This window comes from Alexandromys fortis, unplaced genomic scaffold (assembly GCF_014885135.2).
Source record: "Alexandromys fortis isolate MF-2015 unplaced genomic scaffold, M_Fortis_MF-2015_v1.1 scaffold_1, whole genome shotgun sequence".
NCBI lineage: Eukaryota > Metazoa > Chordata > Mammalia > Rodentia > Cricetidae > Alexandromys > Alexandromys fortis.
Genome location: NW_026067927.1, coordinates 28,810,410 through 28,880,678, shown reverse-complemented (window position 1 = coordinate 28,880,678; position 70,269 = coordinate 28,810,410). Strand labels below are relative to the sequence as shown.

General features: G+C 45.2%; 2 protein-coding genes and 1 non-coding gene across 4 annotated transcripts in view; 1 reads left to right on the top strand and 2 right to left on the bottom strand.

Annotated features, from left to right (window-relative positions):
- The first annotated feature begins 11,490 nt into the window (after nucleotides 1-11,490).
- Ippk (inositol-pentakisphosphate 2-kinase) lies at nucleotides 11,491-52,354 on the top strand. Of its 2 annotated transcripts, XM_050144462.1 has the most exons (14): nucleotides 11,491-11,745; nucleotides 21,431-21,478; nucleotides 23,040-23,135; nucleotides 24,792-24,858; nucleotides 26,130-26,251; nucleotides 27,322-27,411; nucleotides 30,724-30,782; nucleotides 32,038-32,110; nucleotides 35,009-35,282; nucleotides 36,695-36,845; nucleotides 37,488-37,590; nucleotides 46,574-46,653; nucleotides 47,570-47,653; nucleotides 50,836-52,354. In XM_050144462.1, exons 1-14 carry the CDS (start codon nucleotides 11,665-11,667, stop codon nucleotides 51,059-51,061), a joined length of 1,554 nt encoding a protein of 517 aa, XP_050000419.1. In that variant the 5' UTR covers nucleotides 11,491-11,664; the 3' UTR covers nucleotides 51,062-52,354. The 2 variants fall into 2 exon arrangements, with proteins under 2 accessions (XP_050000419.1, XP_050000420.1); XM_050144463.1 differs by lacking the exon at nucleotides 47,570-47,653 and having other exon boundaries at nucleotides 11,494-11,745.
- LOC126503074 (U6 spliceosomal RNA) lies at nucleotides 40,148-40,254 on the bottom strand. Its single transcript, XR_007592144.1, has one exon. It is a non-coding gene; the product is annotated as a U6 spliceosomal RNA (small nuclear RNA).
- A 1,694-nt stretch (nucleotides 52,355-54,048) lies between the features above and the next one.
- Cenpp (centromere protein P) overlaps nucleotides 54,049-70,269 on the bottom strand; it is a 178,066-nt gene continuing 161,845 nt past the window's right edge. Inside the window, exons 6-8 of the mRNA XM_050144468.1 lie at nucleotides 55,713-55,792; nucleotides 54,658-54,749; nucleotides 54,049-54,288 (exon numbers count right to left, since the gene is read on the bottom strand). Of these exons, the coding sequence (XP_050000425.1) occupies nucleotides 54,161-54,288; nucleotides 54,658-54,749; nucleotides 55,713-55,792 (300 nt within the window). The 3' untranslated portion in view covers nucleotides 54,049-54,160. The remainder of the gene's footprint in view (nucleotides 54,289-54,657; nucleotides 54,750-55,712; nucleotides 55,793-70,269) is intronic.

Below are 70,269 nucleotides of genomic sequence, written 5' to 3'. Positions count from 1 at the left end.
AAATAAATAAATAAATAAATAAATAAATAAATATTTTTTTAAAAAAGAAACCCGTCTTGAAAAACAAAAAATTTTCATTGACTATATATTTGTGTTGTTATAATTTTTTATTGTAGTCTTTTTTTATTTGTTGATATTTATTGAGCACTACATTTTTCTCTGCTCCCCTCCCTGCCTCTCCCTTCCCTCCTTCAATCCTCCCCCAAGGTCCCCATACTCTCAATTTACTCAGGAGATTTTGTCTTTTTATACTTTCTACTTCCCATGTAGATTAGATCTATGTAAATCTTAGTGTCTGCATTGCTGTCTAAGTTCTCTGGGACTGTGGTTTGTAGGCTGTTTAAAAACCACCTATGAGTGCAGAAGTCCCTGGGTTGGAGTTGGACCTGGAAAGGTTTCTGGTTCCCGTCTACTGCCTCGGAGGTCCCAGGCTCGGGTGCACCCGAACCCACAGAGGACCTGCTTACTTCCTCAGAGGTCTCAGACTGTGCTTAGACCCGCAGGGGTTCTAGGTTCCTGCCTATTCCCTTTGATGTCCCAGACCAATGCCCGAACCCACAGAGGACCTGGCTCAGGCCTACTCTCTCTGATGAGATCTCTGGTTCCTGCCTATTTCTTTGGTGGACCCAGGTTCATTCATGCCCAGGCTGACAGAGGTCCTGGCTCTGGCCTAGTTCCTGGGAGGTCCTAGACTCTCGCCCAGAGCATCCAGGGATTTGGCTTAGGTCTACTCCCTTGAAGGTCCCCATGTTATAATTTTTTTTTTTTTTGGTTTTTCAAGACAGGGTTTCTCTGTGGCTTTGGAGCCTGTCCTGGAACTAGCTCTGTAGACCAGGCTGGTCTCGAACTCACAGAGATCCGCCTGCCTCTGCCTCCCGAGTGCTGGGATTAAAGGCGTGCACCACCATTGCCTGGCCCATGTTATAATTTTTGATACAAATGGTTGTATGCATACATTTTCTTTTCTATGTGTATGTGTATGTGGTGGTGGTGGTGGTGATGGTGGGGGTTAATGTATCTTGGGCTGACTTTGAATTCTCTGTGTAGCTAATAATGAGCTTGACCTGATATTTTCCCCTCTTAGTTTTATTTATCTTTCTATTGTTCGTAATGGCTGCAGAGCCCTCAATCCCTAATAAGTTCGCAAAGGTCCACCTTTTAATCTAGTTACAACGGCTACTAAATTTACACGCGAGTTTGCAGGAAATAAACATTCCGTCTGTGGATTCCCTCCTCTGTTTCCTTTTCTTCCCTTCTTGATAAGGTGTCTCCTGCAGCCCAGATTGGCCTCAGGGTGGCTGAGCAACTGAGAATGACCTTGAACTCCTGATCTGTGCACTTCCTTTCTCCAAAGTGCGTGCCACTGTGGGCCACCACACCCAACACCCAACTTACAAAACTTTATTACAGGTGTGGTACATAGGGTTGTGGGTATAACTCGGAGGTAGAACATTTACCTAGTGTCTGTATGGCTCTGGATTAGATCCTCAACACTGTATAATGAGAGGGGAGGAGGTTCAAGCCTGTGTTCTAGGGAGGACTGAAGACAAAGGGAAACTGGACTTTCTCTCTGATTCTAAATGTGTGCCCAGGTGCACATGTACTCACGCACACCCAAAGTCATACACTCACTTTATTTCTGTCATGTGTTTAATTTAACCATAGCCTTTGGCGTCTTTCAAATCAGAATGCTCCTTACTCACCGTGCTGGCTAGTTTTATGTCATTCTGACACAAACTAGAACGTCAGTCTGGAGGGAGCCTCAACTGAGAAATTGTCTCCATAAGAGGGAGGGGTAAACAATTGTAAGCAGACTGCTTGTTTGTTTCCCAGCTGCCCAGATCTGAACATTGACAGAGAAACTATATTAATTACAACGCTGTTTAGCTTATTAGCTCAGGCTTTTTTATTAACTAACTCTTACATCTTAAATTAACCTATTCTATTAATCTGTGTATTGCCATGAGGCTCTGGCCTACTAGTAAGGTCCTGGCATATCCTTTTCCTTTGGCAACTACATGGCATCTCTGTGACTTTGCCCTCTCTCTCTCTCTCTCTCTCTCTCTCTCTCTCTCTCTCTCTCTCTCTCTGTTCGGATTTTTTTGTCTGACTTTGCTCTGCTAAGCCATTGGTCCAAATAGCTTTATTCATCAACCAATAAAAGTAACACATATGCAGAAGGACACTCCTGTAACGGCGTAAGCGAATGCAGACAGATTGTCAAAATATAGACAGCTTTAATGGAGGAATAGACTTACAGAACCACTGTTCCCGCGGAGACCAGGAAAGCAGAAGAGCGCTGGGAGCACGCTCACCAATTTTATAGGAGAACTTTAGCCTGAGGCGAACACGCCCCCTAAGGGGTGGGACTTATCCCTACACACTCCACATCAAGCAAGCTTGTAGAACATTTTCTTTCTTTCTTTTTTTTTAGTGATCAGTTTTTTTTTATTATTTTCCACAGTTAATTAAACCTAGTCAAGATCAAGTGAATTTACACTCTAAAATAGAACATTTTCTTAATTACTGATTGATGTGGAGGGTCCAGCCTTCTTTGGCTGGGGCCATCCCTGGTGTGGTGGTCCTGAGTTCTATCAGAAAGCAGGCTGAGCAAAGCATGTGGTGCAAACCAGTAAACAACCTTCCTCCAGGCCTCTGTATCAGTTCCTGCCTCCAGGTTTCTGCCCGGTTTGAGTTCCCGTCCTGACTTCCTTTGATGATGCACTGTGATGTGGAATCATAATCCAAATAATCAGTCCGTTTCACCTCAAGTGTTCCTGGTTGTGGTGTTTCATCACAGCATAGTAACCCTGACTGAGACACTCACTTTTTTTTTTTTTTCCGAGAGCTCTGTGGGTTTCCTGACTGTATTGTAATCAGTGATTATGAAGCTCACTGTGGATTTGGAAGAATACTGCGTGCCAATCCTTGCTCTGGGTCTCACACGCGGATGGATTAATGACTGTCTGACGCTGCACTCAAGTGCCCTAACCTGGGAGTCAAGTCCTCTTTCCAGCATCCCATTTCTGTCCGAATACCCGTTTCATATCTCTGAACAATCAGGAATTTTATAGGATGCATTTCCAGGTGTGGAAGTGATAAGTCTGTTGAGATAAACATTATCAGCTTGTTAACATAGTTGAAACATGTTAGATGTATGCATATATGCACCACCTGTGTGCAAGGTACCCTCAGTGGCCAGAAGAGTGCATCAGATCCAGTAGAGCTAGAATTGCAAGTGGTTGTGAGCCATCTGGTAGGGGTGCTGGGAAGCTAACCCAGGTCCTCTGCAAGAACAGGAAGTGGTCTTCACTCATCTCTCCAGCCCCAGTTTCATCAGTTTTAGGATTTCCAAATGACCTCCAATGGTACCATTCTCCATCCTCAATCAGACCATGTGAAAGTGTGTTGTCTCTCCCTGCCATATGTGGTAAGAGGCTCTGTCGAGGATGGTTTTCATGGGCTGGGCTGTAGGTTGGTGGTAGGAGCACTTGCCTATCATGAGTGAAGTTCTGGGTTCAATCTAGAGTACTGCAAGAAAAAATATTTTTTTAATTTTGCCACCTTGATATATAAAAAAAGATATGTCACTATGTTTAAAGATTTTATCTGTATTTAATTTACTGATATGTGTGAATATATGTACGTTGTATGTATATGCATGTGCATGCCGAGGCCAGAAGTGCAGGTGTCTGGTGTCTCTTCTGACAGTCTCTGCTTTCCTCTAAGACAGACTCCTTGAACCCAGGCCTCACAGTTTAGCTAGTGTGAAAGCCATTAAGCCCTGGTGGTCCTCCTGCCTCTTCCCTGCTCAGAACTGGGCATACAGGCATTTGCAGGGAACACCTAGCTTATTACCTGGGTGTTGGAATTCAAACTCTGACCCTCATGGTTATGAGCTCTTAACCCCAGAGGCATCTCTCTGGTCCCTACTTCCTGATTTTAATTAACTCGGAAAGAAGTTATAAACAATGCATGCTTTGTTTTTGTAAACAAAAATTTTATTTTAGGATTGTTTTAGATTCACAAAAACGGAGAGTAGGGCTGTCAAGATGACTCGGCTCAGCAGGTGAAGGCATTTGCTGCTAAGTCTGGCACCTTGAGTTCGATTCCCTGGAGCCCACATGGAGGAGCGAGAACAAACTCTTATAGCCTATCCTCTGACTTGCACACGTGTACTGTGGCATCTGTGTACTCCCCTCCCCCAATAAGCAAAACATTGAAAGATGAATGGAAAGATAGTGTGCAGTTCCTACATACCCCTCACGGCTTCTCCAAAGTGCATGCACAAAACTACGGCCCACTTGCCAAAATGAATCGCAGCATTACTGTTAGCTGAACTCTAGATTCTCTTTCTTTTCCCTATCGGTGTGGTCTTCTTTCTTCTTCCGTGCCTTCTGGTTTTGCAGTGCTGGCAGCCAGCCCCAGGCCTGTCACATGTCGGCAGATGTCTGCCACTCACTTGTGTCCTCCGCCCTCTTGGCTTTTCGGCGTCCCCGGGAAGATCTCCTCTCCCTTTGTCACATTGCTTCTCCCTTTCCCCTGCCATCTCTTTCTAGTGTAAACAAGGAAAGCCCTGCTAAGCAGTGCTGGGGACAGAAGCAGGACCTGGAGGGGTGAAGCGAATCCAATCACTTTGCTACCTGTGTTGCGATCCTCAGCGTATCCTACCATATATGGTCAGCATATACTGCTGCAACAAAGCCCCACGGGCTTGTCGGCTTAACCAGGTGTTTCTCATAGCTCTGGTCCCGTAGTCAGGGTGTTGACACGGCCAGGCTCTGAGGAGCTGCTGTCTTCTGCCGTGCCCTTACATGCCAGAGAGATGTCAGAACGATGAGTGTTCTCTTAAGGACACTTAATCTCACCCTAGGGCTCTGCCCTCATGACTTCCACAGGACCCCTCTCCAAATGCCATCAAATACCAGTAAAGTTAGGGCTCCAACATATGACTCTTGGGGGTGCACAGCAGTCTATACTACTGCCCTCTGATAACAGACACTTGACTTAGGCATCACTGTGAAAGGTGGCCCAACCCATCCTTACCTGCTCTGCTATTGATTTGAACTCAGTAGGTTTGTCTTCTGTGAGGGAAAAGAACTCGGCTGTCTCATTTCTCTCTTAAGAAGGCTCTCACTGGCCGGGCAGTGGTGGCGCACGCCTTTAATCCCAGCACTCGGGAGGCAGAGGCAGGTGGATCTCTGTGAGTTCAAGACCAGCCTGGTCTACAAGAGCTAGTTCCAGGACAGGCTCCAAAACCACAAAGAAACCCTGTCTCAAAAAACCAAAAAAGAAAAAAGAAAAAAAAAAAAGAAGGCTCTCACTGTGTAGCTGAGGCTGGCCTTGAACTCGGAATCCTCCTGCCTCCACTTCTCAAAAGCAGGGACTACAGGTCATACCACTGCGGTCATCCACTAGAAAACTCTAAGACATTTGGTGAATGGTTTACCTATTCTTGAAGCTCCATAGCTGTTTCCCCTTTGCTCCCGTCACCTCCTGCGCCTTTGTCACCTCTAGCTGTTCATTGCGTCACTGAGTGCTTCTCTCTCCGCTCCTTTCAGTGCAAGCTCCGGGAGTGAGTTCAAGAGATGAACTGGAATTGCCTCCCGAACCAAATGCGGGGGCTGGGGGCTGTTTTTATTCTCAAGGAATGAATTCTCCATGATTCTGGTCAGAGTCAGAAGACGAGACTTGAGAATGGGAGTGGGACTCATTTAAGTCAGACACAAACTGCGTAGAGGAAGGTGCGCTCCTCATCAAAACCTGTTGGCGGTGCAGTGAGAGGGAGGTATGGGGCCAGGCCGTGGGAACAAGTTAGACTCCCAGTCTTTGCTGACTTGTTGCTCTCCAGCTTGCCTCCCCTTCTTGCCACTCTGTCAGACAGGACCAGTCTCCTCTGCAAGGCCTTCTCCTACCTGGCCAAATTTCTTTCCATGAGTCTCTTCCCCAGGCCAGTGATGCATCAAGGCGAGGAGGAGGGTTTGTGTGGTTTCTCCAGACACCGGCTATGGAGACCTAGAAGCAATCACAGCGAAAACGTAATCTGCTTTTTATCACAAGCATACGCTGCAGTCTGTAAGTCATATCCGTCATGATACTCTCCGGGAGAAAAAAATCAAGACACAGTTTTCTCAGAGTCGTGAGGTCTCCTCCAGGAAGTGCCTCAGTGCAGCACACGGAAATACTGCTTCTGACTGCACACTGCTCCTTTCATGGGGAGCTGGGGACTCAGTCATGTGTAGGGTCCCCAGCCTTCTAGGGTATGGGACAGCCTAGATTCTGTGAACTGTTTTCTCACTGTCCTGTGCCTATCTCTTCTCTGGAGTGGCTCTTTCTACTTCCATTTCTCAACTCTCCTAAACAACCTCCCACTGCCTTCCCTGAGGTGGGGGTGGGGGGTCCCAGTATCCTGGAAGAAGATGCTGGAAGTCACCTGGTTTTCCTGACTCACTGGCCTCTTTTCACTGCTGTCAACAGAGGTGCCTGGACCAGCCATTCTCAGGGTTTTTCCTTTTATGAACCAATGTCGTGGAACACAGCCCTCCTGGTATAGCATGGGTATTCACACAGGGTATTCGCACCTTAATCAGAACAGTTTGACCAAGACAGTAACAAGACTGGGCTCGCTGACATTCACACCCAGGAGTAGGGTGTGGCCGGGTCATTAGACCCCCCCCACTTCTGATTATAGCCACTCCCTCCTGCAAACTGCACTCCCAGCTCTAACACAGTCGAGGGAGTATATGGGACAGAAGGTTAGTGGGGGCAGACTCCATCTGTGCGGCTTTCAGGAGGTCGTTAGCCATGCCAAGGTGGGACTTTCCAGTGGTGCATCTGTTTGAGAATTACCTATGCTCCCCTAAGTCCAGTAAAGTCACTGGACTAGACAGGTGGGTCCTTTGGTTCATGTTAGGAATTTTCCTAACGCAAGATCTCTGCCGACACAAAAATCCCAATTAAGCCAAATTAAAAAATATCCAGGTTTAATGGGATTCCTGCGCTCTCTGGTGGCTCCGAGGGGGAATCGGGAAGCTGCTAATGTGACCATGTAGGGTAGGGTGGGGGAAAGAGACCATGAGGAAATTTTCTGGGGAAGCAGTTTAAATAGACTGGGGGAGTGGTCAAGATTTTGTCGGGCTGTCTTGACCCTACTCCGGGGAGGGGTCAAGGCTTGGTGGACACTGGGACAGGGCCTCCAAAGATGGAGGCCAGAGACGGGACTTATAGTCCATTGCTGCTGTCCTATCTGCAATGAACGGACATTATTCTTGTCTTCCTCAGAAAAACTAAAACAGCACTTGGTACCCAGACAGACAGAGAAAGGACAAAACCAAGGATGAATTTTGGAGGAGCAGCTGCAGGGGCCTTGCTGTAGGGTGGTACAACATGCAACCGAAGCTAAGCTGTCTGAGGGTGGCACAGTGCCCAGGGGCAAGTCCTGCAGTGGCTCCCTCCACGAGGGGTAGATTAGCATGTGTCCTTGGTGCAGGTTGCATTTACATTGTTCCTGCTGTGGGCGATAAGGCATGCAAAGGAGGCTGAGTTGTCTGCCCAGAGGGAAAGCAAGCATGGAAAATCCATGAGGCAAATCCTGGCGGTGCCATCTTCCTGAATGTGTTATGGCATTCATTCTTGATGTGGTCCAGCAGGGGTGTGTAGGGAGATCTCAGAAGTGACTGGCGGAAAGGAAAACATTGCGGATCTTGAAAGTGGCATGTATAGGGTGTTTATAAGAGAACCATGGGGAAGCTGCATTGCCCTTGCTATGGGTGATAAGTCATGCAACTGTTAGCCCAGGAAACTTCTCTGCTTGAAGAACTAACAGCGACAAGAAAGACATCACCACATTAGCCTCCCATCTGGTAGGTAAACAGTGAAGGAGAGGATAGTTTACCATTTTTTACAGCTGGGGGAGGTAAGGAAAAGAGACTGTAAACCAAACCTATTGGAACCCAAAAGTTGTAGCCCAATGGGAAGAACTGAATAGAAATATGAATGGGGAGATGTAGTGGTGAGGATACCCAGGGGACTGGGCAGGACACAGGTGGTTTGTGGTGCCCAGTTCACCAGATCAGATAGGAGCATGTTTGCCAGAGAGCTTAAGGAAGGTAATTCAGCAGGGGCCTTAGGACTGGTATAGCCCCATAATGGCTCATGATCTTTATGAGGTAGGAGGGCCGCCGGCAGATCTAAATGATTTATACTGGCAGATAAACTGCAATCACAGAATAGAAACAATCCAGAGGGAGAAAAAAAGAAAAAAGAAAAAAAAAAGAAAAAGAAAAAGCAGACACAGGAAACATGTGTGGGAAGGTTTGTGTTGAGATGAAGTTTCTAGGGCAAAAAGAGACAGCTAAATTCAGTGTTCGTAGTCTCTGAAGGCTTTTAGGTCTGAACAGTGGTTCACAAAGGGGTAAAGAGAAGAGTAACTGAGAGCAGAGCAAATGAAAATGATTAAGTTTGACCCAGCAGGGACAATCACCCCTTCAGAGTGTGCTCTGTACATTCTTTCCTGCCACAAAGTGCTGTGGGGGTGGAGACTGTTTGCCCAGCCAGGCCTTTCAACAGCCAGGTGTGGATAATGGAGAGGCAGCAACCCCCCCCCCCCCCCCCCCCCCCCCCAGAGCCTGTTAGGCCCAGGGACTGGTTGGCCCGGCAGTGAGGCATAGTCCCACGCCTCCTTGGCATCAGACCAAGGAAATTAGCGTGTGCGAGGTCCACCGAGCTCCTGGGTAGTACCCCTTGGTAGCACCCCATGATGAAGAAATGGGATGGCTCGCGGATAGACTAGAGGACAGGGATCAAACAGGTTGTACCCTCCCACCTACGCCATGGTGTCCAACATTGCTCTTTCGAAAAAACAATTTCTACAGATGTTTGGGATCTTTTCACGTTGTTTTGGACTTTACTATTTTTTTTTTTTTTTTTTTTTGGTTTTGAGACATGATGTCATGGGTCCCAGTCTGGTCTCTAACTAGCTAAGAATGACCTTGAACTTTTGATTATTCTGCCTCCCCCCCCCCTCCTGAAAGCTGGAATTATAGGAGTGTATTACCAAGTCTGTTTTGTTCTATTTATTTATTATTTATTTATTTATTTTTGAGGCAGGGTTTCTCTGTGTAGCTTTGGCTTTTCTGAAACTCACTCTGTAGACCTGGCTGGCTTTGAACTCACAGAGACCCACCTCCTTCTACCTCCTGAGTGCTGGGATTAAAGGGGTGCACCATCACTACCGGGCTTCAAGTCTGATTTTGGTGGTGCTAGAGGCTGTGCATGCTAGACTTGGATTCTACCGACCGAGCTACATCCTGAGCCCCTAATTCTTCTTCTTTTTTTTTTTTTTTTGGTCTTAAGACAGTTGGCACTTTCTTGGTGGGTCTTCAGAGATCTGACCATATGTAAAAGGACTTTACTATATAATTCTAGCCTCTGAATACCCCACAGACTCAGCAAAGCATCTGAAGTGCAGGCAAGTGCACTTAAGGACCCAGAGTGGGAATTTACCCTGCACAAAGTGCAAGGACCATATACAACTGTGAAGTTCTGAGTTTTATGGGTTGGATGACATGCAGATGGTACCCAGTAAAGTGATTTAAGAAAATCCTCCAACTCCTGTACCTGCAAATATTTGCGAAGTAAGGTTAGCCAGCATGGAGGGAGGACACTTCCGGAAGCTGGAAGGTCACTGAACGAAAATCTCAGTGTCAGGGGTGGGCTGTTTCCCTTTGATTGTCAGCCAGGGTGGTCCCTGACATCCCAGAACAATGCAGGCTATTGCCGTGGCTGTTGGCTGCACATAGGAACTAGCTGGTACAATGCTGTTGCTGAGGATCCCACATGCTAATTGCAGGCCATGCGTAATTCGAATGGGTTGAGCTGAAAGCTCCCTTCTTGCAGACGTGTTTGGAAGTGCTGGGTGTTGTATAGGCTGCTAGGGGGAGAACTGTCACAAATGGTCCTGCTCCTTTACCTGCATGCCAGGCAGATGTGCCCCTGGTACAACTAGCTTTCTGATTGTCTTGAAGTACTGCTCTGCAGGAAGGGACTCCTATTGATATTGTAAGATAAAAGCCTTTACCCGGGAGGTCATAGGACCCTAGTATGGAAACCACTTCTGTAGTTAAATGGCTATGTGCCTGTCAGATTGTCTGCTAAACATCTATGTTTATACCTGTAGATGACTGAGTTGTCAGTGTTAGTGGTACAGAGGATCTTTTTATTTATTCATTTATTTTTTCAGTGAGTAAAAGTTACTGAGAAGACCCATCAAGCTGCAGAGAGTTAGGTGGCTGTTGCTATGATACAGTGGTCCAGTGCTCAGGCACAGTGGAAGCCAATGACCAAGCATCTGTCACCTCCGCCAATGCTCAGAGAATAGAGGCGCAGAAGAGAGGGGTGGAAAGAAAGACTGAGGAAGACTGGAGTGCTGTGTACCCTTCTTCAGTGCAAAACATGGCCTTTTCCACCTTAAAACAGCGTCCTCAACTGCACAGGCTTTCAGGAGTATCTATAGGAGAAATCCACTTAGTTTTAGGAAGAGGAATAAATTTATGCCAGGATGGGACTTTTCTGCGGTGCAGCTGTTTTGAGGTCATCCACACTAAAAGTTACTCTTCACCAATGCTTCTCTAAGCATGCCCTGTAAGTTCATTGGTTCACCAAGGGTACGTTCACTTCCGTGGTCTGTTGTTGGTGCCGTTTAGAGTAAACAGTTATTTGCCTTGTATCCCTTGGAAAAGCTAACACAACAGCCATATATCTGCATTAAGCTTGATTTTCTTCACATACACCAGTCAACGCAATATTCAGTACTACTAATCAAATATGAAATTATGTTTGAGATAGGGTCTCGCTATGTAACCCTAGTTGGTCTCGAACTCAAAGAGATCCTTTTGCCTCCACATCCTGAAAGCTGAGATTAGAGGCGAGCACCACCACGCCCAGTCCTAAATCATTTTAAAGAGCGTTAACAAAATCTTCATATAATCCTCAAGGCAGTGTCATTCTTCCTCGCTTCAAAGGATAAGCCGTTGTTCTCTGCGATGGAGTCTATTGGTCCATCTGCATTTCTGGGTGTCCCGAGGCAAAAGCGTCACCCTGAGGTCCCCTCTCCTCGCCACGTTTCCCGGTGTGAACTGCGGCCACTACCTAACGGCTCTTTCTACCTGAGGGAGAGTCAGTGAGGGTGCAGTTAATCCCATCCCATTCTACAGACGTGACAGCGGAGGCTCCGAGTCACCCAGGGAAGATGCAGCCGTGGCCACAGGACCACGCGATACTCAGTGCATCGGGTCCGGGGCGGGCGACTGGCAGCCGCCGGCCTCAACGTCCGGGACTTGATCCGGAAACCTCCTTTCCGGTTCCCAAGCCTGCGTTTTCGGAAGTGAGTCACTCTGCCAGCACATAACATGGCCTCCAGCTCATCGACCGCCCCGAACGTCAACGGCGAGGTGGGCGGGACCCGGAAGTTGCCCGGCCGGAGAATGGCGGCCTCTGGGGGCGTGGCTTCCGGCGCTCCTTGCTTGTTAGTAGCCGCGGCTGAGAGCGCAGGCGGCAGCTGACAGGCGCTTTTCTTCAGACGGCTGCGGCTGGAGCCCAGCGAAGCGGGCGGCCTCCAGCTCGCGTCCCCGTGTCCCGGCCCGCGAAGTTCCAGGGCGCCGGGGCATGGAAGAGGGGAAGATGGACGAGAATGAATGGGGTTACCACGGCGAAGGCAACAAGAGCCTTGTGGTGGCCCACGCGCAGGTGAGCGACTGGCGGGCAGCGCGGCTCCGGGCCTCCCCGACGGCTGCGGCAGCCCTGTGCCTAGTACCTTCCAGTGTGGGTCGTGACTCCTCCTCCAGCTTCCGCTCAGGTGGCTCCCTGTACCCCCCAGTATCCCCAGCTTCCTTACTCATCCCCGGCACCCCTGTGTCCGTTGGCCCCCTTTCCTCCTAGTGTCCCTTCTCGGTTCCCCGTCCCCTCAGGACTCTTTCCCGCACCCCGTGGGTGCCGCGTGGCCCCACGCTGTGCCCCCTCCGCTGCCAGACCAGGGTGGGCCAGAGGCTGAGCCCGGATCAGGACTTGGGCAGCACTGACGAAAAGTACCGAGCGCTGTCACTCTCAAGAGCGTGGAGTTCAGCCTGGCAGAGCACGGAGCTGCTGGTAGGAACGGACGCTACCCGCAGGTTCGCATCCACATCCTAAACTTGAACCGGTTTCTTCTTCTTCGTTCAACTTGAAAGGGAGTTTCCGAAGATGGAGTGATTTCCAAGGAGGCGGCGAAGTTAGGGAAGAGAAGCGGTCGGATTTGTGTGCAGCCGCCGATTCTCTGACATCTCGCTGTCTGATACAACCTAGCAGGAATGTGTGGGCTGGGGGAGTGGAAGGCAGGAGGTGTCATGTGAGGAGGCTAATAGCGCAGGGAGTGGGGTGATTCCCAGCGCTACCACTGGCGGAGGAGCCGTAGGCCGCATTCGGAAAGCGCCAGGAATAGCACGCGTTTTGTTTGCCTGAAGTTAAGATTGTACCCACCTGTACTGAGTGTTGAACCCCCCCCCCCCCCCCCCCCCCCATCTAGAGCTTGGGCCTTGAGTCCTAGCTGCCATCTCTGCCCTCCTGGTGGATTTGTTTAGACTGTGGACCAAGGAGGAGAAAGCCTGGAAGGCAGGTTTTTCAGGGCCCTTTGTGACCAAGGAGAACGGCCGGTTTTAAGCGAGATGGAGAGGCTCTCCGCTGCTTTCGGTACTGGGCATGGCATGTCTGTAGTCCTCCTGCCTTGGAGAACAGGTGAACTTGCTTCTCTACTCAGCCTCCCAGGCCTGCTCATCCAGTCCAAGAGAGAGGGAGACTTTTTACCAACTCTCTCCAGTCACGGTCACTTTTTCCGAGCTAGTATCAAAGCCCCCTGTCAGTCCTGCCTCCACTGTAGTAAGTGTGGCGCAGCTCTCCTGTGCTCGATCTGGCAGGAGCTGGATGTGCAGGTGGGGACATCTGCCCTGTCACTGGCCAGCAGCACTGAAAGAAAATGTGCTGTCCTGCCATGTGCACACAGGGAACGAGAAGGAGCCTTTTGTGATGTACAGGTCATGGTGCTCCTCAGCTCAGTGAGGGCCGCAGGAGTTTACAGGGCATGCTTGGGTAGGCTGGAAGGTGAGGAGCCAGGCTGTCAGCAGGTGTGGGCCCTGAGGGGGCTCTTGGGCAGGAACGTGCTGTGTCTTAGCACAGGTCTTCCTCGCTGCCGCCTGAGGGCATGACCCTTGTGCTACCAGCCATACCAGTCAGTGAAGCCTGTGGCCTCCCTGAAGGCCACCACACTCAACTCTCCTAAGGCTGCCTTTACCTTCCTCTTGGTTTTGGCTTAGAATCTGTGAGGTTACTTTACATTTCGATTGTCATCCGTCTCTTAGTTGTCCAGGGAATGTTGTCCTCTGGGCCATGTTGACCACGAGGTGCAGGGGAAACGATGCCCACTCCTGTGGCTATGCCACACTGTCTTTTTCCTTTCTTATTGACAGCAGTAATGTGAAAGACTCGTTAATTAGTCTGCCCAGAAAGAACACTTAGCAAAACTTGCAGAGAACTGCGCACTGCATGTTTGTCTCGTTTAAAAACCTTTCAGACTCTGGAGAGCCTCAGACTATAACTGCAGTGTCTGGGCCCTCTAGGTGCGGACATCAAGCTTTAGGGCCATTTCAGTTTCTCTCTCAGCCTTGTGGGTTTAAATTTTTCTAGTTATATATCGCAATATGAACAGTTTAGATGGTTATTTTATAGTGGTTGGATTAGGTAAAGTAGGCTGATGACCCATTTAATGTGGGGAAATATTAACTAGAAAAAGGAAATTACAGTGTTACACGTGACTAGAAAAAATACATCAAGAATATTACAAATAGTTATCTGTTTACAGTAGTATCATTTGATTGCTTGAGAATGGGTCTCACTATGTTACCCTGGCTGACCTCAAACTCCTTGGCGCAAGCCATCTTTCTTATCCTCCTGAGTAGCTGGCATTACAGGCTGCCAGGCCTGGCTCCTCTTTTTGTTTTAAAAAATATTTTCTGCACTGTGAAAGCCAGAGGTAGGGAGATCTCTGTGAGTTTGGGATAAGCCTGGTTTATCTAGCCAGTTCCAGGCCAGTCAGAGCTACATAGTGAGATTCTGTTTCAAAAAAAGAAGAATCTAAAACTTTTTACATTAACTATATACTCATTAACTATATATTATAATTAGGAAAAAGGAGCTATGGGCATCGTTTAGTGCTAGAATGTGTACTTTGCATGCTTGAGGCCCTGAGTTCAGTTCCCAGCATCACAACTATCCCAGGGTTGAAAAGGACACAGGTGTGAACCATAGTGTAGGTCAGAGTGAAAGGACACAGGTGTGAACCATAGTGTAGGTCATAGTGAAAGAACGTACCACACATTGGTGAGACCCTGAGGAGCCCAAGAGAGCTATGGAGACAGATTCCTAAGGGGTGGTAACCCCAGCAACATGTGAAAAGGACAAACAAGTTTTTTAAAGTTTGTAGTTTTGCACCTAATTTCTGTTCTCATGTGCTTGATAAGGAGAAAATTGGAAGTGAAATAGATATTGTTCACAAAGATGTGTATCACAGGGTTATTAATGATAGCTTAGGTCGACCATCTCTTTCGTGCTGGAGAATTATCCTCCTTTGCAGACATGCTGAAGCACAGAGCTGATATTTTGTTTTCCAACCATGTGGCATATACCCAGACCTTGGGCCTGTCTTCAATATTCACCTAGAACAAGTTGAAAGAGTTTGAACTTTACACTGACATCTCTCAAAGAAAGACAAGTTCTGCACTTGAGATGCTCAGTGGTGGTCCTTCAGATTGGTGCTGTTGAAATGCTTCTTTCTTGGTGGTTTGGTCTGGTCACATCCTGTCTCATTGTGTGTTCACTCTTTATTCTTTAATCTGGTGTTGCTAGGTCAGAATTTATTTCCATATTTCCTTGGGTGATGTTTTGCCTTGTGTTGCCTTGCTAGTGTAAGGACGTGTTTGTCTTTCTACATTTACATTTTCAGAGGTGACCTTTCTCCCTCCCTGACTCCTTCCTGCCTGGTCAAAATTCAGTCAGTTCAGCTCTCAGTACCTTTCTCTGTCTTCAGAGAGCAGTGGCACAGGAGGCTTTTGTGTGTTTAGAGAGCAAGGCTGTTCTTTGCTGGCCCACTGTTGTCATCACACAGTCTGGGTTGGTGGTTCAAGGGGCTCTGGTATTTGTTTGTATTTCTCTGACACCACCTGTGGGTCCTGTGAGCCTTGACTCCTTTCCACACACTGTTGGGGGTCACTACCTATTAGGAGTCACTGAGCTGGCCTGGCCTGTCTCCATAGTTCCCCTTGGGCTCTCAGGATGATATCAATGTGTAGTATAGTACATTCTTTCATTTTGTGACCTTCCTCATGGGTCACATCTGGGTTCTCTTCATTCTGGGTGGATAGATGGCTGGGAGGCTGAGCTAGAGCTACCACCATAGGGTAGGAAGGAGGTTGTACACAGTGCCAGCGCCTACTGCTGCTGATGTCATGGCTGTATCCTTTCTTGCTCTGCCTTGTTTTCTTTGAAGCTGAGGGGTGCTGTTGTGAATGCCTCACCCTCCTGCTTAGCGGGTCCTGGGGATGTGTGTTTGGTTGTGTCATGGAGCTCAGTCGGTTGGCACCTCTTGCCTCTGTTAACTAGCAGACCATGGATGGTTTTCTTATAGGTTGAGAGTCCGTGAGAAAGTTGGTTTCAGGAGACACAACTGTATATTTGTGACATAGGTGGCTCCCACCTGGAAGTGAAGTCATCCTTACAGTTGGAGGGCCTGGGCAGAATGCTGTTTCTGGAACCCAAGGCTGTATCCTAAGGGGTGATAGTCTTTTGTATCCCTTCCCATGACAGTGATCGGAGCTTCCTGGGGTCTTTCATGGGCCCTTTCTTGGGTTATCTTCTCACCACCTTGTCAAAGGATAGTGGCCCCTGGGACATTTGACTTAGACCCCCATTATGGTTTGGATCTTAACTGACCCCCAAAGGCTGTGTTGAAGTCTTGGTCCCCAACTGACAGTGCTGTTGAAGCCTTTAGAGGCAAGGCCTGGTTGAAGGAAGCTAGGTCATTGGATTATAGCTTTGAAGAGGGAGGGTACTGGGGCTCCAGCCTTTTCAAATTCTTGCTTTCTCTTCAGACTGAAATTAGAGAATAGCTTTCCTCTGCCATGTGCTTCCATCATATTCTGCCTTGCTACAGGCTCAAAACAGCCAAGGATGGAAACCTCTGAAACCATGAACCAAAGCAAACCTTTATTTTATTTTTTTATTTGTATGTTGTTTTATTATTTATCATTACTATTATCATTTTATTATTTTTTCTCTTTATTTTTATTTGTATGCTGTTTTGCCTGCATGTATGTCTGTTTACCATGTGTGTGCAATGCCAACAGAGGCCAGAAGAGGGACCCTGTGGCTGGGAACCTAACCTAGGTCCTTTGGGAGAACAGACAGTGCTCTTAGCTGGAGAGCCATCTCCCAGAACCATCTTTCCTCCTTTAAGCTTTTTTTCCCAAATGCTTTGTCATGTGCTATAAAGTTAGTGGTGGTTACATGCCTTTAGTCCCTCTAATCAGAAGCTTCTTTCCCAACTACCGGTTTCCAAATACCTGGCAGCTGCTTCCCAAACTTGGAGGCTTAATATTACTTATAAATGTTCGACCTATAGCTCAGAATTGTTACTAGCTAACTCTTACATTTTAAGTTAACCCATATCCCTTACTTACACTCTGCCATGTGGAAATACCTTTATTAGCACAGCACCTTCATCTCTTGCTCCTTCTGCATCTGGCTGCTGACTCCTGACTCTGGCCTTCTCCTTCCCATCATCCTTTGTTTGGTTGCCCTGCCTGTACTTCCTGCCTGAGTGCTGGCCAATCAGCATTTTATTATACCAATTCAAGTGACAAATCTTTATATTGTACAAGAGGATCATTCCACAGCACTCCCAGCACTTCAGGCAGAGGCAGGCAGATCTCTCTGAGTTCAAGGCCAACCTTGCCTACAGAGCAAGTTCAGGACAGGCTGAGCTATGCTGAGAAACCCTGTTTCAAAAAAAGAAAAAGAAAAAAAAGCTAGCATTCCTTTGAGTTTCATGTTGGAAGGTTCTGTGTAGCCTTTTGTTTCTATTGTTCTGTGGTTGATTCTTTTGCCTCCCCGAAAAATAGAGTAGTAGAAGAAAATGGTCATCACCCCAGAGCTCCCCACTTAGAATATAATTTCTGAATACTTTGATGTTCTTGCTTCCAATCCTTTTCTAGTTACATATCTTTGTTGGTGGCAGGAAATCTCTGGGGCTGTCTATTTTAGTCTCCTTTGGCCACCTCTTCTACTTTGTTTTTGCTAAATGGGTGCTCTTTTGGGGCTGATTTTTCACTTGTTTTATATTGTCACTGGACACTCCCCTGATGGCCTCTACTCTTCACTTTCCGTTGGTTGGCTCTGGTGAGCTGAATGTGTCTGAGCGCTGATACTGACATTGACCTGTAAAGCTGATGACAGGTTTCCTGGGGAGGAGTGGTTGGGTTTCTGGTGACAGTTTCCTTGAAATAGATCCATCACTGGATTGAGATTTTTCTTTGCTGGTAATGGTTTGAGCTACCTGATGGGAAGGGAGAGAAACTTCCTGTAGCTGATAGAGAGGTTGAGCTGCTGTACATGGATGTGATGGCCAAGGACACCTGTGGAGGGATGGCTTAGTAATGGAGAACCAGTGGGCCACTATGGGCTTTGCTGCCTAGGCCCCTTAGTTGACAACTCAGCAGCCATATGGAGCTGGACAACTGGAAATGTGATGTGCAGGATTCAGGTCTGCCTCCAAACTCTGTTCCATTGTACATGACCTTGACCTTAAGGGTCAAAACCTTAATGCCTGGGCTTCCCTTCAGGCCTGGCTTTCCACATTTTATACTTGGGATGCAGGTGCCCCACCTCAAGGGGAGAGGTGGTGGGGAGTTTGTAGTCTGGGGGTGCATACACTCTGGTGCTCTGCATGTGCTGTTTGCAACAGTGAGAATGCTGATGTCACTGGTGCTGGGGAACAGTGATGCTATTTATGTTGTCAGAGAGGAGCCAACAATGTTTCTTCCTAGGAACTTTTCCCCCTCCCAGATGGTCTCATTACATAGCCCTGACTGGCCTAGGACTTGCTCTGTGGACCAGGCTGCCGTCCTTCTGTCTCAGCTTCAAGTACTGGGACTGTAGGTGTAAAGGTATAAGCTACCTTACCCAGATACATTAACTGTTTTCTCTTGGTAGGTTAGAGACTTGCTTTCTGAATTAATTTATGTTGTTACTCATTTTTTGTGTATGTTAATAATGCAGAGGAAATGTATAGTTTCCATTTGTAAATAGGCCAGCTCTCTTGTGTTTATCAGGAACACAGGGGCAGGAACCTTGGAAATCTGAGTTCATATTAATAAGATGTAGCATGAATAATAAAAACCCAGAGACAGACATTGAGGTTCAAACTGAAGATCTGAAAAGCAAAACAGTCAAGTCACTAGAGAAGTCTTACCTTTACCAAGGCTGACTGAGCAACTGCAGACTGAGCCCTGAGCCTGTCTCCTCCAGTCTTATATTCCCGTCTAGTGCTGGAATTAAAGGCAAGTGACTCTTAGTACTAAGATTAAAGGTGTAGGCCGCCACCACCTATCGTTTCTGCATTGACCTTGTGGCCTTGAATTGATGGAGAACCACCTGCCTTTTTCTCCCAAATCCTGGGATTAAAGGTGTGTGACACCACTGCCTGGGCTCTAGTGGCTTAGTTTTACCTTCTGATCTTCAGGCAAGCTTTATTTATTAAAACATAAATACAATATCCCTATAATAAGATGCTGCTATGTGTGGAGTCAATGAGTTTCTGTTGTTGGCATTTGTGTGCATAGGCCCCCTGAACTGGTTTGTCTGAGGTTACAGTGGGGAGTTCCTGTGATAGAAAGGCTTGAGTGACTTGCCTAGCACCACCCTTCCTGGGCCTGCCTGGCTACAAAATTCTCTTGTGAGGCTTATTAGTTCCCTGGGAAGTAGAGAAAGACCCTGTTTTCCTCTGGTTTCAGTAGAGCTCTGAGAAAATCAACTTGGCTTGTCAGGGCTCCCTATGTGTTTCAGAGTGAGGTTTCCCACACATGTAGGGCAGGGCAGTGGGGGCTCTGTCCTCACCGATTATAGGGTATCAGGGTGTCCTGTGTCCATGGGAAACAAACTCATCCTGTCGTTGACATACACTGTCTTAATTACTGGAGGGACTATAATCAGACAGGGAATGAGCAGAACAGCACTATTGGACACAGGTAAGGAGAAAATCAACTTTTAGAAGAGAGTTTGTAGAAGCTGATTATAATTATCTTTCCTGCAGATCTACTTTCTTTTTTTAAATTTAGATGGAATTTTACTTCTATTAAAGTGATCATTAACCCAGTGATTCCCAAGCTTAATTGGTGATGCCTGCCTTGAACATGAGGAGGGAGCAATTCTAGCTTGTGTGCTTTGGGTTTCAGCTCTGCAGGCCAGGATAAGCATCCAGATCTACAGTTGATTAGCAGTGTATCCACTGCATGGCATTGGTTGGCAATGGGAATTCAGTAGGAGGAGTTGGCAAGGTTGTGCTTGGCGATGCTTGCCTGTAGTTCTCACATAGTACCAGCTACTTGGATGGCTGAGGCAGGAGGATCACTTGAGCCTAGAAGTACAAGGCTAACCTGGGCAATATAGCAAGGCCTAGACCCTTTAAAAAACCTTTGAGTTGTTGAGGCCTTCTCAGTGATATTGAGAAGGAAGGGAAGATTATATGAGAGGAGCTGGAGGGAGGAAAGGGAGAAATTATATTTTAATTTATAAACTAATATTATCTTAATTAAAAACAGAATTTATTAAAAAATATTTAAACAAGATGGACTGGAGGGCTGGGAGGAGGAGTGGTGTGCATGGGTGGGGATCTCCACAGGACCTTTGTTGCTTCTTAGGTAACCGCAAATACCGTTTTTACAAAAAAATTTTTTAGAGACTTATATTCTTTGTGTGTGTACATGAGGGGGTGTTTTGCTTGTGTGTATGTCTTTGTGCCATGTACATGCCTGAGGCCTTCAGAAGCCTGAATAGGGTGTTAGATTTCCTGTAGCTGTAGTTGCAGATGGTTGTTAGCTGCCATGTGGGTGCTGGAATTAAACCTGGGTCCTTATCAAGACCAGTATGCACTCTTAACTTGTATGTAACCTGTGTCAGCTTGAAAGTCATTGAAGTCCTTCCTGATTAGCCTTCCTGCTGCTGGGATCACATGTGTATGTCACCACACCCAGCTTGGGGTGTGTGTGTGTGTGTGTGTGTGTGTGTGTTTGTGTGTATTTGAAATAGGCTCTTGTTATGCAGTTCAGGCTGGCTGGGAACTCAGTCCTCAACTTTGGGAGGCTGAGACAGGAGAAATACCATGAGATCAGTCTGGGTTACATACTGTGTTCTGAAGTGAGACAGTTTCAAAAACAAAAAACAAAAAATCCAAAAACCAAAACTGTAGTAGTTACAACTTGGAAATGTTATGGAGCTTGTCATGAGTGTTCTTTGAGTGTTCTTCATTTTCTCATTCAAAGAGATCATATGCATACTTCATTTAGTAGTTTGTGCTTTGAAAACAAATACTTCTGCTTTTTAAAAAAAAAAAAAACAGGATCTTGCTAGAAATTGTGATTTGACAGATGCAAAATTGACTTGGGCTCAATTGTGGCACACATCTATGATCTCAGTGCTTGGGAGGTAGGAGCAAGAAGATGATGAATTTAAGGCCTGCCCAGGCTATGTAGATAGTCTATTTAAAAAAAAAAAAAAAAAAAAAAAAAAAGGCAAGAGGACTGGAGAAATGGCCCATGGCCTACAAGTTAAGAACATGTACTGCTGCTTCTCCAGAGGACCTGAGTTCAGCTGCCAGCACTCAAATTTGGGCAGCTCGCAAATTGCCAGTTCTAGGATTTCAGTGCCCTCTGAGGGTCCTTGCACTTGTACCTAGTCATATTACCCCAGTGAGTCCCCCACCCAATGGTTTTCTGTTAGGTCTGTGCACCATGTGCATAGCTAACTGGTGCTGGTTAGGAGCTGCTAGTGAGTGCTGGGACTCAAATCCAGTACTACTGGAAGAACAGCCAGTGCTCTTTACCTCTGAACCATCTCACTGGCCCCTGGATAATGATTTTTGAGCTTCCTTATTCCTTAAGATAAATAATATCTAGCAGCGAGTGGGCTGGGTCAAAGGCCAAAGATTTTGCTGGCTGCCTTGTGGTGCGAGCTTTCTGAAAGTGACCCCAGCTGGGTTCCTTCATGCTGCCCTTGGCCCCTTCCCCACAACAGCTCACCCTTACACCTGAGTGTTGGGCCATTACTGATCCTGCTTTGTTTTATTTTCCAACAGCGCTGTGTAGTTCTGCGTTTTCTGAAGTTTCCTCCAAATAAGAAGAAGGTAAGATTGGTGGGCTGGCCACAGTTGTCATAGCATCTGCTTAAGAAGACCTGGATGTTTTCCTGGGGGGTGGGTCTGTGGAAGTAGGTGGGCAAGCACATGTGTGGTATATGTGCGTGTGTGCATGCGTGAGTGTGTGTACGCGTGCATGCGTGTGTGTTTGATGTTAAGAACTAAATCTGGAACTTTGCCTAGGACAGGAAAGTTTTCTTCCTCTAGGGTGTATCCTATATCCTAAGCCCTCCAGTGCAGAAATGTTAATGCTAATTGTAGAAATTTAAGTATGATATAATCATTCAGTGTGAGAAGTAGTGGGCCCTCATTCTTGATGTGTGAGACCTAACAGGCCCTCTGTGTCACTCTATGGTAGATCTGTCTGCATGAGCTCTGGTGTAGCCTGTGGGCCCTGTTCAGAGGATCCCAGGACCAGGCTTCAACTTGATCTTGATGAGTTCCTTAGTTGCCTCAGTGGAATTGTGTGTAAGAAAATAGTGTGTCACACTGGGTAGACAATCTGTTATGCTAAAATCACAGTGGGCAGGTCAGGTTGTGTTGGCTGAATCATCCTAGCACAGCGAGTGGACCCTCCATGAAGGCTTGCCTGCCACCCTATCTACCCAAGTTAAGCTACTGCCGCTTCCTGGTAAATCTCAGGTAGATACTGAGTATTGGAAGCTCCTGTGGCCACAGCTTCTTCTCTGTTCCTGTTGTTCCAGCACACACTGAGGGAGGCTGAGACACTTGGCCAGTCTTGCTTTGTACATGGCCAGCTGCCTGTGAGCTACATAGGCCTCACCTGGCCTTTGAGCTCCTTAGTGGGGGAAGGAGGAACTCTTTGAGGGGGTTGTGTCTGGTGGATGGACAGGATTGATGATTCAGTGTCTCTTAGAGTGTCTGGGAGACAGTGTGTCAGGATGTGAGGGCAGAGGTCATGGGAGCTATGGGACATTGGTGGTAGAGATGATAGAGGCCCTCAAGGCTTGTCTCCTAGGAGCATGCAGGAATGTCGCCTTTAACTGGGGCAGGAAGGAGAGTCAAAGGTGGGACCCAAACATCCTGTGACTCCTACCTCAGCTGCTGAAGAGAATGACCCAAGGTGTTCTGTTTCTGTCAGATGTGTCTTGGGGTGGCTTCAGCCTCTTCTGTCATGCCTGTTTTTGTACAATGGCTGTAGTGTGTGTTCACCCCACCTTGGCCTTCCTGGACAATGTCTTCTGGTGGGGTGTCTGTCACATGGTCACCCTTCTGTTCCCCAGATGGATTTTATCAGGAGCTGTGACATAGTTGCACAGGCCCTGGGGTGTGTGCTGGGTTTTCCTGTCAAGCTAAGTTCTGACAAGATCCAGTCGTAGGAGCTGTGGGATATCTCCACATACTTTGTGAGACATACATTGTTGGGTATGGGTGGTGAGTTCTCCAGAGGTTTGTGGGGTGCACAGTACTTAGAGTATACATGGGGTGGCTGCTTATTCTGTCCTGAGCTGGACTCCTGGAAGAGGGTGGTATTAGGAGCCTTGTCTGGAGGTCCACCCTGAAGCTATCCTGTGCTTGTCTCTTCCAGACCTCAGAAGAGATACTTCAGCATCTGCAGAACATAGTGGACTTTGGCAAAAATGTCATGAAAGACTTTTTGGGGGAGAACTATGTTCATTGTGGGGTAAGTGCTATTTATTCACATTTCAATTTCTATCCAGTTCTGCCTGACAGTACTGACATCTCAATGTTAGCACTTGTGCACTAAGAATCTTCAAGCTTTTCTCACCAGCTGGGCCAGAGGAGCTTGCATAGTGAAGTTCTCCAGTGAGATCCTGTTATGTTATCCTTGAACCTGAAGGGGGCTTTGCCCTGAGTTCCTGTGGGTTAAGGAACAATGTGGGCCCATTCCTGGAGGCTCCTCCTGGAAGAGCTTTGTGATGTGAACGTGGGTGTGAGTTACTATGGATGCTGCTCAGTTAGGGCCTTAGAAGAAAAGCTTTGAAAACCCTTAACATTGCTTTGTGTTTTGGGTTAACTGTCTTTGCACCTGGCCTGCGGTAAGGAGGGACTAGACAGGGGAAATCCCCTGGCCTGCCTGTCTGACCTGTCCTGTCTTCTGAGCTTCGGACTTGGAAAGTCGCCTCTGTTCTGCGTTTCCTTGGCCACTGACATTGTGGCCTGTCCTCTCCAGTGTCTAGTTTTGGGGATGTTTGGAGGTCAGGTGTGACCTCTTAGAAGAACCCACAGGATATGTCCATTGAATAGTGCTTGTACCTCCTCATGTCTTCTGGGAGAAAGGTTGTCGGAGGCACCATCTTCTGGGAACTCTGCTCTTCCAGCCCTGCTGTGCTTATCTGAGTGTGATGTGGGATTCCCCTCTGTATGCTGTTAATATGTTTTATTGCTTTTGGCCAATGGCTTCATAGAATATAGCCAGACTGGAAAAGATATATAGAGTAGGCGGAGTCAGGGAGAAGCCATGTAGCCGCTGCAGGAGACAGATGGACAGAACTGTACCTGTAGGCCATAACTATGTGGCAATAGAATAGAAATGGGTTAATTTAAGATATAGGAGCTAGCCAATAAGAAGCATGAGCTCATAGGCCAAGCAGTGTTGTAATAATACAGTTTCTGTGTGATTATTTTGTGTCTGGGCATCTGGGAAATGAACGCGTGGCCTCCACCCATGACATGAGTGGGAGTCTTTGGTTGAGTCTGGATAAAGAAGGCCAGTGGGTTTTCCTGAGGCAAGATCCCAGCAGTTTTGTCCTAGGCACTTTTCCTTTGTCACTTGGGACTTTTTTTGAAGTCACAATTCTGCCACCCTCAGAACACAGGCAGGGATGACAGTGAGGAACATGGTTTAAATTGATGCAAATTTACAAATAAACAGCTGAGGGAGATCACTAGCCCCATGAGCCCCGTGTTGTCACTCAGCAGGTACAGCTTGCTGGCCGTCTAGCCAGGGTTTCTTGAAGTCCTTATTCTGTGACTACAGACGCTGAGGGACCGGGAGGGGCTGTGTGTGACGGGAGGTACTGTTGGTGTGGCTGATCACCGGTGTCATGGGTCCTGGCTGGCTGTGAGGAGGGCCAGCTGCCTTTAGGAAATGGAAATGTTTTTGCCTCTGTTTAACCTCTACATGTGTTGAAAAATTATAGATTGTCTCTTACTACCAAATTGGCACATTGAATTTTTTGAACTATAGTATTTGGGGTATAAAATACACACACTGCGAAATTCACTGTTTTAACTGTGTTGAACTGTGCATAGTTCTGAGGCATTAACAATCTTCAGGACAGTGTACAATCTGTATATTTTGTGTGTTTTCTTACAGGAAGTTGTTCAGCTGCCTTTAGAGTTTGTGAAACAACTATGCTTAAAAATACAGTGTGAAAGACCAGGTAAGGTGTCAGACAGTGTTCAGTTTTTTGTGGGGGAGGAAACAGGTCTCTTTTTGTAGCCCTGACTGCCCTGGAACTTACTATATAGACCAGACTGGCCTTGAACTCACAGAGATCCTCCTACCTTTGTTTCTCAAGTGCTGTGATTAAAGGCATACACCACCATGGTTGGCTCATTTGCAATTTTAAAAGGCTTTGAAATGTTTACCCCAGGTTAGGTACAGACATTTTGCAGCAGTTTTTGTGGTCAAAGGCTTAGTCGCCACCCCCAAGTCCCATTTCTTGTGCGTGCTGGTGGGCTTTGCTGGCAAGAACCAGAATAAAGCCTTTTCTTTCATGGTCACTGATCAAACATGTAAAGTCCACGTATTGGTTGTGAAAATGTCTTCATAGCTACCACCAAAAATAATGCTATAGAATCATCCACAATAAAGTCCTTCCTGATTTGATTCAGAAAATGAAATAGTGCCCTGGAGTATGTATGGGGCAGAAGCAGGAAGTGGAGGGTGCTGGATCGCACTGGGCTCTGGTGTCCACCAGGATGGACAGGGGCCAGCTTCAGGGTTCTACTGCTGCTGCTCAGCACCCCATTTCACTTTATACACAGTGGAGATGTGACACTCCACAGTGACAAGAGCCCCTGCTGCTTTTTAATGGGATGGTGGATTAAGTCTGCTCTTCAGAAGGGAACACTGGTCCCCGGTGCAGAGAGCCCGATTCCAGCAGAGCTATGTTGAGGTGACATGGGAACAACAAGAATTAGGAAAAATAATAAAAATTGAAAGGAGGAAGGGGCTGTAGTATACTTCTCCCTGTTCTTGGGCAGAGAGAGTGGCAGAATTAGGGGCCATCCAAGACTCTTCTCACTTCTGATTTCTGTTGCATGCTTTAAAGCTCCCCAAGGTCATGTTCAGGGTTAAAAATTGACTAGAAGGGTTATGATTTATACTATAGGGGAGTAAGGGTGAGATCTGCCAATTGAAAAGGTGGAGTTGGGGTCCTGGAGAGTCCAGACATCCTCTCCTACAGTGACTGAGACAGCACTCACTGAGCTTTGCCTCCAGGCAGCCCTGGAGGTCTCCGTGTCCAGGGTTAGAGCTTAAGAGGGCTGACCTTCCTAAAGGGCTGGCAGTGTATGGCCTGATCATGTGTCATGGTAGCTTCCCCACTTCCTTGTTGCTGCCTGAGGCTATCCTGTCTTGGGAACCTCCCCCCACAGGACTCTTGTATTATAGGGCTGTCTGTCTCTTATCTCATGTTCTGTCTTCCAGAGTCTCGTTGTGACAAGGACCTGGACACACTCAGTGGTTATGCTATGTGCCTTCCCAATTTAACTCGACTTCAGACCTACCACTTTGTGGAGCACCGGCCGATTCTGTGTGTAGAGATTAAGGTGGGTTTTCATTCATGGTGGCATGACACTACAGGTGAAGGGAAAGGTGGCTCTCAGGTGATGAGCCTCCCTGAGTCTCCTTGGCTCTGTCTTGAGTGTGTGTTCAGCCTTTCTCAGGAGCTCAACTTGTTTCATTTATTTATTTATTTATTTATTTATTTATTTATTTATTTATAAAGATTTATTTATTTATACAGTATCCTGCCTGTAGGCCAGAAGAGGACACCAGATCTCATTATAAGTGGTTGTGAACCACCATGTGGTTGCTGGGAATTGAACTCAGGACCTCTGGAAGAGCAGTCAGTGCTCTTAACCTCTGAGCCATCTCTCCAGCTCCTCAACTTGTTTTTTTTTTTTCATATTTCCCTGGTATTAACAATGAGGGAACCTATAAGCACACACCTGCACTGGATCCCTTCTGTACAGGGTGTACCCTTAAAACCTCACAGTCTTGGCCATGTGCTTCCTGTTTCTTACACTGAAGACCTAAATCTGAGTAGTTGGCCAAGTACCCTAGAAGGCTTCCCCCACCCCACAAAACTATTACTTCTCTTCCTTTTCTAGGAGAGGTGATGACCCTGAGGCATGCCTTGGCCCAAGTACTTGTTATCCTTGGGGGCTGGATGTTTTGTCTCTTAGCTGCACTCTCCAGAACACTAAGCTCAGGTTGTATGTACTGACAGCATGCAGATTTTAGAAGGCAGCTGGGATTCCCGATGTCCTGGAAGCCTAGCAACTATCAGCTGGGCGTCTTGCAGGCCCTACATAGCAGCGACAGTGGGAACAATAGTTCTGCTTCTGAGCTGAGAACCCTCGGCCCGTCTCCACTCTTCCAGCCTGCCAGTGAGAGTACAGAGCTGCTCTGTGCTATACTCCTGTCGGTCCTCCCCGTGAGAGAGCTGCCCTTTCGCCCTCTGGAGCAGAGGGGCGTAGACTGTAGCGAAAGTTGACAACAGTTTCTGGGGACATTTCTACCTGATCTTGTTCTTGTTCTTCTCTAGCTCCTAGTTAGTGTGTGTGTTGAATGAAGTATGTGATTTCTACTAAACGCTTCTTCTCTTATTTTACAGCCAAAATGTGGGTTTATTCCTTTCTCAAATGATGTTACCCACGAGATGAAACACAAGGTGTGCCGATACTGCATGCACCAGCACCTCAAGGTGAGAACTGAGTCAGGTGTGGGAGGGCGGAGTATAGGGCATCTGGGCATGAGGGAAGCCACTGGGATTTCTAGAAGATGGAAAGGAATTGTTGATAACCCTCTTTTCATTTCATGAGTAGCTAACATTTACTTTATTATTCTTTAAGAGTTTTGATCTTTTTGTTTATAATTTTTTTGTGTGTGTGGAGGTCAGAGGACACTTATAGTTGGTTCTCTCCTTCCACTGTGAGATCTAAGGATCAAACTGTTAATGCCATGCTGGCTGACAATTAAGTAGTGAGTTCATGCAAGCTAGGTAAGCACCCTACTCTCTGAGCTACAGCCCTGGTCCTCACTGTGTGGTTACTCTCCTCCCCCTTCTCCCTTGAGGCCCCATCTTGTCCCCTCCCATGACTCTGTTCTTGCCCTTTAAGCATATTCACACAGAAGTATGCAGGGATAGAGATTAGAGAGGGTCAGTGTGGGACAGAGCTGGACTAGCTGGCTTTCTGAGCCTGAACCTCACATAATGGTTTCCATTCCCATCCATTTTCCTGCAGCTTTTATTTTCCTTGACGCTTTTTCCCCACTTCAAGTTTGTTATGCCTGAGTTACAGTGCTCTGTGTACTCAGCTTGTCAGTGCCTTAAGGAGACGCAATTAGCAGGTGCTTCTCTGTTTTTCTTGGTGGGTAGTGCCCTTTTATGCCTAAATGTGCTGAATTAAGTTTAATTAAGTTCAGTTAATCTCTTTTTTCTTTTGTTGGGTTGATGTCGTAGCCAAGCAGTCACTGTCAAGTCCAGTGGTGGGAATCTTCCCCCTGTTTTCTTCTAGAATTTTCATTCTTGATTTTAGATCTCAGCCATTTTGAGTTTGTTTTGTGTAAGGTTTTGGGTAAGTGTCCAGTTTCATTCTTTTGCATATAGATAGGCATCTGGTTTTCTCAGTGCCTGTGACTGTTTTTTCTTCTAAGTATTGGTCCTGGTAATCTTCTGGAAGATGTTGGGCCTGTAGGCAAGGGGCTCCTCTCTGTTTTACTTTTGGTGTATTTTCTGTCTTCATGCCAGGACTTTGCTTACTACAGGGTTTCTCTGTGTAGCCTGGCTGTCCCAGAACTCACTCTGTAGACCAGGCTGGCCTCGAACTCAGAGATCAGCCTGCCTCTGCCTACTGAGTGCTGGGACTAAATGTGCACACCACTGCCACCTGGTGGTTACTGTAGTTTTTTATGTTGGAAGATTTTTTTCTTTTATTACCGATTGAATGTTACGAGATTCTTTCCTGTTTCTTCTTTCCCCCCCCTCTCTCCTTTGTCCTCTTTTCCCTCTCATGGTTTTTAAAGACAAAGTCTTTTGTAGCTCAGACTGGCCTTGAATCAATAGGTAGCTAAGGATCTCTGTTGTAATAAGGAGCGGCGGCGGCGGGGCTGCGTCCCCAACACCCCGGAATTAGGTGTTGTACAAACTCACACTCCCAGGAGGCAGAGATCTGTAGGGATAAGTCCCACCCCTTAGGGGGCGTGTTCGCCTCAGGCTAAAGTTTTCCTATAAATTTGGTGAGCTTGCTCCCAGCGCTCGCTTCTGCTTTCCTGGTCTCCGCGGGAATGGTGGTTCTGTAAGTCTATTCCTCCATTAAAGCTGTCTATATTTTGACAATCTGTCTGCATTTGCTTATGCCGTTACATTTTGGCGCCCAACGTGGGGCTCGAACCCACGACCCTGAGATTAAGAGTCTCATGCTCTACCGACTGAGCTAGCCTTTAATCTTGGCATTTGAGATGCAGAGGTAGACAGATTTCTGTGAGTTTGAGCCTAGCCTGGTCTACATAGAAAGTTCCACAGGGTTACACAGTGAGATTAAAAAGTGTCATGCTCCCTGTTCTTATTTATTTAGACTTAGTTGATTTTTTTCTTTTTTAGAAGATAGACTTTTATTTTTATGAACAGTGTTTTGCTTGCATCTGTGTATGTACTCCATGCCTGATGCCATAGAGGTGAGAAAGGGAGTTTCAGAGCCTTGGAACTGGAATAACAGTTGTAAGCGACCATGTGTATGCTGGGAATGGAACCCGAGTTCTTTGCAAGAGCAACCAGTGTTGCTAAACACTGAGCCTTTTCTCCACTTCTTGAGTTGTTTTTCTTGAGTTCCCCGGATTCCTAAAGAACTTTAGACATTTTCTGAGGTTTCAGAATTTATCATTCTGGCAAATTTTGCTAGTTTTTACATGTAAAAACCATGTCCATCTTATGTGATAGGTTGTTTAAGATGTATATATTTTAAAATTATGAAATACTGCTCACTCATAACTGATAGTTGGATACTTCCCTTCTCTGGTGATTCATGGTATTAGTTTGGTTGTCTTTCCAGACTGTTCTAGAGTAGCAATACAGACACAGACAAGCAGTGGTGCCTCTTCCCATGTTTGTTGGTGGAGCATGCAGACATAAGATACAATAGGGGGGCTGGAGAAATGTCTTAGAGGTTAGGCGCACTGGCTGCTCTTTCAGAGGTCCTGAGTTCAATTCCTAGCAACCACATTGTGGCTCACAACCATCTATATTGAGATCTAGTGCTCTCTTCTGGCGTACAGGCAGAACACTGTATACATACTAAATAAATAAATCTTATTTAAAAAAAAAGATACAATAGGATTGTGTTATTTGCACTTCTGCCCAGTGCTCCCTCCATATTAAATAATTTTTCAGGATTTCGTGTCGTAAAGTTTTTCTCAAGATGTGTTTGCTTAAGTAACTATACTTTTAAAGCAAACATGACATCACATTATAGGTATTGTTCTGCCGGTTGAATTGGTGATGTTTTAGTCCATCTTTTGAGTGGCTGCATCCGTACACTCATTCATTCCTTTACCGTATTCTTTCTTCCTGCAGTAAATATCTTAATACCTGCAGCAAATGTTGTGCCCACATACCTGTTGCCTCTTTGCTCTGTGTAGTTATTTTAGATTTAGGTTTACTAATTTGGAATTGTACACATTTTAAGTTTTGGTAGTTACCACAAAAGGCTGTGCCAAGTTACCATTCTTCTGGCAACATAAGATTGCATGTGTAGTGTCCTTTCCCTTGCTGCTAACAGTTTAAAGACTTGCTGTTCGTGTCACCAGACCCTCGCATGCCTGCTGAACTGGCAGTGACTGAGGCCGAGGGGTAGCAGGAGTTTCCTAGGGTGAGGGGTCAAGTGGGCTTCTACATAGGGATGTACACCTGGGACCTCTCCCAAATCAAGGCCGCAGCCCATCTTAGATTATGCTGTTTTGTGAGCTTTATTGGTAGTCACAGAGAAAGCGTTTGCTATGTTATCTTGGTGTTTTCCAGGTAGCAACTGGAAAGTGGAAGAAAATAAGTAAATACTGTCCCCTCGACCTCTACTCAGGGTAAGAGTCACTTCTCATTTGCTGTTTTGGTTGGGTGGTGCCTGCTAAGGGACAGCCTATGAGGTAGGGGTTTTGAGGGTTACTTTGTGAAGTGTTGATGACGTGTATGTGAGAAAGAGGGGGTGGGGATTAGAGGCATGTTCTGTAAAGTGGGGATAGTGGGCATCTTCTTTGAGGGAGGACAGGTATTTTGTATTGTGGGGAGACTGGGGTGTATTCTGTAAGCTGGTTGTAAGTATTATCTGAAGTGTTGGGAGTGGGGTATGTTCTGTAAAGTGGGAGTGTTGGTGAGGTTGGAATATACATGCAGGTTCTGTGCAGTGGTAAATGTGTGGGGTTCAGTGAAGTGGGGAATGGAAGGTATTCTGTGAGCTGGGTGTGGCTTTGCTCTGTCTAAAGGACTCCTTGCTCATTTCAGAAAACAAAGTGTTGCTGTTTTTCCTGTGAGAACCAAATCAGTTTGGCAGTGCAGTAAGGGAGAGTTGTGATTGATTTACCTGTGCCCCCAAGGCTGGATGTTATGAAGCGAACAGTAAGACAGAGCATTATTGAGAATTTATAATTTATCAAACCTGAGCCAGGAGCTGTCCTTAGAATGTTTATAATGCAGCCTTTTCGGAGCTGGCTGTGGGTGCTAGTGCTGATGCCCTGTCTGCAGTGTGACCTCAGGCCGTGGTTTGGAATCCTTGTTTGGGGTGGGTTTGCCTCTCTGGGAGCCCTGCAGATTTCATGTGGAGGTGAGAAAGGGGCTGTGTTCAGGGACACTGATGGAGGACCGGGGTATGGTCTGGAGCATGAGTGGCAACGAGGAAGAGACAACAGGTGCCAGTTGCTTTTAAGTAGGGCAGAGGGCAGGAGGGGGCCAGTCCCACAGTCCCCCAAGTGGAGGGAGGGTGAGAGGTCCCATGTTCCTGCCTTTTTTAGACTTCCTGCCCTTTCCAGAGGTCTGTCATGGCATCTGATCACGATGCCTGAGCACGTGCTCTAGCCTCTGCAAGCTGCAGCTGAGGATCTAGAAGGACGAGATGGAGCTAGATGGACTCTGAGTGATTGTTGTACCTTGGCCTCTGGTTCCCTGCAACTGCGGGATCCCTCATGACTGACTTTGGGCCCGAGACCAAACTCCCCTCATGTGCCCAAGGCCACAGTTACTGGGCGCTCTAGGTCACAGCTCAGCTTGGAATCGCATGTATGAATATGTGTGGAGAGCAGGCCAGCCCACTGCCTTTAAATCCTTAATGCTTTGTCCTTCCAGAAACAAGCAGCGCATGCACTTTGCCTTGAAGAGTCTGCTGCAGGAGGCACAGAACAATCTGAGGATATTTAAGGTAAGAGCTGTTTCCATTCCATGGTGGATTCCTGGCAAACCTACCACACTATGATTCTGGCCACAGGTTCTGTGACCTGATATGTCAGGGTGTCCAAGCTGGTTTGCCTCAGACCAGCTCTCCATGCCTTGACCTTGCAGGAGGAGGAGGCATGGCTGAAGGAGGGAGGGGACAGGCAGAGCTAGCCTTGGCAGGAGGTGGTGGCTGTGGCCATGCTGGGAATGCATCTCTAGAGTCCCCTTTGCTATGGTCTCATTGGACAGCAAGTTGGACTTGAGGCAGCGTGGAGCTGTGTGAGGGAGCAGGACAGAGAATGGACTTTCCAAAGCCCGTGTTTTGCTTGGTCTGGGAAAATGACTGGTGAATTGGAAGTACTGTCCTGTCTTGGCTGTGTGGCTGGTAGCTTGCATTCCCACCAGCATTAATTTTATTCTTAAAAAAGACCATGTGTGATCTGTGGTTTGCACATGTATGCTGTGCTGTTTGTATGAGACAGGACAGTCCTTAGATTCAGTTCTCTTTCCACAGTGGGATCTGGGAATCAGATTAAGGTTGACACTGAGTGACTTCTCTCCCCTATTTTTTTTTTTTTTTACTTTGCCAGGCGTGGTGCGTGCCTTTAATCCCAGAACTCAGGAGGCAGAAACATGCAGATTTCTGTGAGTTCAGGGCCAGTCTGGTCAACAAAGCTAGTTCCAGGACAGCCAGGGCTGAAGAGAGAAACCCTGTCTGGAAAAACTAAAAGAGATTAGGAGCCTGGTATTTAAATCCTGGAGGGAGATAAATCCCTTTAACTTTGAAGCTCATTTCTGAATCTGTCAGGCCACATTTGAGGTATCTGGTCTGTTGCTTCTGTAAAAATCAGCTTGGAAGAATCCAGAGATTAGCCAGCCCTTCCCCAAGAGGTGGTTTAAGAAAATTGATATGTGATGGCTTTTTTTATTTTTTTATATTTATTTATTTATTCTTTTTTTTTTTTTTTTTTTTTTTTTTTTTTTTTTTTTGAGACAGGGTTTCTCTGTAGCTTTGGAGCCTGTCCAGGAACTAGCTCTTGTAGACCAGTCTAGCGTTGAACTCAGAGATCCACCTGCCTCTGCCTCCCGAGTGCTGGGATTAAAGATGTGTGTCATCACCGCCCGGTGATGGCTTTTTAAAAATAATGTAAAAACTTTTTTTTTTCCTTTTTGGTCTTATTTTCTGAGACAAGGTTTCTCTGTGTAGCTCTTGCTGTTCTGGAACTCCCTCTGTAGATCAGGCTGGCCCCAAATTCAGAGATCCACCTGTCTCTGCCTCCAAAGTGCTATGACTAAAGGTGTAAAATTAAAGGCCTGGCTTAAAATTAAAAATTATAAACAAATTGATCTCTTTTACTTTGTGTGTGTGGGGAGGTCCCAGGACAATTTGCAGTTCTATCTTTCCATCATGTGGGTCCTTGGCTTTAAACTGAAGTCATTAAGCTTGGTGGTAAGCACCCTTATCTACTGAGCCATCTTGCTGGCTCTGTTGTGTTCTCTAAAGCAGTAGGCAGCAGTGCCGTGATTTCAGCATGGTGAGCCCTGGCAGCTCTCGGGCTTCTCTGTCTGATGCTGTGCATTCGCTGCTCCCTGAAATTCTGCAAACCAGCAAAGCAGAACATTCCCGAAGCTCTGAAGGTCCAGGCTTGGAGAAGCTGCCTGGCTGTGGTCAGTGATCCCATCTGGACATTTGTGCTTAGAGACAGTGTAGGATTCAAAGAGTGTGGACCTTGTTATAGAGTCTCTATGCTACCTAGGTTGTAACTATGCCAGATGTCCTATGAAATCTTTGAACAGCCATATTTGTATGTGTAAACTCTATCTCTGGATTTCACATTTACAATGTCCCTCAAATCTAGACCCTTGATGCTGGGGTAAGGTGTCGCTGTGAGGACTCCCTGACCACTTTTGGGCCTGGAGGAGGGGCCAGCTTCATCATGAGCACAAATGACCCTACCTTGGATGTCAGTTGACTAACTCAGCTCCACTGTGGTCACCCTCTTCTTCCTGCCTGGCATGGTGAGCGGTGCCTTAGTTTGTCCCTTGGACAGCACCTAGATAGGAGTCTCTGGAGAGGCACCCCAGGATCTAATGGGGAGAAGATAGCCATACCTCCCAGGGTCAACTTACTCTCTTGACTATTACTGCTCTCCTGAGACCCTAGCTTCACACACCCACTCGTTGCCTCAGTGTCTTAGCTGTTGCTCTTTGAAGGCATTTCCATTTTGTGCCGTAGTTCTAGGGAAACTCTGGTATCTTTGGTAAGAGCCTTACAGGTGCTGTGATGTTGTGTCTGCTTGGACTGGAGGGTGTTAGAGGACCCACCATGTGGCTTAAATATGAAAGCATGTAGTTCAGAGAGCCTTGAGATGCTTCTGGTGTTGTCCTTAGCTCAGGTCTTGTCATAACCCAGTGTCAGCATGCGTCCTTGCTTGAGTGCTCAGTCTGAATGCTGTGTGGTTCTATGAAGAAGGTCAACAGTTTTAAAGCAGGAACCTTTCTATGTCAGGGATCTGGTCGCTTCTCTTATCACCGACTCTGGGGTCTGTGGGGCCTAATCTGACCCCCAGACACTGCTTGGGCCCTCAAGTAACTGGGGATTTGTGGACATCTGTGGCTTTGTGCTCAGTATTTGCTCAGACATGCTGTGAGATCATTGTCTGATGGTGTCAGTCCAGGTGCTGGCCTGAAGTTTCTGAACCTTTCTTTCTCTGACTCATGCTTAGTGATAGAGCATGGAGAGTAGGCTTCTTCAGAGGAGCTAGTGTCCAGTAACCCTGACTACCTCGTCTAAAAGCACTGGGGTCCTCTGTTGGTGCTCTGCCCTGCTGGTTTTTGTCAGCTTGTGTGATCCATCTCCCTTTTTTCTTTTTCCTGCCTGAAGAATGGCGAGCTGATTTATGGTTGTGGTGATGCCCGGAGCCCTGCGGCTGACTTGAAGGAGCTTGCGCACCACTTGAAGCCCTTCTTCTTCCCTTCCAATGGCTTGGCCAGTGGGCCTCACTGCACGAGGGCCGTGATCCGGGAGCTGGTGCGTGTTATCACAAGGGTGCTGCTGAGCAGCTCAGACAAAGGCCGAGCAGGTGCCCTGAGGCTTGGGCTCCAGGGCCCACGTGTCTGTGAAGCCAGCCCTTTCAGCAGGAGCCTACATCACCAAGGTAGGGCTGGGCCTTCTCCAGTGGGATGTGGGTCTACAGGTGCACTTAGACTATTCCTCCCCATAAGTAGCTAGAGTGGCACCTGCAGTGTGACTTCTGTGTCCTTGCTTGGCTTTGTGGCACTTTTGGAGGTGCTGTCTAGTTCTGTAATGGTTCCACAGAATGAGGCTTAGCTGACTCACAGAGAGTTGAGACTTGCTTTTCACCTTTATCTGGGTTTTTAAGCTGCTTGACATACTTGGACTGTATAGTTCCTACTAGTACTGCCTGTATCCTGTGTGTGTGCTGCAGTGAGTGAGTCCGTGCTCCACTGTACGTTTCCCCTCTGACCATCATCCTGACTTTGGATGCAGACTCCTTGGTCTGCTTGTCGGACAAGAACTGAGACCAGGAGTCCTTTGTGACTGGGCTGAACACTGTGGAGTGAGGACAGGCTTTCAGGGTCCCTGGCTCCAGAATGTGTCTGGAAGGACACAGATAGTTGCTGGCATCTAAGTGATCTGGTGACACCAGAGTCTTCTCTCACAGACCTTTCTGACACTAATGTGCAAACAGACCTAACTCATGGGTAAGCAGTATTTGAAACAATGAAATAACACTCATGTTTTCTTGTAACCCAGTGTTTTTTTAAATAGCATGAATCTGTCAGCACACGTAGTTTTTTATCTTTTAGCTACCATGATTGGGGTAGACATTCACTGCATGGACATCCTGCTGTCTTGACACAGGGCATCTGATGTGTGACTGAGAGCATGTTGCTGGAGTGTCTGAATAGACATGTTCCCTCCCTCGTCTTTTCCTTTAGTTGTCTCTAAGAGACCTCAGCTAAGGTGATACTGTACATGTCATTGTGAGAGAGCATGAGTGAAGGATGGAGCTTTTTTTCTCATCTGTCCCAGTGAGGACAGGACCTTGCTAATGGTCTTGACCACTGTCCATTACTTTGCACACTTAATTCATATTGTGGCAGGCAGACCCTGACCCTCTTGATATGTTTTGGCTCTGGAAACAGGGTCCCAGTTGGTCTTGAAGGGGTGAGGATGCTGAAGTTCATGTAGAATGATTATCTTTAAGCTTACATATAAAGTGACTTCTAGAGCATGGATAGAATTAAAGGATATTCTGGGTCAGTGTTTGGACAGCACAGGCCCAAGGGGAGAGGCATAGTCTCCATCTGTTTTGTGTGTAGAGCCACTAGGTGCAAACGGTAGTCTGTGCTCGGTCATCTTTGTAGCTTTATAAGGAATGCAGTGTCTGCCCTCGGTGTTAGGCTGGGGCCCTGGCTATGTCTGTAATGCCCAGTGGTTAAGCCCAGGGTGAACTCTGCTGTCTGCGCCAGCCTGGGTCTCCCTCCACAGTCTTCAAGTTTTGATAATGAACCTGCTCTCGTTCTCCCTTGATGTTCTTGGTAGGAAAAAACACCCCAGAGCACTCGGGGTTACCGAAGGGCTGTCTTCTATACAAAACCCTCCAGGTGCAGATGTTGGACCAGCTGGACATCGAAGGCCTCTACCCTCTATACAACCGGGTTGAGCGCTACCTGGAGGAGTTTCCTGAGGAGAGGTGAGGCTGGTGCCAGAGGAAGCTATGAGGCTAGGCTGGTTAAGGTTGCCTGAACTCCAGAACAAAACAAACCTCCCAGACAGAACCTGGCTCCAGAAGACCCCTACAACCAACTCTCTGCTGAGGAAGTCCCCTTTGGGATGTGTGTGTGCCAGGGTCCATATAAGATTAGTGGTTCATCACTAAGACACTTACAGAAATAACTTAAAAATGTGACCATTCCAAAATTTGTATGTCAGGGCCTGGCCTGCAGAGGGCAGTGTTGTCCCACAGGTTGCTCCAGTTAGCCCACTGCCTTTGTAGTTCCTGAGCTTCTCTGACTATCACATCTAGGGCTCTGGGCCTGCATTGTGCGTCCCCAAGTTCACACCTGCGGTGTCTGATGGGCAGTTCTCTTTGTACCTCACTGGCTTTTGCCTAAGGGTGTGTGAACCGCTGAGGACTAAGCCTGGCTCCCCTGAACCGTGGGGGTTGTTGATGGTATAGAATCAGGCTTAATGAGAACAAGCAAGGTCTCTTAGCTGCCTCTGAAACAAAGCATGTAATTGTTAGGTTGGCCGTGTGATACAGAATGCATTAGTGAGTGAAAGTCTCCAGGAGCTTTGTCATCCTGTTTATTTGGTCTTGGTGCTTTTCCTTCAGGAAAACATTACAGATAGATGGGCCTTATGATGAAGTGTTTTACCAGAAGCTGCTTGATCTGTCTACTGAAGATGATGGGACAGTGGCCTTTGCATTAAGGAAGGTGAGTAGACCCATTGAGAAGCACTGCATTCCTGAGGTGTTAATACCCCTATCCTCCACAACAGTGACAGCCCAGAACTCATTTATTTTTGGTTTTTCGAGACAGGGTTTCTCAGTATAGGCTTGGTTGTCCTGGAACTCGCTCTGTAGACCAGGCTGGTCTCGAACTCACAGAGATCTGCCTGGCTTTGTCTCCTGAGTGCTGGGATTAAAGGTGTGCTCCACCACCGCCCAGCCTAGAACTCAGATTTAAAGCAGAGTGACTGCAGCATTTCTCAGATGGGCTGGGGCAGCTAATGGATGGAGAGGGAGGCTCTAAGTGAAATTTATCTTGGCTCTGTTCTTCTCTTCAGAGGCAGGCTTCAGTGTGTGGTGGCCCCAGCCCCCACTTTTGAGAGCCTGACAACTATGCTGTGTTTGAGGCTTGAGAGAGGGATTGAGAAGGTCTTATAAAGAGGTTGAGGTGCAGGCTGAAACTTTTTTTTTTTTTTTTTTTTTTTTTTGTTTTTTAGAGACAGGGTTTTTCTATGGCTTTGGAGCCTGTCCTGGCACTAGCTCTGTAGACCAGGCTGGTCTCGAACTCACAGAGATCNATAGGCAGTGTTCTTGCTCACCTTTTCTTCCAGTGGGTACCTGTCGCTCATGGAATGTTTGAGGGATTTGGGGAAGGGAGTGTTTGATTGGTCTTGTTTTGGTTTTTAGAGACAGGGTTTTTCTATGGCTTTGGAGCCTGTCCTGGCACTAGCTCTGTAGACCAGGCTGGTCTCGAACTCACAGAGATCCGCCTGCCTCCCAAGTGCTGGGATTAAAGGCGTGCGCCACCATCGCCCGGCAGGCTGAAGCTTTCTTAAGCTGGGGGAACTCCAAAGGGAAAGCTCTGGGTCACGGTGCAGCAATTGGAGGCTGCCAAATCCAGCTGTGAGTACCTGGAAGGAGGCAGAAAACCCAAGTAAATGTAGTCTACACAGCTACCTAGAACTGGCTGAAAGAAATTCATTGGGAACATACAAAGTGCCGGTGTTGGGCACTGGCTCTGAGACGGGCTGCTGATAGGTTTTCATGTCAAATGTACTATCACATGCCCTCATAGATACTTATCCCAGAGAAATGAGGACTTATGTACAGAAGAACTGTGACAACCCGTGTTTTCAGCACATGCTATACTAGGTTAGACTGTCATCTCAGGACACTGGGCTTTCGGACTTCTGACTTTTTTTTTTTTTTTTTTTGGCTTTTTGAGACAGGGTTTCTCTGTAGCTTTGGAGTCTGTTCTGGAACTAGCTCTTGTAGACCAGGCTGGACTTCTAACATTTTGAGCACTGCCTGGAGGTGTAGTCAGTAGACTTTCCAGGAAGGCCAGCTTCCAATGTTTCAGGTTAGGGGGCCCTTTTGTCTCTTGGCAGCCACTTAGCACTGCTCTTATAGTTCAGGAACATCCATCAACAGGATACAAACGAGAGGGACTGTATCTCAGGAAAACTGTCCCAGAGGCAGGTGTGGGGAAGTGGTGGGGTGAGGCTCCCCATCAGTGTGCTGACTTGTGTGTTCCATTACTTAGTAGCTTCTTTAGTTCGTCTTCATTCCATGGTTTGGAAGTTACCTGTTTGGATTCTTTCCATGGTAATGTGTCCAGTTCACCCTACATATTTAAAGTGTAAAGCTGCTCAATTGTTTGTGGCCCCCGGTGGCACATGATACAGGACTTGGGGGACTTTAATTTTAGTTTTTCCCAGTGTGTGTGTGTGTACTTATCATTTGGTATTTGTTTATTTCAGGTTTTCTTTGGGTGTGGTAGGCAGCATGCTAGGCAAGCACTCTACCAGCTAGCTCTAGAGAGGTCATTTTTCAAAGTCCCAGTTTCGAGTATTGTTTTAGACATGCTTGTCAGATTCATTTGTGTGTTAGGCCCTTATTGCCTTACTTTCTTCCCACTCAGATCAGTCCTCTTTGTCCTGTTTTTCTTTAGCAGCAATTTCATGCCCTGTCCTTTACTCACAACCACATCACTTAAAACACACCCTTAGCTGTCTCTGCCCCTGCAGTCCTGAGCAACTGCATTCTTTCTCTGAGTGTTGCTTATAAACGAGACAGTCATGTGTGAGCCTTTGTGCACAGCTTTGACATAGATAACTTTCAGATTTCACCTCCTCATTCTCTTTCATGGCTCAGATTCCATTACAGTGGACATACTGTAATTTAGACACCTGCCCATCAGTTGATGGACATCTCAGTTGTGACCACTTTTACAATCAGCGCTGTTGTAAATATTTGTGCACAAGCTTTTATGTGGCTGTATATTTTTTTCTGTGGTGTATGCCTAGGAGTGGAGTTGCTTGGTCCAAATGACAATATCTTGTGTGTTGTTTGGGCTAGCTTCAGACTTGGAATCTTCCTGCTGCCGTCTGCGTAGCTGAGATTACAGGTGTGCCTCCTACTTAGTCTTTTTTTGGGGTGAAGTGGGTGAGTAGTGTAATGGTCTCCGATAGGTTTTTCTTTATATGCTGTTACTTGACCTTTTTCTTGCTCTTAATATTCATTCTTTGTTTTGTATGTTTTGTAAAAATATGGAACACCTCACCAATTGACATGTCATCCTTGCGCAGGGGCCATGCTAATCTTCTCTGTATCGTTCCAGTTTTAGGATATGTGCTGCCGAAGCGAGCACGGTGGTCTCCATTTGCTTTAAAGAAGGCTTCTTTGATGGGGGTGGGTAGCTACAGTCATCAGTGGGTATAAGGATAAGATTTAGAATGTAGTAATGAAGTACGCTCAACTAGCAAAGTGGAATGTAGTAATGAAGTACGCTCAACTAGCAAAGTGGTAACAGTAGATTCTTTTCTAGGTCTGAGACCTCACTGTCCCTGGGAAACTGGCAGAAAGATCATAAGAGCCAGAGTATGAGGCAGTCTCCCGTGAAACAGTCTCTTCTAGAAATAGCTGCATAAAAAAAAAACACTGCAACACTGGCGATGTCAAAATAGACACGTTAAAGTGGAAGGGGGAAGTTTGTAGTGTCCCCTCACTAGACAAAGAACTATAGACAACTGTTGACTGCTGGAAGAAGAATTAGCCCCTTATTGGTTGTTCAACACAGAGTGGTCAGCTCTGAAATCACAGATACACAAACAACTAAAAACGGACCGAGAGTGGGGGTAGGTGGGAAAGGTTTGAGGAAGGAAAGGGGGGAAGGGAAGTGATTGTAATTCTTTTTTTTTTTTTTTCCTTTTGTTTGAGATAGGTTTCTCTGTGTAACAGTCCTGGCTGTCCTGGAATTTACTTTCTAGACCAGGCTGGCATGGAATTCATTGAGATCCACCTGCCTCTGCCTCTCAAGTGCTGGGATTAAAGGTGTGTACCACTACTGTCTGGCGGTAATCCTATTTAATTAAGTTTTTTTTTTAAAAAAATGTTGATATTGACATTGTTTTATTTTTACCTGCACATAAACACCTCTGAGATGTTTTGCAAATGAATTTATGTTTGGTAGGTTTCAGTGCCATATAGTTACAAAGCAAGAGATTATTTAAACATTTTCATTTTAACTTTTTGAGCCTTTATTTCATTAACTGTTTGGATTATGAAAAAATAACTTATATATAAGAATGTTCAGAAAAAAAATGTATAGCCCAGTGAGCAGAAGCCAACCAGAGCCCCTGTTGGAATTGCTTCTCAGTCTCAACTAAGATCTCATATGCAGTCTCTCTAGCTGGAGTCTGACCTGTGTTCCTGTGCAGTGCTTTGTTCTGCTTTTAGCATCTCGTAATGGCATCATGCTGTGCATGCTCTATGTTCCTGTGATGTTTTCTCTAGCAATAGTTGAGCTGTGCCTTTGCTGCATGTTTTATTTTTCCAAAACAGAAGTAATATAATTTTAATTTCAATATTTATAATACACAAATTAGGAAGTAAGAATTCTAAGTACAACTTTAAGCAAGTCACTTGTCTTCCCCCTATAATAATAATATAAGCTATTTAAAGACTTACAAATTCAGAGTAAAACAGAAACAAACATACTGTACACTTTCCCTGCCTGCAGGCAAAAGATGGGGAATACTGTTCTAAATAAAAACAAATGCTCTTAAAGCTTCAGCATCCCACTCCCAGCCACACCCCATTCCATTGTCACACAGTGTGTTTCTGTAGCCAAAGGACACGCACACACACTGACTGCCTACACACAAATGAGACACTACTCTGCACGCAGCCCAAACAAGAAGACTAACAGTCACCAGGGACCATGAACATAAAAACCAGTAAGGAAAGTCAGGCTAGCAAAACATTACTACAAAACTAGTAAGTACCATAGCCAACAATTGCCCTGTTTTCAAATTTCACAGAGTTAAAACCCCTAAATCAATACTCCCCATTGCCACCCTCCAACACCCCAAAAGAAAACTTGCTGAAACACTGGTAAAGTTAGATGTTTCACAATAAAAGCTCATACTATATTATATAATCTCTTAAAATGAACCTTTTCATCCTTTCCATAGCATGAAACCGTTATGGCTTAATTATATTAAAAGTAGAAAAGTCTTTCCCACAGGAAATACAGTCTGCAAAGACGCACACACATTTCCTATCAGTGCTATGTCATACTTGACTACGCCTGTGTAGTCAAGAGCTGTTTGTAGAAAAACTGAGGTTACAGCATTCGATTCAGTCTAACCATAAACTGTAAGGCCCTTAGTTTGGTTTAGGATTCTTTTGCAAGATAAAATAACCTTGGGGTTCACTTAGCAAGTTACACCTCAGGTCCCTGACTGTATTGTGTCAGTGCATGTTCTTATTTTGCAGTGATTTATGAATGGGTGGATTTAGGATTTCCTTCTTCACTGTATGAGGCTATAGTTTTAGGTGCCCTCAGCATTAGAATTAAGTATGTTTCAATTGTCATTTATCATTTCAAGTGGCTTTTTTTATCTTTGGATATTCTTTGGATATACTTTTTACCTTCAAATTTCCTTTTTCTGCCATAGTAGAACGATTCTAGATTTTTTTTTTTTTGAGGCTGTTTTTCTCTGTAGTCCTGGCTGTCCTGGAGCTCACTTTATGGACTAGCATGGCCTTGAACTCAGAGATCCGCCTGCCTCTGCATCCCAAGTGCTGGGATTAATGGCGTGCGCCACCACCACCTGGCACTTCTCTAGATTCTTGTGCTTAATAATGCCTTTTCCATCTTTTTGTATATTCTTTGTCATTGAGTAGACATAAAAATGGTTTTTTAAAATACTTTACGAGCATGTACACCATCCATGTGTGTGCAGGTGCCCAGAGGCCAGAGGGTGTTGGACCTCCTAGAACTGGAGTTCCAGGTGGTTGTGAGCCCCCTAATGTGGGTGCTGAGAGCCAAACTTAACCACTGAGCCATCTTGCCAGCCTCTATAATTTTTTTTTGTTTAAAAATATTCTGGGTGCTAGATAGATGGATTAACATTGTATTATTAATTAGTTATTCTTTTATTATTGTATTAATAAATATTGGTAAATATAGGAGCTGGAGAGATGTGTCATTGGTGAATAGCCCTTGCTTTCCCTGGGGAATACTTAGGTTCAGTTCCCAGCATCTACTTCAGGATGAATGGATGCTCACAACCACCTCTAATTCCAGCTCTTGTGGGTCCGTTGCCATTTTTTTCCTGAGAACACTTCCACACATGTGTGCATACACTCATATAGCTACACACACACACACACATTACTTATAAAAGCAAAAAAATCAATCCTGACACTGTTACTTAGACTTAAAATTTGAGACAGGGCCTAACTTTGACAGACTTGTTTGTGTCTCTCTTCTAGAAGTCACATATGTGCTGGATGGATTCTCTGTGTGTCATGTTAGCCTTCTGCTCTGTATTGTGTGGCTCTGTTCCATGCTACATTCTAGGTATTTTCTTTGATTCTTCCATTTTAGCAATTCTTGGTAGCTTTTTCCGCCTCTCTCCATTTCTTCTCTTCTTTGGTCTTAGCCCCTAAGTTGTTACCTTTCTTTGTCCAGTTCCTATCTTTGTGGGTAATTAGTGTTAACACTTCTCAGAAAACTGTGGGAGTTGCTGCTGCAGGGAACACAATGGAGGATACGTCACACCCCTGGCCACAGGGTCCTAGCTTACTAACTGGTCAGTTTCACTGCTCTTGTAGTTACTCCGCCCTGTTCAGTCACACCTGTTAGTTAATCTGATGAAGGCTTATTGTTGTTTTGCTAAGACATTTAAATGGCTCATTTTTATGGTTTCCAGTTCTCAGAAGTTGTTTGGTCTGATTCTTTGAGTGGAGCAGCATGTGTCTGGTACCTCAACAGCTGGAGTCCCTTTGTGTATATCCGGTTCTGCTATTGTGTTTTTCAGTTTTTAGCTCTTGTTTTGTAAAAAAAATAGTTATTTCTTTAGAGCAGTTTCCACTTCTTAGCAAAAAGTGAGGGGAAGTTTAGGTTCTCATATGGCTTTTTTGTTGGCTTTTATTCATGTTATTCTGTCTTGTGCCTACATGTTTTTACTTGTGTGTCAGAAATTGTATTTGTGCAATTATTTTAGAAATACTTGCTGCCTCGCATTGTCTTTCCAAAGAGAATAATAGGTGTGTCTCTGCCAAGAGGACTGGCAGGCTGGTGTCACTGTGACCCAGTTTTGGGGCTGATCCTTCTGAAAGTCTGCAGTTCCTGGGGAAGGCGTGCCAGCTTGGGCTCAGTGTGAATCTGAATGGAGCAGCAGTGTGCACACTAAGAGAGGACTTATGTGGTTCCTGTCCTGTCAGCTTGAAGGTTGACCTTCCTTTGTAAAACAAACCCAAAGCCTGTTGACTCTGTCTTGTCAGCAGTGTCTCTAAGCAGAGATTTCTGATACTCCATCCAGTTTTTCTAGTTGGCTATTACCACTGAATTGGCTCAATAACCCACTTGAACGATACTCTAAGTGAAAGTCTCACTCCTTGGTTTTGTGTCTGAGAAACACGTGCACATCCCTCCTCTGCACTGAAGAACACTTATAATTTCATTTCTTTGATATGTAGCAACAATACCTTCTCATATATAGACACACACACAATATGTAAATATTTAATATTTGTATGTCAAGGCTGGAGAGATGGCTCAGCAGTTAAAGAACACTGGCTATTCTTAGAAAGGACCCTGGTTCAACTCCCAGTACCCGTATGGTGGCTCACAACTATCTGTAACTTTACTTTCTGGGAATCTAATGCTCTTTTGGCCTCCTCAGGCACTGTACAACATGCAAAGCACCCACACACATAAAAGATGTATATGGAGTCCAGCCTGGCCTGAAATTCACTGTTGTTGCAGAGGATGATTTGAGTTCCTGACCCTTCTGATTCCTCCAAATTCTGGGAATGTATGTGTAAACCACCAAAGCGGTTAGGTCTTACACATTCTCCCTGTGATCATCAGATTGGTTATCCTTAGCATTTGGATTAGGCCTGTATCATGTAAAGTTCTTGATAGTTGTTTAGGTTTTCAGACTGTCTGATATGGCTTTTTTGTTCTGTACCTCGTTAGACTGGCTATGCCTTCAGGGCATTTTATATTGAACTCTTTCTTTTTGTCTTAATTAGGGTTTCTACTGCTGCAACAAAACACCATGACCAAAGAGCAAGCTGGGGACGAAAGGGTTAATACCCCCCCCCCTTTTTTAAACTTCCATTTCAGCATTGCTGTTCATCACTGAAGGAGGGCAGGATCCTGGAGAAGGGGCTGATGGAGAGGCCATGGGCGGGATACTGCTTATTGGCTTGCTTCCCATGGCTTGCTTAGCCTGCCTTCTTAAAGAACCCAGGACCCATCCAGGAATGGTACCACCCACCATGGACTGGGTCCTCCCCAACTGATCACTAAATGAGAAAATGCTTTACAGCTGCATCTCAGGGCATTTCCTCAGCTGAGGCTCCTTCCTCTGATGACTCCATGGCTTGTGTCAAGGTGACACACAGTAACCCAGTATGCTTTTTGACTGGCTTCTTGCTATGTATCATGAAATTACAAATTTCTTTGCTAACTGGAGGGTGTGCGGATGGGAGCTGGGTGTCTCTAGCTTCCAGGTTCTTAAGGTCCAGAACAGCCAGCAGGCCTGGTGTGGGTTATGCTGCCCCTTCCCCTCCCTGCCTCAGGGAAGTGCAACCTGAGGCCTTCCCAGTGCAGCACCTCCTGCTTCTGCAAAATCAGAGGAAATGGTTGAGAGGGAGAAAAGAGCGTACTTTCTGTCGTCAGGTCAGATGCTAGGGCCAGTGATGACGTGTAAAGCCAGTTCCTTTCATGTAACTGTAAAAGCAGGAGCTGTTTAAAATACTCAAAAGATGTACCAAGGTCCAAAGAACTAAGGGGATTAAAAACTGCCTCAAATTGTGTGTTGTAGAGGTGACCATGGTGGACACTCTGTCTTTGGTCTCTCACATGTGTCGTATTGGTACTGGGGTTTCTGGGCAGGTTTATAATGCAGAACTGCATTTGCTTGTCTTGTTCTGTGGAAGAGCTAGTTCAGAAGCATGCACCTGTGCTTGGTCCAGCCCTGTCATCACCTGGCAGTCCTGTCTTTGTACAGTGGGATACCTCACTGCAAGCTGAGGATGCAGAATTAATAGATTCACAGCCCTAGAATGTGTCCAATATTGGCTATAATCACCATTTCCCCCAAATACACTGCATGCATCTTCTAGAAGGTACAGTGATTACTGCTGAATACTCAAATGTAGTCAACATATGGAAAAGCTGAGGCAACTTTCCCCTTCTCTCCTTCCCCAAAGATAGACTGGTTAACTCACTGATGGCAGGTCACAAGCCTCAGGGATCCAGTTGGGGTCCACACTCAGTAAGAGGTGAAAGGATACCGTGGAGGCTGGTGTGTGTATTGTATATTGTCACAGGGACTGTTTCCCACTGTGTCAGCCTAACTTCACCGTCAGGCTTTATCACAGAAAATAGTTGCTCTGTTTAGTGGAGAGGCCTTGTGACTCGGAGCTACCCTCTCTTTCCTCCACAGGTGCAGCAGTACCGGGTAGCTATGACCGCCAAGGACTGTTCCATCATGATCACACTCTCCCCTTATTTACAAGGCACAAGGTGAGGAACCATTGCATGACACCTTCCTTGGTCTAATGATTTTGTGGAACAATGCTGACAAAGAGACTCCCTTATTAGAAACCCTGCCTGATGGGGCTACTCTTTTTTTGAGACGGAGTATTGCTATGTAACAGTCCTGGAACTAGCTCTTGTAGACCAAACTGGCCTCAAACTCAGAGATCCACCTGCCTCTGCCTCTCCAGAGCTGGGGCTAAAGACTTGTGCCTCCACAGCCTGGCTTGGGGCTACTATATCTTTGTTAGAGTTGTTCTCAAAGGGCTTCATTTTTTTTCCCCCTGAAGGATGGGAGCTTTTGCATGTGTGTGTGGCAAGGGTGTGTGTGTGGGGGGGGATGTTTTGAGACAGGGTTTCTCTGTGTAGCCCTGGCTGTCCTGGAACTCACTTTCTGGACCAGGTTGGCCTTAAACTCACAAAGATTCTACCTCTGCCTTCAGAATGCTGGGATTACAGGTGTGTGCCACCATGCCCAGCTGGATGGGAACTTATTAACTCTTATTCTCTAGAAACTTGTGACTTAATTACAGGCATTTATGGATAATAAGACTTTTTCCTTTAAAATGATTATTATGTTTTATTAATATCTCTATTAAATTGGAATGTTCATTATTGTTTTATAAGAAAAAACTCTAGTAACCGAGTGTAAATAATGTGGCCAATTCCTTTCAGAGGAAGCCCAGGCTCCATTCAGGCTGAAGTGCTTGAACCTTTTAAAGATTGCAGAGCGTACTAACTTTCACAACTGTTACTGCCATTTTTAAACCTCTCAAACAGTGTATTCTTGTTCCTCTTCTGAATAACCAGCATGTTTGCCATCTTTCCCCCCACAAATGTTTGGCTAGTTGTTGTCACCTCCCCTAGCTTTTAGTGATTCATGCTGAGCCTCTTCGCCTTGTAGCATCTTCAGCCTTGATCTCCATGAATGCCAAACCCTACAGACTTCTCTGGAATCCTCCACATCTGACCTGTGTTCCTGGGTTAGGTGATTATCTTTCTGATGTTTCTGAGCTTTGTGTTTCCTAGTAAGGTTCTCTGGGAGGCACAGACAGCGCTGTACTGTCAGGTGCTGCATGTGAAGGGATAGTTAGGGCTGAAGGCAGTGGCTCTGGTTAGTTACAAGCTCCTGTCGTCCCTAAGAAAGACCCCAAGCTTAGCTGTGAGGAGCCCTTCAGTAGACTACGGATCTGTGCTAGAGGAGAGCTGCTCCCAAGCCTGGCCAGTGATGCAGCTGGGAAAGGGAAAGGTGTTGAGTGCAGGGTGCTCAGGTGGAAGCTGATTCAAAGTTCAAAGGTCAAGAGGCGGGAAGTTCAGGGCACCTGAAGGATACACTTGTGACTCATCCCCTCCAGCACTGTATCTGTGTGTGTGGTCCACAATTGTTTCTTTTGAGGAAAGCTGAAGGCTGGGTTCCTTTTCCACACCCTGACTCCGACTGCTCAGTAAATCAACATTTGCTGTGGGGGCAGAGGGTTGTGTGTCCAGATGGCTGGAGGCTCAGGATCACCAGCCACCAAGTACTGCATCTGCTCCCTCTGTTCCAGAGACTGGAAGATTGTCTCACTTTTATGCTTAAAATAAAACAAGACAGAAATACCATCACAGCTAGGAAATAGTAGACTCTCAGAGGTACATAGTTGGCCACAGTAGACACGCTCGATCTGATCAGCCTCTCACTTTTGCCTTTTTAATCTGGCAAGGAGTTAACAATCAAGGATGCTTAATGCGGACTTGCCCACCTTCCCAGTGTATGACCCAGCAGAACTTTGTCTCTGACTCTGCTTCTCAAATTCTCATTGCTAGAATCTTTAGAGGGGGCTGGAGGGATGGCCCAGAGGTTAAGAGCACTGACTGTTCTTCCAGAGGATCAGGGTTTGATTCCCAGCACCCACATGGCAGCTCACAACTGTCTGTGACTCCAGTTCCACGAAATCCAACACCCGCACACAAACATACGAAGGCAAAAACACCAATGTGCATAAAATAAATAAATTTAGAATCTTTAGAGGCTAGGAAAATTTTGATTTAAAAATTTGAAAACTGTACAACCAATATGGTTATGTGATATAATTTTGTATTAATATTTGATCTCTTAGCATCTCATCCTGAGCCCATTGTCAGGCTTGTTAGTTTATCTCATGTCACAACAAATACACTGATAAAATGAATTCAGTTTAAAGTCCACGATGAAAAATGGAAAAAGAAAATTAGGTAAAAAATCATTTCCATTCTTAAGTGTTTCATGAACACTGATTCAAGCTTATTTAATTTTAAAATGTGAAATGTTTAGAGCTTTTGAAAGTTTGAAAAGCTTTGCCATTTGGCATTATGCCTCTGTATACCTATTTTGTGGAAATTGAGAATTTGGTGACCAATTTGAAGAGAGATGGCAGACTAGGAAATTCTTACTTGTTTTTGCAGAGGATTCTGAAGAGGAATAATGGGCCCCGCCCTTGGAGGCTGCCTTACCTGCTAAGGTCCAGGTCTCAAGGCCAGACAATAGGGCTCATCAGGAGGCTCAAAGTTGGTGGTCCAGATCCACTTTGAAGCAGGAGCAAAGGAGCTAGGGGGATGGCAACAGGACACTCCAAGGTACCCTACTGCTGTGCTTGTCTGCCTGTGGAAGGAGCTGCAGAGTTTGAGATTAGATGTTCTCCACCCCCAATTTTACTTTGGAGAATATACACAGGCATGAGCCTTCTTTGAGGAGGGTGGTGCTGTGCTCCCCAGAATTGTACCTAGCTCCAGGAAATAACATTCAGGAAAACCAGAGATAAATTAGGACCGAGTTCATCCTAAGATGCATAGTAAACCCAAGGCTGAATTTATATCCCTGAATTTTAATGTATAGTCCACAAGCTTCTGTGGTTGCTATTTGTTTCCATTGCCTTCCTGTTGCTCCAGGCTTTTGAAGAGTTTGGAACTATCAGGGAAGTTCTCGTTGCTACTTGTCCCTAAACCCTGCCAAGTCTATTACAAACATGCGCTTTGGCTTCACTGTGTATCTCCCGGCCTCCCTCAAATCTGGTTAGTGTCTTGGAGAACAGCTATCAAGGTGAAGACAGCAGCTCCAGCCCCCAGATCATTCCAGTACCAGTTTCTAGGGCTACTACAGGGATAGGGATGTGGTCATGGCAGTAGGGTTGGGATGACTGTGCCCTGGCTTTTGCTGAGTTTTTGCCATATAGTCTGAAGGAGACAGACTTTTCAGTGTTAAGGGGCTAGTGTACACTGGCCTGTGTCCTTGACTGTTTTGGAGCTTGTGGTCAGTTGTCAGACCTGTGATCGAGCCAAACTCAATTTTTTCCCTATAAACAGGATTCTGGAGCAACAAATGCGGATCAAGGCTTTAGTGTACTTTAGAATAGGCCCATGTATGTCAGTGTTTGTTCTTCCAACTCAGGAGTTTTTGAAGCTTATTTTGTCTGTCTTGTTTTTAATGATGTCTAAGTGTACAGAGTAGTGAGCGTGGAGGAACCAGAACTCCCCAACAGTTCTCTTGTGCCAGCCTGGGATTAGATGCCATTCAGGCAGGAGTATGAATGCTATGTACTGTGTTTTCAGAACAGTTGGATGCACTGCAACCTCAGTATCAGGTTTAAGGTTATTCTGAAAAGGTTTTCAAGTCAGTGCTCATATTGTTATAAGCACATGACTTTCTGATGTTTATAAAATCCACAAAAGCCCTGAGGGGGAAAAAAAGCATTGAAGATGTGACTTGAGAGTTAACACAGAACTGCTTGCTCTCCAAATGTGAAAAGCACGAAGGAACTGGTTCTCAGCAGCAACAGGAAAGCACACAAAGAGAGTCTGTTCTCAGCAGCCATCCAGCTGGCTGTCGCACAGCCTGATCTACTCTTTACTTTTTCTTAGGTTTTGTAATACTTGGCTCACAATAAAGTGACTTTTCTTTTCCAGCATTCGTTAATACCACTGGAACATGGGGAATATCACTCACGCATTCCACATAATGGCTTTTCCACCTTTGGTTCTTTTAAACCTTCTTCCCAGACAGTGTACTGGCCTGTGGCCTAGCAGTCACTTACCTGTGCTAGTGTTTGAAGCTGCCCAGACAGGAGATGCATACAGACACAGAATGGGTGCTCTGAAAGCTGGGCTGGGAGGGCCTTTGGTCTGTGTAATCTGAAATTCTCTTGTTACTTGCAGCTCTGACCAGAGGCCTGTTATCCCTTCATCAAGGTCCCGGCTGGCCTTCTCTGTGTCTGTACTGGACCTCGACCTCAAGCCCTATGAGAGCATTCCTCACCAGTATAAACTGGACAGCAAGATCGTCAACTATTACTCAAAGACTGTGCATGCCAAAGATGACACTGTGAGGTCGACTCGGTTCAAGGAACATGAAGATTGCACATTAGTTCTCCACAAGGTCTAACTTTTTCCTCTGCGGTGTCTTTGAAACTTGAATGTGAAAGTTGAATGACAGAGCTATTTTTGGTTGTGTTGGGTGACTTGGCTGTGAATGTTTTTGCTTTTAACCCCTGCTGAGGTTAGACTGCCTCTCAGAGACAAGGAATTGAAGAGCACTAGAGTCTTCTAGGACAAGGAATGTAGGACGTGAGTGCTGTGTCCCAGCAAGCCATCTGTTTTCTTAGAGTGGAAGTGTCCGTTAAACCCAGGAAAACACCCTGGATAGTTCTTCCAAGCAGAGCTCACGTCTAATTCTCTAATGCAAAAAGCCTTATTATTAAGACCCAAGGTTTGGATCTCCTACCACCAGACTCTTGACATAAAAAACTTGAATTGTCACGAGTATCTTACCGTTTGGATTTTCAAGAAAACATGGATACTACTGGAACTTTCCCAGCTGTTAACTGGTTACATTTTCAATGCAAATCACACATCAACACAGGTATTGGGTAGTTCCCTGCTGCAGAGCGGTCAGGGGTTAGTGGGACATCGGTTCTGAGTGGTTTATACTCAGGTCCCTGTGGAGGTACTGAAGGGACAGCAGCAGGGAACATAGACTCAGGTCAGGTTAGACACCACTCACATGAGCATTGCTTTTTTGTTGTTTTTAAATTCTTCATTATGATTTTAACTCTAGGGGGAGCTGAGGCGTTCTTTCCTACCTGAAATTGCTGCTGTAGAGGCTGGAAGCAGAGCTGTAACTCAGAGCTGCTGTGGTTGGCTGGGTGGGTGTGCCTGACAGCCTGAATTCTCCTGGCACTCTGGTGTCTTGGGTGGTTGAGGAACAAGGTTCCCTTCCTCCTAAACCACATTCATCCCGGGGTTAGCTCTGGGACATATTGGGTATGTGGGTCTAGGGCCTTGCTGTTTTCATCAGGGCTATAGAAGGCTCCTGGCTGGCATTGAGGATTCTTATTAGGGTCACCAAAAGTGTGCCTGGCTGCTATGAAATCATTGGGAGTTTTGGCTTCATTTTTTTTAATCCTATGGTAGGCTGTACAGACTGATTATTTATATCATCCTTTTGAGAGACAAATGAAGGCTTATTGTAACATAGTAGTAAAAACCATGGAACTGTATGAAAATGCTATGTGAAAAATGAAGAAAATATTTTGCTGATTGTAAATTTTTGTGGGAAATTTTGTGATAATTTGAGAATTATACTTGTTTGATCAAGCGACCTCCTATAGAATTTATTAAATTCTGTCCTAATATTCTAACTATTGAACACTCAGGTAAAGACACTTGTACTTTTGGATCCTTGGCTTTCTTTTGACTGGTTGTATGCTGGGATATGTGCTTATAGCCTTCACTTGAGTCGTGTGCTTGAAGGTCATGTTCTCATGACTCTAGATGTGCAGGGGAAAGCAGCCTTCAGTTTTGTTTTGACTCAGTGTTGACTGATTTGGAGGTAGACTAGCCATGTGTATGTGTGCATGTGTGTGGTAGAGGTGTTACGCCTGAAACCACAGTACTGGTCTCAGGGTGGGTCCCAGGCTCTCAGGGCACGAAACTTTTACTGCTGAAACACTAGTCTCTCTTGGAGAATTACCATTTAGCAAGAGGCTAAAGATAGGTGGATAGAAACAAACAACCTCTCCTGGGGGTAAAGAACATGAAAGGAGCACCTTGCTGATGTAAAAACTTAACCATGTTCTTTTTTACTTGCTTCTTTTTCTTTTCCTTTTCTTTTGGCCTCGAACTCACAGAGATCCACCTGCCTCTGCCTCCCGAGTGCTGGGATTAAAGGCATGGGCCACCACTGCCCATTTATTTATTTTTTTGAGACAGGGTTTCTCTGTATAACAGTCCTCACTGTCCTAGAACTTGCTTTGTAGACCAGGATGGCCTTGAACTCACAGATCTGTAACTCTCTCCTGTCTACCAGTTTCCAAATAACCACTCTGAGGCTTACTTAATATTAATTATAAACTGTTTGGCTTGTTATTACAGGCTTATTATTAACTAGCTCTTCTTCCTTCCTTCTGTCCTTCCGTCCCTCCTCCCTGTAGTTTTAGAGGCGGTCCTAGAACTAGCCCTTGTAGATCAGGCTGACTTCCAATAGAACTCACAGAGATCCGCCTGCCTCTGCCTCCTGGGATTAAAGATGTGCCTCACCACTGCCCGGCTTAAATTACCAATTTCTATTAGTTTATATTTTACCATGAGACTTGTGGCTTGTTACTTTACATCTTGCTTCTCTAGCGGCTCCTGGCAGCTCTTCGACTCCGCCTTCCTTTTTCTTTTGCATCTGTTTAGGTTAAAAGCATGTGCCACCATTGCCCTGTCTAATCATGTTCTGATGTGCTCTGCTTAGTTCAGGATGCCCACACTAACCCATCATGTTGGCAGCAAAACAACAGGTAATGAAGGCACTCACCAAATGTTAGTTCTGTGTCTGAGATGATACAGCCTTAAACTGGGTAGTTCTTTTGTGGTGCTGGGGCCTTGTCCATGTTAGGTAACTGTTCTACTATAGAGGCACACTTTAGCCTTTGTTTTCCGAGACAGTGGCTCACTATGTAGCCAGGGTGGGCTTTAAACTTGGGTTGCTGTTGTGTGCTGGTGTTATAGTCCTGTACCACACTCAGACTGCGGGTGTGTCTTCAGTGAAGTTCCCAGTGAAAGGAACAATGCAGTCATCACTGTCAAACAGTTCTACTTTTGTAGGAACCAGGAGTGTTAGGACTTCTGGGAGATGTTGCTATGCAGACAAGGTGGGTGGCTTTGGACTGGACCGTATCCTATGCTGCCTTGGGCCATCTTGATGTGAGGTTAGAGGCATAGCTATTCTACACTTGTTTGAGAATGGACAGCCATTTTTGGAACATTTTCTCAAATGTTAAACTTACTTGTTCAAAGCACTATGCATGTTGCTTTTAACATATCTGAAAAGCTTTATTTTTATGCTATGAGAGTTCTGTGTAATTTACCACTAAAGCACACAAAAAGCATGTTTGAAGGATGTGGTTTCTCATTGGGAAAAGAGCAAATGTTTATATGTAGCATAGATCACATGTTCCTCAGCTGAGCATCTTATTCCTACATGCTTGCTAGCAGGGAGCTAGTCATTTTCTACACAAAGCAATTTTATCAGACTGTCAAGAGCAGCTTCAATTCCAAGTACTCCTAGTAGGCTTCGGAAACTCAGAGGAGCAGTTTCTATGATCTTGTTCTTGTCCAGCTCCAGGGCTGTGAAGAAAACACACCTGGTAAGAAACCTTATAGTGCCTGTCTAATAAGATCTTTTCCCCCCAATAGCCATACAGTGGGATGCCCTAGAGACAGGGTGGAGAAGACCAAAGAGTGCTGTCACCAGTAACTTTTGAGGCAGAGAAAATGCCTTGCTCCACACGTCTGCAAGGCCTCAGGACAGTAGTCCTCTCATGTGCTGTTTGGTGGTTACTGATTGAAGTATTTCAAAAGGTGATCTACAAAGTACATTAATGACAGTTTCAACTTTGATTCTTCCCATGTAAACCCAGATAAGACACTCAGATGGCTTTGTTGGGTATACTGAGAAGTCTTCCGGTAAGGGTGCCTGTAAACATGGAATCCTACCTCGCTCTGGGACTTTGGTGAGAAGATCCAGCTTCGGAAAAACCTTCCCTTCCTCATCTATTTGTATCTTCCAAACAATCACCAGTTCAAACCTGGAAAAAGGCAATATTTGGTGCTTTTGGAATTGGGAAAGATTAGCCTCTGAGCATATGGTTTCTGCTGGCCAGGATCACCTTCTCCTAAAGACTTCTCCCCTCAGAGGAAACCGTGTAGGAAAGCGTATGATAGATCTGGGGGTCAATTTGGAAACTTGGGCCACAGCAACACTTTGTACCCACACCATGGCCAACACCAATGTGATAAGTAATGGGACAGGCAACAGGACGTTCCTGGAAAATGATCTGAAATGGTTAGAAATCTGCACACGCTTTTTTCATGGTTGGAATTTTCTTATTCTAGGAGCAGCCCATGTGCCATATGGCAGGAGAAACAAATGAATAGCCCAAACCCTCAGGACCCGAGGAATACAGTCAGAACTCCACACTAGAGGATGAGGCATGAGAAGTGAACTGCAACCCCATGACAAAGACCAGCTCCAGCAGCCTGTGTAAGGATCTAGGTCCTGAAGAACATGCAGGCACATTTGTGAGCACAAAGGCAGAAGAAGGAAAGCAGGAGTGACAGTGGCTGTGGGCGAGTGCTGCCAAGAGTCTAGGTGCCCAGTGTAGAACTGCACCTGTTTATTTTGGCTTCTCTGAGGCTCTGATGACCTCTGGCTTCCTGCTTCTGCCTCTGTCATACCAGCAGACACACACACACACACACACACACACACACACACACACACACACACACCTACCTACCTCTACCTTCTTGGCTATACATATACAAAGGCCCTTGCTGCCCAAGGCCAGCATTTAGCTCCTCCAGCCCTGCACTCCTTCCTACTTTCTCTCTTCCTTCATGGCCACATAGCAGTCCATCTGCCCACTGTTTGGTATCTGCTGTGATTCCACCTATTTATCCATGGGATACTCTTTAATCTTCCTTAGGTAATTTCTTAGCCTCTCTTATGGACAGTCCTGGTCCCAGAACCTCTTGCTGCACAGACTTACCCTGGCTGTCTGGCACTGTGGATCTCCATGCAGTGGGAACAGGTGCCCTCCGAGAGGAACACACTATCTGGATACTTCTCCTGCATGTGAAAATAAATGGTTACAGTCTGATCCATCTAGAAGAAATAGCATCCTGAAAACCAGGAGAAACATTCTGAAGCCTGAGATGAAAGTGTTATATGTGCTATTCACTGGTGCCCACTCCTGTCCTCACCTATTTTGCCACCCCAGGAGCTCATGGCTATCCCTTTCCTGAGATCTCACAATATCACTGTACAGCTTCATTTTCAATTTATTTCTATTTCCGCCTGTCTACCACTTGGGATGACTACTTGCCTCAAGACTTGGATGAGCACCACAGCCTTTTGAGTTGAGGCTCATGTGGGTACTGGTTGCTATCCTGCTTCAGCAGATGCACCAACCTGTCTATCCTCACAACTCACCCAGATAAGCTTCTGCTCGAATCCTTAACATGAGCTAGGCCCCACCCAGCTGCCTATACTGTAGTGGAGGTATCAGGCTCCCTGGTTGCAGTGTTAATGTCTATAGAGAACAGGAATGGGTTGAATGTCACAGATTTCCTCAGATAGTATGACTGCTCTGGACATGTCTGCATGCTAGTTTTCCACAGCAAAACCTAGGAGGCTCTAGCATATTAGAACTGATACACTCATTTATATTCACCATGACAACAAAGTTTGTTTTCCAGGTATTTGAATGAAAGACAGATATAACTGATGTACATAGCAGTGGCCTTGTTGTCTGCTCTTGTGAAAAGAGACTATAGGGTTAGAGGATGAAGAACAAAGTCGAAGTTGCCCTCATCATGCGATTTTAGGCTTCAAGACCACCTTTGAAAGGTCCTTCCATGTATCCCCTCAGTGCCCGAAGAAGAGATGCTTCCCAGGTGATACATAAGTCAAGCAAGGACTGTAAGGTACAGCTGTTCCCGGGGCAGACAGAGAGCCACTGTCACCATAGGCTAGGGCTGGGACTTGGGGCAGATCCTTCTAGGACTGTATAGACTGGCTGGATTAAAGCAGTCTGGGTCCATCAAATAAGGTTTCATGGGGACAAAGATGTATTACTACTTCTGGGTAAGCCACTTCTGGCATGGAAAGCCAAGGCCGCCAGCATCTATGCGTGCAGCCACCAACAGAGAGCACATCCAGACACCAAAGCTGGGGTGGACTGGTGTACTTTACAGATAATTACTAATTTCAGCAAGACAAGTTTTTAGGAGAAAAATGTATACCTAAGTGATTTCCGTGGAAAGTGTTGGTTGATGTTTAAACCTCAGGCTCTTCTAAATTAATAACAACTGTTTGAGGAACGTAAAGGAGTTGTGTGTGAACGTGGCAGTTCAGCTTCCAGACTCTGCTTGGCAGCAGAACATGAGGCTCAAGGGAGTACTGGGGCTTGGGCTGGCTCCAAGGTGGGGCCTGAGGCTTGGCCTCCAAGCAGGAGGGAACTGATCTCCATTCCATAGGCCCCTCTGCCACATGAGTAAAAGGAAGACAAATTAGATGCTTTCACTAAAAAGTATACTCTTAGCTTTTATAATTTAGACAGCAATACTGACATCAGGCAGAGGGCAGGCATTCAAATGTATTTCTGGAAAGCTGGGGACTGCAAAAGCTTCTTCCATGTAAGTTAAGGTTGCTGCATTTAGCCAGCTTTATTCCTTGCCTGATCAACTCTAGAACAAAGTGAAGAGTGGGAAGGAATTAAAGCTGACAGAAACCTTATTACAATCACTAATACAAGGGCTATTTTTCCCTTAAATAATTTATTTTTATTTTATGTAAATTGGTGTTTTAACAATTGGTCTGTGTGAGGTGCTGGATCCCCTAGAATTGGAATTATAGACAGTTGGGAGCTGCCATGTGGGTGTGGGGGAGACAGTGCTTTTACCCTTTGAGTCATCTCTCCAGCTCCAGAAGTGCCACTCTTTTTTTTGGATTTTCGAGACAAGGTTTCTCTGTGGCTTTGGAGCCTGTCCTAGAACTAGCTCTTGTAGACCAGGCTGGCCTCGAACTCACAGAGATCCGCCTGTCTCTGCCTCCCGAGTGCTGGGATTAAAGGCGTGCGCCACCACCGCCTGGCCAGAAGTGCCATTCTTAATGACAAAGGCATAGGAGACTTTTGAGGGAAAGGCAGAAGAGCTGTGATAAATGATCAAACTATGTAAAATGATCCTGAAGACGGAGACCAGCTAGTTTTTGTTTTTATTATTTGTCCAGACAGGGTTTCTCCATGTAGCCCTGGCTCTCCTGGAACTCACTTTGTAGACCAGGCTGGCCTCAAACTTGAAATCGACCTTGCTCTGCCTCTTCTGAGTGCACAGGGATTAAAGGTATGCACTGCCACCTCCCAACTGCAATCAGCTAGTTTTAAGAGTGACAGGAAACTTGAGATTCACTGTATTTGACTTTGATAAGGAAGGACTAAGTAGGCAGGGAGGAGTTAATCATGGTCTGAAAACGCAGGGATGTCCACATTGTATCTTAGAGTGTGTTCCACGAAAACCAGTAAGACAATAAAAATGTTCATCAGAAACCATCCACCCAGTCTGCAAGCAACACATTTTTTCCATCAGTAAAGCCAAGGCCCAGACATGGGAAACACCTGGCCTGGCTCTGGAAGGACAATCTTGGACATGCTCTGTCTAGTGCAAAGGTGTGTTTTGCATGTCACCAGAAGCTCTGCTGTATAGAGGATAATAGAAGCCTGTCTGGGGAAGGCTGAGTTATGGAGGTGGCTATTAGAGGGGCCTCATGCTTACTAACCAGCTGGCTCTTGTGCTTCCACCCTAGGGCCTCAAACTCTTCAGAAGTCCTGGGCCTGAGAGGACTGAGGAATGTTGAGTCTGTGTTTACTCAGCTGGGTGCCATATGGAGGAATTTGCATGGAAAAACAAAGCAAAACCCTGATGTTTATGATAGAGATGGGGTGGGGTGCTGGCCATCCAGCCGTTTCACACCCAGGGTACTGAGGCACTGGCTGACTGGAGTGCAGACGAGCTATATTTTAACAGAGCTTTGTAAGGCTGCCTGTGCTGTGCTGCAGCCATACTGGCTCAATACTGTAGAAGAGTGACAACATCACCTCCCCTCTACTGTGTTTCCATGGGAGCCAATAGCAATTTTCTATGGACAGTTTGGGCATCACAGATATCAGCTGACTTCAAAAGATTATGCCTGAACAACTGAATGATTAAAACAAAAATTCATCAAAATGCACAAATATAGCATATTAAAACAACTAGAACACACAATTTTAGTATATGCCCAAGATGGTACAACTATACCATTTTCTAGTTCCCAAATGTTTTCATTTACTCTGTAAAGAAACTCTGTGCCTTTAGGTGTTGTCCCCAGCACAGAATTAGATAAACACTAACATTTTTTGTTACCGATTTCCTGTTCTGGACATTTTAGACAAGTAGACCCCTATAGTATGAACTTTTTTTGTGTGTGACAGGTTTTTATTTAATATATTTTCAAGACCTACTCACTACCTTAAATTACTACAATGTATCTGCTTATTAACCAATAGATAGATACATGGTTTGTTTTTACCATTGGCCTACTGGAAATAATACTATGAGCACATTACCATTACTTTTTTTTTTTTTTTCAGAGTCTTTATAGTCCTGGCTGCCCTGGAATTCACTATGTAGATCATGAGGGCCTCATACTCAGAGATATCCGTTTGTCTCTGCTTCCAGAGTGATTAAAGGTCTCCCATGTTTGGCTCTATCATTATTTAGAAACACGGTTTCATACTGTAGCTCTGTCTGGCCTGGAACTAATCATTATATACACAAGGTTGGCCTTGAAATCACAGAAATCGGCCCTGCTTTTGCCCCACAGGTGCTGGGATTAAAGGAGTTTATTTAGTTCAAATGGTGTGTATGTGTTTACTCATATGTATGTATGTAGGTACCTGTGGAGACTGGAGTTACAGGTAGTTTTGAGCCATCTGATAGGACTGCTAGGAACCAACCGGGTCCTCTAAAAGAACACTACACACTTTTAACCACTAAGTCATCATCTCTCCAGCTTCTTGTATGCATCTTGTGTGAACATCTAATTTCATATCTCTTGGTTATACACCTCAGGAAAGCTGCCAAGTCATGTGATTGATAGCATTGTTAGCCACTGGATGAGCTACTAAACTTTACTGGTTGAGGATTTCCTTTTCTATTCCTTTAGCAGCTAGGTTTTGATTTCTTTACATCTTTGCCAACTATTACCTACCAAACATTCTTTGAAATAATTATAGTCATCCTATCAGCTGTGAGGCAATATTCTAGAGTCACTTCTCAGATATGACACTCAAATTATCGCTCTAGCCCCATAGTGGCTCCCTCAATCAAAATATCTCTATCCTTGCTCTTGGTCTCTGCCCTTCTCCCATCTTGACTGTCCCCTTCCCTCAAGTTCTCTCCCTACTCCCAATTTTGTCAGGACATCTTGTCTATTGCCCCTTTCTCTTAGGGTTTACCTTGTTACTTAGCTTCTCTAGGGTCGTGGTATAGGCTTGTTATCCTTTGCTTTACAGCTAGTATCCACTTATGGAGTGAGTACATGTTCATCAGAATTATTTCCCACCTTCCTTGCTGAGATTACAAGTGTGTACTACCACACATGTTCAACTTTTTATTTTAATAGTTTATTATTTTATTACTTTTGAGACAGGGTTTCTCTGTAGCTTTGGGGCCTGTCCTAGCACTCATTCTGTAAACCAGGCTGGCCTCGAACTCACAGACTTCTGTCTCTGCCTCCTGAGTGCTGCGATTAAAGGTGTACGCTACCACCACCTGGCTATGTGCAGCTTTTAAAAAAACAGATTTATTTATTTTTTATTTATGTGTATGGGTGTTTTGCTTGCATGTGTGTACCACATGCATGCCTGATGTCCATATAGGTCAGGAGAGGGCATTCAGATTCCCTAGGCTTAGAGTTGCAAATGCAGATGGTTGGTAGACAGGATATTTTGGTGTAGCTCTGGCTGTCCTGGAACTAATCCTGCAGTTCAGGCTGGCCTCTGCTTCCCAAGTGCTGGGATTAAAGGTGTGTGCTACCACATTTGTAAGAGAATGTGTGTTCTGGGTCCTCATACTTGTATAACAAGTACTTTACCAAATACACCATTCCCAAGGCCATATTTATATATGATTCTTAAAATTAGCTCTTTGGCAAACTTTTGTTATGTTCTATGAGAAAGGAGACCAACTTTATCCTCTGGCCTATAAACCATTCCAGAACCAACTGTTGAGTCCTTTTGCTTCCTTTTCATTGTCTAGGCTCTGTTTACATTTCAGTCACTCACTATTTTGAAAGCTGGCCTTTTACAAAGAGACACATGCTCAGTAAGCTTCTACTATGGTCAATACGCTCTTGATTTCTCAGGAACTGATGCTAGGACAAGGGAGCATCTTCATATAAAAAGGAATCTCAGCCTGCCTCACACTATACATACACAAAAGTTTAAGTGAATGGGTGAGTCAGATGTAAACCTGAAGAGCCATGGGAGAAGATCCGCCAGAGATGTATCAGTTACAGAGTGAAAAGTAGTGAGTACAGGAGACATAAAATTGTCTCTGGTAAGCTGGTTTCATCATAACTGGAAACTCTTAAAAAGTCATTGTGAAGACAGGGCTGCTTTAGACTGAGTGAAATTATTAACAAGAAGATGTGTAAAGAATATTTATGCTGGGCAGTGGTGGCGTACATCTTTAATCTCAGCACTCAGGAGGTAGAGGCAGGCAGACTTCTGTGAGTTCAAAGCCAACCTGAACTACAGAGTTAGTTCCAAAACAGCCAAGGCTACACAGAGAAACCTTGTCTTGAAAAACAAAAACAACAAAACTACAACTGCTGGATAACAGCTGGATGTAGTGATACACACCTATAATCTTATTAGCCTTCCTACCACCTGGATTACACGTTTAATGCTAGCCTGGATTGGCACTGTCTCAAAACGAAGGACAAACAATCCACTTTTAAATGACCAACAAAGGATAAAGGTAACCAAATAAGAATATGGCAGGAAAGGAGCTTCCCTGACTAGACAGCAAATGCAGATTTAAACCGCAGTCAAGATGACTGACAATGGAGTTTTGATAGAATCCCACTTAGGCCATGGTGACTGCTGGAATCCTAGGAGGCCAGCACAGCCTCTCTGCCAGCGATCATGGGCCTTGGTTCCAAGCTTAGTCATTTGTTGGCTGGGTAACTTTGAGAAATCACTTTTAAACCATCAGCAGCAGCAGCAGCTGTTGTTTAATTTGAAATAGCTTTGAGTTGACAAACTGCATGTGGACATGGAACTGCTGCCTTCATACTCTTCCTCACCCTGCACACACAGTGCTTCCCTCAAGGACACTTACTCTGAACTGCTCAAGTCAGAACATGTCCCCTTCTTCTCCTTGGTCCCTTCAGACCCCAACACAAACCCTATATTACATCTTGATGGCTTAGGTGTAGCAGCTGGCACCTGTGGTTCATTCTGGCTCTACTACCGCACCCAGAAGCAATAGCAACCACTATGAGGGCAGCCAGGAGAGGCGTTCTGTTTCTGATGTTTCTGCCTTGGGGGCTGGCTCTCCACCTTTCTTCCTAACTGTAGCAGCATCCAGTCCCTTGCTCATGACCTATAGCTTGCTAGGATTATTATTTACCATGGTCCTCATTTTCCCGTCAGAACCTGCTCCTAGGTTGGCCTCAAACTCACAGAGATCCACCTGCCTCTGCCTCCCAAGTGCTGGGATTAAAGGCGTGCACCACCACGGTCCAGCCTTGCTCTTTAGTTCTTATTGGAAAAAACTGGTGTTATAGGTTGTGGCTCATGTTGCACCCCTACCCCCGTTGTGGAAATAAGGAGTTGATAGGATTTAGTAGCCAGACAGCCTCGTTCTTAGTTTCACTACAGCTTCTGTGTGGAGAGAGTAAGGAAAGGCGCACTCATACACACCAACAGCCATTTCTGTACCCGTCTCTGCACACAGATGCTCCAAACAGGTATGATCTCTGGTGGACACTCCTTTTCATGTTGGTGAATCCACAGGCTCAAGACTAAGAAGCTTCAACAGAACGGAGAGAGAGGTAAAGAGTGTGTCTGCCTAAAGACATCTCTTCTTCTCTTGTTTGACTATTTCCCAAACATCACCCGTAGCTCTGAGGTTCTAAAGTCACTTGTGCAGAGACAAAGAAAGATACTGACTTCAAGTAAAAAATTCTAAATACTGACAGTGGACACAGCGTAGCATCCACATGACAAGAGTCATCTGACTCTGGGCCTAGGCAAGGCTGGCAGGTACCATGATCCTTTTAGTCAGTGTGGCATGTGGATCAGGCTCACACTTGTGTGCTGTGTTTTGGATTGCCACTATAGCAAGCAAAGGCTTAGCAATTCTAGAGGAACTCTGGAGAAGAAATCCTCTTACCACAGTCTTCTGAACTGACCAAACCAACCCCTCCAGCATTAGAAGCCCATTTTGGAAATGTTCAGATTAGCACAACCACCCAAATGCTGACTCCGCCCCTGGCTGACAGATGTACAGAGGGTGTGAGTCCTTTGATTACATAAAGAATGGAAAGACTATCCGTGAACTTTAAGCCATTTTCTCTAGAACTGTATTTTTTCAAGTAAACATTCCATGAAGCAGTACAAATAAAGTTGAATGAAGTAGCTTTGTTGCCAGATTATATCCTCCAAATCATATTATCCTAACTTCCTGAACTTGGTCCTGTAATCTGAGATACAAAACCAGTGGCCCAAGCACAAAGTCTGCACCAGGTTTTCTGGGTTGTAAGATCAATGGGGCACAGCTGCTCACTGGTTCACCTCCCTCATCTGATTCTTAACAGAGGTCTGATGTTATCAGGAAAGGAAGCAGGGCATTGAGAAAGATCCTCTCAGGACAACTGATAGACCCATCCACAAAAATAATAGAGGAGGTCCATGATGAATACTGCCTATCCAGAGGGCCTTCATAAACATACACTAAGTGTTGCCCAGAGAAGCAAACAACTAGAACAATCTCTATTCCAGGCTCATGGCTACGAACCCACGACAGTCATAATGACATCACAGCACCAAGGTTATGAGCAAACCCCCAAAGCTCCAGGGAACCCTGCCCAGCCTAGGTGTGACTTTTCATCTAACCCTGCAGATGGCTTGGAACCTTATCAGGGATTGTTGCCAAACATTTTCCAAGTGCAGAACCCAAAGGATAGGTCCTACTTCCACAATGCTGCTCTCTTCCACCGTCTATTTCAGATTTCAGAAGAACTGGAGTTTAGATTTGGAAGAGATTTACTACATTGGAGTATATTGTGACAACATTTTTAAAATAAAGACTTGGGGAATTTTAATAAGAACAAGAAAGTAAACACGAGCAACCAGCTGGTGGCACTAGGGTAAAGGAGAGTAAAGGCTAAGCTAAAACTGTACAAAGGAGACTACAGGCTGAAGGTCACACATCCCATGCCCTCCTGGGATGAGCTCTGTATGGCTTCCAGGCTAAGGACAGTTGAAAAAACTCAAAGGACTTAAAGATACATGAAAATGACCTGAAAGTCAACCACAAGTACTCACAATGATACCTCATCGGTACAATTACACATGTTCACTGATACTTGCTACGGTGGTGGAACTCATGAGGTGGGTGTCTTGGTCACTGTCCTGCTGCTGTGAAGACACCATGATCAAGGCAGCTCTTATAAAGGAAACCTTGAATTAGGGCTGTTTACAGTTTCAGAGGCTTAGTCTCTTATCATCATGCTGGGAGCATGGCGGCACATAGACATGGTGCTGGAGAAATAGCTGAGAGTTATACATCCCGATCTGCAGGCATCAGGGAGAGAGAACTGGGCCTAGCACAGGCTTTGGAAACCTCAAAGCCCATTCCCAACAAGGTCACACCTCCTATTCCTCAAATAGTGTTACACCAAGATAACTATGGCAACCTTTCTTATTCAAACCACCACAGCGGTTGAGAGGCAGGACAGAAAACAGGGTGAATTAAGAGGAAGGGAAAGCTTCCCTTCATCCTGGGATTAAGACTGTGCTTCCCACTGTCTCAGGACTAAGAAACTTCAACAGAACTAGTGAGAAAGTTTGCCTTCCTAAAGACATCTCAAACATGGATGCTGAAAACCATGCTTACTTAGGGCCAAAATGTTTGTGGCCTTGCGTTTAACCATATTAGCACTTCGCTTAATCTTTAAATTTTATTGTAATTTATATCTCTTCAGCAGTATAATTTAGAAAGTCACAGAATCATTCGTTCCTGTAGCCATTGTAATAATACCTTATTATGACTCTTAAGAAGCCCACAGTCCTGTCTGGGGTGTGCACCTCTAGAAGTCTATGTGAAAAATCTGAAGCTCATACTATCTCTTTTCTTTTTACCTCACTTTCTAGCTTGTTCTTGAATTCTTTATGCAGTCAAAGATCTGGCTTTCCTGACTGGAGGTCCCAAAGAAAGAACAACCCAGGCTTTGGTCGCAGTGCTGGTCTAATGCTCCAATTGCTGTTGACAAGTACAGAGGCCCCTTGACCAAGAAGCACTTTGAGTCACTGTAGCCTTGTGTGGAAGGCAGGGACTCAGAAAACACGGTCCATTGAAGGGTATTTCTTGGGAGGAGCCTCTGTCAATCTAGGCAGTATGCTCCTGAGATTCAGATCTGCCAACTAGAGGCTAGAAATAGCCCTTGCCTTGGGATTGAGACCATGTTCTGCGGACAAAGTCTAGAGTGAACCATACCCTTTTCTCCATGTTTTCTTCTGAGAACTGGCCCTGGAAGGCTCATCAAAGTACAACCCCTTACTGCAGCCATTGGGGTGGCACAGGACACTCAAGGATATTTGGAGCAGGAGCTCTGTTTGGCCTGTCAACAGCAGTCCACAAGCCTAAAATGGACTTTCTTTCCTTGTAACATCCCACTACAGGTGCCATTTCTGTGCCTTTTAATTGTTACAAAGTGGTTCTCAATCCCCAGGATGAAGTTCTTTTGTCTCTATAACCATTCGTTTCTACTTAATAGTCTTCAGGCTTTGGGGGCAAAAGTTTCTCAAAAGGGGCCTTGATATTTATATTTCTTCTATGTTAGTTTACAATCTTTGATACAGTGATTTCTTGATTTTTTTTTTTGTGAGGAGGAAAGATGGTGTATCAAGTTAGCTCGTGAACACCTTATAGGTGTCTTATAGTGATATTTTGTTTATGATCTAACATATAAAACTTGTCTGAAGATCAGAGAGTAAAAACAGCCACACTAGTCAGCCATATAGGCCAGGCGGTGGTGGCACACACCTTTAATCTCAGAAGCTACACTACTTAGTCATAGAGGCCAGGTGCTTGTGGTGCATGCCTTTAATTCCAGCACTAGAGAGGAATATAAGGCGGGATGAGACAGGAACTTGTTCTCTTTCAGTCTGAAGATTTCATAGAGGTAAGAGCTCTCTAGTGGTTGACTGCTTTGCTTCTCTGATCTTTCAGCTTGAACTCCAATATCTCTCTGGGTTTTTATTAGTTAAGCTACAGTGTCGTGGGTTCTGACCTCCCTGGTGATAGGGTGAGAGACCTAAAGTTGCTTTTTCTATGACACAGTAAACAGTATGCCCATAAAGAAAACAAGTTCTCTCTTCTGCTCCACTTTCTCATTTACAACCACACCAGACACTCATAGAGGGTTTTGAACTAGAATTCACTTTATCTTTGGTAGCATCTGGGGATGAAGCCCACCTCCTACCCTTTGTGTTCCCCTCCTCTTGGTTTCTTCAGGTAATAGGAGATCAGAGCTGGTCCTGGTCTTAGCCTGCCTGAAGAAACAGGGCCCCTGTGGTTTTCCAAATGCGTATGTTCAAACAGTTCCATCTCAAATCAATTTGAAAATGTTTATTGCTTTTCTCAGAAAGCCAGGAGCTGCTGCTTATGGCACAGATCACAATGTGATCTGATTCAGAAATCAGAAACAGAAGCAACAAAGGGAAGCCAAGTCCTAAAAATGAGCAAACACTGCAATATAATTTCCCAATGGAAGTAATGGGATGGAAAGAGGCTTTTTTCAATGTATGCTTTTGACAGCTTTGTTGAAAATTAAGTGGCTGTGGTGCTATGAGCGTATTTCTGGGTTCCAGATTCTATTATATTAGTCTGTCTGTTTTTGTACCCAGCATCATGAAGTTTTTGTTATTATTGCTCTGTAGTATACTCTGAGGTGATGCATTGTTATGACTTTAGTACTGCTTTTTCTGCTTAGGATTGCTTTGGGTATTAGGAATTTTCATGTGCTTCCATATAAATGTTTTAGTTACTTTTTTTCTAGTTCTGTGAAGAAAATAATTGAAGTTTTAATGTTGATTTCATTGAACCATAGAGCACTTTTCATAATAATCATTTTTACAGTATTCACTCTGCCAACCTATAATCATGGAAGGTTTTCCATCTCCCAGTGTTTTTGTCAATGTTTTCATTGTAGAAGTCCTATCTTCTTGGTTAGGTTTATTTGTGGCCTCCTCCCCAAGTTATTGTGAAAGGTATTTTTATTTGATTTCTTTCCTGGAAAGTTTATTATTGGTATACAAAAAGGCTACTGATTCCTATATGTTGATTTTGTATCCTATAATTTTGTTGAAAGTACTAATCATATCTGAGGAGGGGAGAGAAAATAAGAATGAGTTTAAGTGTGTCATCTAGGGTCTTTTAAACATAGGCTCATGTTTAAACATAGGCTCATGTTGTCTGCAATTGGATACACTGACTTCTTTCTTGCTTTCTTATTTGTATCCCTTTTCTTCCTTTTGTAGATCATAGGTTTTCTAGCTTTCTCGTCCCTCCAGAAACCAGGTCATTTCACCCCACCATTTAACTCTCTGTAGAAAGAAATGACAAGTCACTGCTATGATGGTTGGATCACACAGATCTCAGAGGTAAAGCAACTCTGTAATGGCAAGATAAACCTACAGTTCTATCTACTAAGAATTTCTCACTGTTTCCTGGAAACTGACAAAACCAGAAAATCCCCTTTGTTCTGGGGTGTTCTGAGGAGAACAGAAGGACACATCTCTTCTTTCAGGGTTCCCAGCATCTTATACATGGTGGCTATCTTTCCTAATGCAGCTGCTGTCTGGGTTCTGAAAGGAAGGCTCTCTCCAGCTTCAAGGCCACATCAAGCTATCTCTGGTGGGATGCTGTCTCTCTCATAACTGCTTTCCTACCTCAATGGCTGATCATAGACCCACCTTGGTCAAAACTCTTCTAATCAAGTTCATTCTGGTGTGTATGTTTTTTCAGCTCCTTTTCTGAGCTTGCTGCTCTGACCTGCATTTCACTTAGAGTTTGTCTTATTGTTTTAGCTAAGACTATGAGCACTCTGTTGAGAGTGAGAGGGGGGAGAGAATGTTATGCAGCCTAAGATGGCTTTAAAACTTGAGATTCTCTGCCTTAGTCTCCCAAATGCTGACAACATTATAAGTGTGTGCCACCATGGCCACCTCAACATGGTCAAGGTTTTATATTTTAAGTTATTATTTATTGAGAACTTAATATTTTATGAAATATCAAACTTTTAGAGTCATTATTATTATTGTTATTATTATTATCATTATTTTTCTGAGACAGGGTTTATCTGTTTAACAGCCCTAGCTGTCCTGGAACTTGCTTTGAAGACCAGGCTGGTCTTGAACTCACAGACATCTGCTTATCTCTGTCTCCTGAGTGCTGGGATTAAAGATGTTTGCCACCATGCCTAGCTAAACTGTTTTACAATCATTTTGTAATATAATTCCATGCTATGCTTGTGAATGACTCTGATGGTAGAGGAGATGGCACAAACAAAAACATTTCTGTTGGTAAATGTGATTGCCTTTAAAAAACTTTGTTCATGTATTCTTCATTGAATGCCAACCATTAGTATGAACAAACACCAACCTTAAAAAGCCTGGATCTCAGGGCTGCAGAGATGATTCAGAGGTTAGGATATCACTGCTGCTTTTACGGATGACCTGGATTTGGTTCTCAGAGCCCACATGGTAAAACCAGTTCCAGGGGATCTAATGCCCTTTTCTACCTTCTATGGGTACCAGGCATACATGTGGTACATAGACATATATGAAGGCAAACACTCATACACATAAAATAAAAATCTTAAAAAAATTAAAAGAGCCTGGGGGCTGGAGAGATGGCTCAGTGGTTTAAAGCTCTTGTTGTTCTTGCAGAGGGCTCAGGTTTGACTTCTAATACCTATATGGTGGCTCACAGAGACCTGTAACTATAGTTCTAGGGAACTGGACACCCTTTTCTGACCTCTGCAGGCAACAGACACATATATACATACATAAATACAGGGAAAATATTCATATACATAAAATTTTAAAAGAGCCAAGATATAGTAAAGTTACTTCCTATGCTTTACTTTTTATAAAAACCCATTATCTATGTAAAGGAAGATTATTAAAAAAAGAAAAGGCCCCTCTTGTCTTTTCCTCTTTCCTGCACTGGCAGACCATCATGCTGGGGAAATGTGGGGTGGGGAAGACCCTATCTGCCTTAGAGAGACTGTGAACTTCTATTCTGTCCTGCTCCCTTCTCATCCTTGAGTACAGTGGGAATCTCAGAATTAATGAGCCTTTTTCAAAGCTTTTTCTGGTCTTAACAAGATGCTATCCCCCTGCTTCTTAGCGTCCAATATTTAGTTGTAACTTCCCCTTCTTCTCACTCTTTGCCTATGCATTATGTCTTGGAGACATAGTCTCTGTGAGCCCTGACTGTCCTGAACCTCAAAAAAAATCTACCTGCCTCTTCTTTTCTTAAATTTTGGTTAATAGTTAAGAGAAAAGAAAAGGACTCCTGGGAGAAATAAAGCCAGGTAGGAGGACAGCTTTGGCCACACAGTAAAGGTGAGAGGGCAGGATAAATTTACCCTGTACATAGCAATTCTAGTGCTCAAAGACCTCTTATCTAACCAATCATGTTAGATCTGCCTTTTTGAAGCAAAGATGTAAAACCTCTTTTTAAAATAAGGAAAACATGGCTCACACATGATGTTTTAGTGTCCTGGAGCCAGGATGGAAATAGCAGGCTGAGCTGGGCCCCTGTTTCTGCTTTCCTGTGATACAGTTGAGCTGCCAAGGAGAGTGCAGGAGACAAAAGGGGGAAATTACCAAAGCAGATGCTCCAAGGATGACCGTGAGCTTCTTCCAAGGTCTTTCTCTACTATTGTCATATATGCATTTTATTTTTTAGAAGTTTTACATTAATAGAAAAGCTACCAAGACTGTACAGAGCTTGTATATAAAACCTTACTGGTAGCATCTTCTATTAGTATAGATGGCTGTTACTAATGAACCAGCACTGAGGCATCAACAATATAACAAGTCCCTACCTTATTCAGATCTCTTTAATTTTTACTTCTAGGATTCCATACCACATTTGAGATTAGTGAGAAAAGGGTCCCAGTTTACTATACTCTTGCTTCTTTAAATTCTCCATTACTATCATGAGTTTAAGTATAGCATACATAGTTATTTTACTAAGTGGCTT

Bases quoted from the DNA above. Each gene is read 5' to 3' on its own strand.
- Ippk (XM_050144462.1), top strand. From the start codon at position 11,665: ATGGAAGAGGGGAAGATGGACGAGAATGAATGGGGTTACCACGGCGAA. The intron at 21,479-23,039 runs GTAAGATTGGTG...TGTCTCTTCCAG, and splicing joins TTCCTCCAAATAAGAAGAAG to ACCTCAGAAGAGATACTTCA. The intron at 23,136-24,791 runs GTAAGTGCTATT...GTTTTCTTACAG, and splicing joins AGAACTATGTTCATTGTGGG to GAAGTTGTTCAGCTGCCTTT.